General features: G+C 38.5%; 4 protein-coding genes and 1 long non-coding RNA gene across 6 annotated transcripts; 3 read left to right on the top strand and 2 right to left on the bottom strand.

Moving 5' to 3' along the window:
* The first annotated feature begins 9,596 nt into the window (after window positions 1–9,596).
* Window positions 9,597–27,065, top strand: LOC139188957 (putative cyclic nucleotide-gated ion channel 13). 2 transcript variants are annotated; one of them, XM_070807116.1, is made up of 6 exons: window positions 9,597–9,831; window positions 10,317–10,504; window positions 25,415–25,737; window positions 25,886–26,003; window positions 26,123–26,239; window positions 26,332–27,065. In XM_070807116.1, exons 3-6 carry the CDS (start codon window positions 25,427–25,429, stop codon window positions 26,812–26,814), a joined length of 1,029 nt encoding a protein of 342 aa, XP_070663217.1. In that variant the 5' UTR covers window positions 9,597–9,831; window positions 10,317–10,504; window positions 25,415–25,426; the 3' UTR covers window positions 26,815–27,065. The 2 variants fall into 2 exon arrangements, with proteins under 2 accessions (XP_070663217.1, XP_070663213.1); XM_070807112.1 differs by lacking the exons at window positions 9,597–9,831; window positions 10,317–10,504 and having other exon boundaries at window positions 25,421–25,737; window positions 25,886–26,007; window positions 26,130–26,239.
* Window positions 27,066–28,326: 1,261 nt separating this feature from the next.
* Window positions 28,327–30,655, top strand: LOC103426741 (uncharacterized). Its single transcript, XM_029097581.2, has 5 exons — window positions 28,327–28,530; window positions 28,624–28,792; window positions 29,908–29,991; window positions 30,066–30,269; window positions 30,383–30,655. Exons 1-5 carry the CDS (start codon window positions 28,465–28,467, stop codon window positions 30,469–30,471), a joined length of 612 nt encoding a protein of 203 aa, XP_028953414.2. The 5' UTR covers window positions 28,327–28,464; the 3' UTR covers window positions 30,472–30,655.
* A 368-nt stretch (window positions 30,656–31,023) lies between these two features.
* Window positions 31,024–35,468, bottom strand: LOC103426674 (U-box domain-containing protein 34). The gene is made up of 9 exons (XM_008364757.4): window positions 35,139–35,468; window positions 34,729–34,853; window positions 34,276–34,391; window positions 33,758–33,879; window positions 33,386–33,681; window positions 33,159–33,260; window positions 32,581–33,009; window positions 31,544–32,293; window positions 31,024–31,442 (listed from the first exon to the last, which is right to left on the bottom strand). Exons 1-9 carry the CDS (start codon window positions 35,284–35,286, stop codon window positions 31,260–31,262), a joined length of 2,271 nt encoding a protein of 756 aa, XP_008362979.2. The 5' UTR covers window positions 35,287–35,468; the 3' UTR covers window positions 31,024–31,259.
* A 7,478-nt stretch (window positions 35,469–42,946) lies between these two features.
* Window positions 42,947–45,413, top strand: LOC139192393 (uncharacterized). Its single transcript, XR_011576540.1, has 5 exons — window positions 42,947–43,163; window positions 43,247–43,406; window positions 43,512–43,580; window positions 44,291–44,349; window positions 45,213–45,413. It is a non-coding gene; the product is annotated as an uncharacterized lncRNA (long non-coding RNA).
* Window positions 45,414–47,782: 2,369 nt separating this feature from the next.
* On the bottom strand, window positions 47,783–49,189 carry LOC139190731 (UDP-glycosyltransferase 91C1-like). Its single transcript, XM_070811188.1, has one exon. It carries the CDS (start codon window positions 49,187–49,189, stop codon window positions 47,783–47,785), a length of 1,407 nt encoding a protein of 468 aa, XP_070667289.1.
* Window positions 49,190–58,709: the final 9,520 nt, after the last annotated feature.

Below are 58,709 nucleotides of genomic sequence, written 5' to 3'. Positions count from 1 at the left end.
TAATTTTGGATTTGTCTAATTTTTTGCAATGATGATCTATAAATGATATTATAAAAGATGGACAGATTGTTAAAATACATTACAGAGTGGCTCTAAAAAAATGTGTGTCAAAAATTGAGTAAAACAAATCCGTCCTCATAAATGCATGGTTTTTTAAATATAGCATAAGTACATGAAGTTAATGTTCTTTGTTCTTTCTCTCTTGCTTTAGTTTCTATTGACTTCGATTTAATTCCAAAATTAAAATGGATATTTTAAAATTAATGTTCTTTGTTCTTTCTGTCTTGCTTTAGTTTCTATTGACTTCGATTTAATTCCAATTGACTTCGATTTAATTCCAAAATTAAAATGGATATTTTAAAATTAATGTTCTTTGTTCTTTCTCTCTTGCTTTAGTTTATATTGACTTCGATTTAATTCCAATTGACTTCGATTTAATTCCAAAATTAAAATGGATATTTTAAATCTCATTGACCCAAAAGCTATTGGTCAACGTTGTTACTTGTAAAATTATTGAGCTGAATTATTTTTTTGGTCTATTTGCTGATTGATAATTACATAAATATTTAAGTACAACTCTGAAAGAAGAAACAAGTTTGAAGATCAGCATGTGGTACATAAACCTACATTATCAGGTTGTTTGACATCTTAAATGTCCACTAAAACATTCCAATCATAACCCAAATTAGTTATAATTATAATTATACACACTAACGTTCAAGCACGCGTTTATACGTGTGTAGAATACATTTTTTGAATTACAGCATGCTACGTGCAACTTACACGTTTTAAATATATTATTATGCACTTGTGAAAGAACTTTTTTTTATAACCGGTGAGCGTGTGCAGAATGCATTTTTTTAATCATGACGTGCTACGTGCGACTTACACGTTTTAAATGTATTATTATGCGTGTGTGAAAGATCTTTTCTATAACCGGCATTTCACGTCTCTTACGATCTTGTGAACGTGCTTAAAAATAGAAAAAATAATATTTAATAAATAATTGATTGAATCACATTATTACTAACATATTGTGAGATACTAATTAAAAAAAAAAACACTAAAAGAATTAATTATTAAAAAACACTGTTTATATGACGAAAATACCCCTGCATTATTTGGTGCATTATTTTGGATTTCTTTTAAATTTTTTTATTTGGAGACAATTTTTATCCTAAAATTTTTGGTGAATCCGGTGACCCCAAAAGATATGTGTGTAGTGTGAATTATTATGTGATCCAACGCAGTTGACCAAAAATACAAAGATGAAATTAAGTAACCTCAACGCTGGTTAGGTAAAGGTATTTGACCGTCTTATTTGATTTGAGATCGTATCTCATTCTTCGTAAATTAAATAATTTAAAATATAAGTTTGCTGACCATAATCGTAAAATATTAAATAGAAATAAAAATACATAGTGACAAACTAAAGCATGATCTAATTTGCTGGTCATCCAACAATTTCCCCTTACGTCTTTTAGTTTTGTTTTGTTTTATTAGCAACTTGACTTGCATGTCAACAACCTTCATAGTCCTCTTTTTTTTGGAATACACTTATTTTTACCTCACACATACTCTTATTAATCTTTGGTCATTGATGTCTATTCATGTGGTCTGACAATCGAAAACTAAGAAAGGTATGCGAGAAGTAAAAGTAGGTGTGTGGATAACACTACCTGGAATTATTAACTTTTAATTTGTAGATAATGTCAAATTTATAATTAAAATACCCATATATATTAGTCTTTTATGATTGATCAAGGGAAGATGATCATCTCCGAATCCACTTTGTGAGAATCTTGGGGATTCCCACATCCTAGTCGTTCATCGTATATATTACGGTCGGTTTTTGTCAGGTACTATTTGTATTTAATTTTAATTAAAAAATTAAATAATTTATAATCACACGATATACGATGAATGATTAAAATATAAGGATCTCCACAATTTGGATCCGGATGAGATCCAAATCTTTGATCAAGTGGTTGAAAAGCCAGCTCTTAGATTGTTATAATTAATTTTTAATGGCCGGTGCAATTTTATTCATAGTGGACCAATGTAAACATGGACATGAGATCTTATCGTGTGATGATGAGTGTGATGATGACATAAAAGCATGACTCTCGTGACACGTAATTTATCGATACAATCCATAACATGTTTAGTTTAAAAATGAGTTATACTATATTATTACAAGCTCTTATAAACACAAGGAGTATATATATGCCTCAAGAAGATTTGTGTTTTTTATAGTGTTCTTTTAACATTTGTTTATATATACTTGTAGTTTGCAACTGGGGTAAACTGATGTTTGACCCTTGAAACTTACTTTAGTTGAAGTTGACATTCTGAACTATTTTTTTGGTTAATTAATCTCTAAATTATTTGAAATTAGCAAATTAACAACTCACAATCAAATTTGATAAAATTTCATCCACTTTGCCATCTACCGGCATGACTTTACCCTCAAGAGTGAATCACGTGTTGGTCATGTGCTAGTATTTGACGGCAAAGTAGATAAAATTTCATCAATCTAACAATAAAAGGTCAATTTGCTAATTTCAAATAATTGAGTTGGTTAATTTATCAAAAAACAGTTGAGGAGGTCAACTTCAACAAAATAATAATTTAAAAAGTCAAACCGCAATTTACGCATGCAAGTTATTATATATGTCACCATCAATCATAAGAGTTGGCAAGAAGTGAAAAAAAATGTGCTTGATACATTTATTTACAGGAAGTTTAACGAAAAACTCCTGATACTGTTCATTTTAACGAAAAATCATATTTTTACATTAAAAAGTCAATCCTGGTACTATTCAATTTATCCCTTATTTTGTCCTTATTGTTAAAACTTTAAGTTTTTAAACATTTTTCATTAGTTTTTCTTTATTTATACTCATCTACATCAAATAACTCAGCACACTTTAGAAAACCCCAAAACATCAAGTAAGGGCTCATGATTTCTAAGCCTTTTCGGGGCTGGAAAGAGTAGATAATCGTGGCTTACCTCTATTTGTCTCCTTTTTAAGCGCAAATACAAAACATCAAGTAATGGTTCATCATGATTTCCCTAATATTTTCTAATTTATTATATTGTATATTTCACTATATCGGCACAACACAAACACTGCGAGCCTGCAGCTGTAGGGAAATGGTCACAAAGAACACAAGGCACCTACAAAAACCCAGATGAGCAGCTGCTCTTCCATGGCTTCCCTTCTCATCCCACCACCCACTCTTCCTCTCCAACTCAAGGTAATTTTATCATATTTCCCATTTATCCATTTTTCATTTTTCATTTTTCTGATTTGATTTTAATTTATTTTATTTAGGGTTTTGTTTATTTGATCTATTGCAGGAAGATGGGGATTAGAGTCAGCACTGTGCTTACGAACTTTATCATCTAAAATTGACAGGACCGGTCTGAGAAGTTGCAGACGTCGGGGACGGTGTTTTGTGACGAAAGCTAAGGATTCATTAATTTGTGGTACTTGTAATTTAACAACTTAGATCCTTAATTTGGTTTATTAGCGTATGACTCAACTGTATTAGTAAGGTTCGATGGTTATTTACGAAACTCTAAGACCAATTTTCCCCCTTTAGGAGAAATGACGTAGCTAAAACGTTAATTACAAGTAAAGGTACTTTCACATAATTAATATCTATAATAATATAAGTAAATTGTAGCTATAGTCTTTTAACTTTAACTCAATTGGAGCAAGGGGTGTGCTCCACACACCCATTTTACTTTTCACACACCCTTGTTAATTTTTATCCTTTGATCTTCTTCAATTCATCCGATCCAACGCCCGAAACTTAGAAGGATGTGTGAGAAGTAAAAAGGGGTGTGTGGATATCACACCCCTTGGAGCAATGGTCCCTCAACTAAAAATCCATTACCATTGGTCCCTCAACTAAAAATCCATTATCATTGGTCCCTCAACTCCTCAAAACATGCAGCTATGGTCCATCAACTGAAAATCCATTACCATTGGTCTCTCAACTTTAATTCAATTGGTAAAATGGTCCCTTAATTTTAACCCAATTGTAGCAATGGTCCTTCCAACATAACTCGTTTTGACAAAAAACATTGACGTATTTGACGAAAATGACCATAATTACACACTTTGATGAGTTGAGGGACCCAAATGGTTATTCCAACATAACTTATTTTGACAAAATTTTGACGAAATTGATGAAAATGACTATAGCTATACATTTTGATAAGTTGAGGGACCAATGGTAATAGATTTTTAGTTGATGGACCATTGTTCCAATTTGATTAAAGTTGAGGGATCATTGCTACAATTTACTCTAATAATATATTATAGGAAAGGAAGTGTTATTAACATTCCAAAAATCTCATTCTACACTCCTCATAAGTGTATTTTTCTTTTCAAATATAGAAAATTTGGAGTGTAGAATGAGATTTTTGAAATGCCAATAACAATTCTTTATAGAAAAATGCAAGGGTTACTAATTTTTCTCTTTGTACCTTTTGCTTTTAAAGATGTTGTATATATCAAAAGAATAGTAGTTAATTAAGTTGGTGTTCAAAATAGTATTAACCATTGATAATATTTGTGTTCTCTGTATGAGATAACTTGTTTTTCTTCTACTTACGATTTACATATCTTCAACGTATGGACATTATAATAGGAATCGTTTATTATTTATATCATCATATGGAGATCATTTGTTAAAAAATGCAATTTAGAGATCATTTAGTTATACATACGTCTCAAACCAATCAACAGTTTAGGTAATAAATAACATCCTCATAATGAATCGTCTATTTGTTTGATCCATATGAATGGCTAAAAGATCTATAAATTGATTTTTTTTCTTTTGTATATATGATATTTAGAGGATGATAAAGAGAATAAACAATTATGATTATGATGTTTGTAATATGAAAATGCGTAAATCGTAAGTGGTGAAACAAGTAGAGTTTTTCGTGAATAGAACACAAATATTATCCTTTCACAAAACCTATTGTAATGTAGAAACTTCAGGAACGAAAATCTGACATCAAGAGGAACAATTTACAGACAGAAGTGGCAAGTCTTATCAGTTTTTTGCTTTAATCAGAATGCAAAACACATGCATGAGAATTAAAGATATGAATGGATGACCCCCCTTCTTATCACTGTCTCGTCCGTACAAAGAGCAATGTGCGGGTAAAGGATTTCCTAGCCCTAAAGAATTGAGGTCAAGTTAGCAATAATATTTTTACGAAAAATAAGATATGAGAGATTAGAAGATCCCTTCGTGAGCATTAATTAAAAAGGTATGTGTTTGGGATTAGCAAAATTGGGACTCATCCTGTAGCAAGTCACTAAGGCCATCTTCAAGCAAAATGATTAAATGTAGCCCTGCAATTTTTTTTTAATGAACAATGTCAAATCATACTCATATATCATTGGATATCTAACTGAATGGTCTAAATATAGCCCCTTCAATAATTTATTTATTTATTTTTTGAAACAAATAATTTATTTATTTTAAGTTTATATTTTAAATTTATTGATTAATTTAATTAAACTATCTTTAGATGCTTTCAAATTTAACCGTTGAATTTAAATCAATTATTGCAACTGAAAAGCTGTGCCAAAAAAAAAATGGTTAAGAATAATGGTCTAGTGGGCTCCATAAAATTATAACTCAATCATCGATTGTAGATAATTTTTTAACAAATCAAACCATTTTTACCTTTAACCCGAAGATGCCTAACGACTCTCCCTTCACTTATACTTTCAAGAGTTAATGGTAAATACGGGTCCCAATTTTGTTTTTAACTAAAACATTTATTTTATAATTTTACTTTCTCTCTTCCACCCTTTTCTCTTCTTTTTTCTAGAAAAAGTTCATCTCGGAATCTCTTCCACTAAGATCATCAGATTAAATGATTCTGGCCATTGAAATTTGATTCAATGGCTAAAAACATGAGTCCTCAAATTATAATAACTTTAACCGTTGAATCAAATTTCAAGAATCCGAATCACTTGAACTGATGATCTTGGTAGAAGAGATGAGAATCTGTTTCCCTTCATTCTCTCTCCTCCCTGCTGAAACCCAAAAGCATAGTGAATTTTTGGCTTTTTTTCCCTCCCCGAAATTCCTGTTGCTCTCTTTTCACGCCAAGAATTAGTAATCCTGGCTGCTAGTAATCACGTATACTGTCTCAAGAGTTCATGGTAAACACGGGTCTCACTTTTTTTTTTTCCTCCCCGAAATTCCGGTTGCTCTCTTCTAATTTTATCTATCTACTTTTTTGTGAGCTCAATCTTCGAAGAAATTTTTAAATATGACAGTAACACATAATGATACATCGTGTGTCATGACTTATTATATAAATGATGATATATATGTGTTAAAAAATTATTAACTTAGAAAATAAAATTTCTCATCATTTATATAAAAACACATAACATAATATATGTGTTCCGATTACAATGAAAATTTTCTCTAATCTTTGGAAACTTGGAAGTCTCTTGGGAAACGTAACCTTAAGAAAGAATTTGATTCCTTGATAAAGCCGAAATTATAAAACCACAGTGAGTAAAATTATATACTATTGACAAGTGAAGAAAAAAGAGAGAGTAATTATAGGAGAACACTCGGCACGTTCTTGGGACAAGGAATAACAAATATACACTTTCTTTTCTACCTTTTTCACCATATATTTGGAATTGAATTCAGATTTGAATAACAGAGATACTCTCTCTCTCTCTCTCTCTCTCTCTCCCCTATTGGTGTAAGCTTCAGCACTTGAGTCTCAGGTTAGTAGGGCTTCACCGCTTGTCTCTGTATTGGTGTATCTAAGTTCTAGTTTGCCATGCACATGCATATTTGACTACTAATAATTGACATTATTTTCTGGTACTTGTATTTTACCTAGCTGGCTTGCTCCTGAATTTCGTTACCAGAGGATACAAATTATCATATGAACTTGAGTTATGGCGGAATCCAATTCTGATTCAATTGTAATCATACGTGTTGGAGAGGAAAAATTCGGATCGTCCAATCTTCCAACAAGTAAATCTTGTAACCATGATGAGAAGCCCACAACACCATCTTCACTCTCCATCAATGAGGGAGGAGGGAACCTGTAAGAAAATACTCTAATGCTCAAGTCAGTATTTGTTCATAATGCTTACAAAATATGAAATGATCTTATACTTCTCTTTTTCTTCCCCGTTCTAATGGGATTCTAGGCCCTTTATAGGATAAAAAGCTTGGGCTCCAAATCTCATTACCTCACTTCATGTTATGAGTAGTGGCTGATTCACGTTTCTTTATTTTATCTCCATTCCCTTATTTTTAGGATGCATGGGAAGTGGCTAGTTTTTAGGATACACTGACCCTTAAATTTTTGCACCCACAATAAGGTTCGTTTGTTTCTTTAACTTTAAGATCATTTCTTGTCTTCTTTCTTTTTCTTTACTTTAATTATCAGAAATGGCATAATTATTATAAGTTGAAAGAAGAATATTGTTAAATGAGAGGGGACGGAGGGTTTATATGATGATAAGTTTGTGATTGAGGAAGGTGAGATAATGAGAAACGTTGATAGGCCTTGGGGCGATTTTCTGTGGTTATCAAGCTATTGGGAAACTTACTTCTGCATAGTCATAATAATAATAATAATAATAATATATTATTAATTGTTGTTGTTATTATTATTGTTATTGTTGTTGTTGTTATTATTATTATTAGCACATGCTCACACAAAATGTGTGTGAAAACATTTTTTTTTCTTGTTTTTTTTAGTACATCGATATTTTTACAGTAATGAGAGGAGGAGTTCGGCTAAACCACATAATGAGCAATCTAATTTGGTATCAAACTTGCCATCAATGAGTTTCGAATCTAAGAGTAGGGAGGAAGAGAGTGAGATAGAACATGAGAGTGGGGGAGAGAGGTGAGAAAGGTTTTTTTATTTTATATTTTATATTTTATATTATATATTTTCTAAATTAAAGATGTTAGAATCACATGTGGGTGAGGCTTACAAAAAGAACAATAAAATTTGGTTTTTGATATGACATTATTGCCAATATTTTTTTGGGAACTTTAACGAAAAATTTACGGTACTGTTCACTTTAACGAAAAACCACATTTTTACATTAAAAAGTCAAACTTGATATCATTCACTTTACTCTTTATTTTGTCATTATCGTTAAAACTCAAAGTTTTCAAGTTCTTTTCATTAGTTTTCCTTATTTTTTATTGTTGCTCAGTTTCGATTAGAGGGTTAAATAGTAATTTTATGGGATTTTGGTTGCACAATCAGGTTTTATTAATGTAGTTTAGAATATTATTATGGGAATCGTTATTAGCACTCCAAAAATCTAATTCTACACTCCTCACAAGTGTATTTTTTTTTCTAATTATAAAAAGTTTGGAGTGCTAAATGAGATTTTTGGGTTGCATTTGGTGTACAAACACCCCTTTTCACTCGGTTCGGTGGAGCCCACTCCAATTTTTGGGCTAAATTTTGGGGGAAATATGGCCTTGGTTTAGCATTTAACATTTAGCCCAAATTTTTCCCTTGGGTTGGATTGGGTTTGGGGGGAAATTTTGGGGAGTAATTTGGCTTTTGGCCCACCATTGGAGTGGGTCTAATAGAACATTCTTTGTCAACCAAAAGATGATGAAATGACTATTTAGTCTTCTATCACAAAAAAATAATGGGCGATAATGCAATTTCACATAACCATATTTTACTGTTTTTTTTATTGAAGCTTCACCTACATGTGATGTTAAGATATATCTAATATTAAAATAAAATAATAATAAAAAAAAAAACCTCCCATTCCCACTCTCATCCACGTTCTCTCCTCTCCTTCCTATTTTAAAAACAAAAGTAAAAAAATGTTCATACACATAAAGTGTGTGTGCACATACTAGTAATAATGATTTGAAGTAAAAGCATAAAAGAAAATAAATGATGAATATAAAACCCTCTTTATCTTGCCACTTTGTATTATGGTCTAATGATATTATTCTTCACTTTAAATCACATTATTGCTAGCCCATTGTGAGGCTAAACCCAGACACTTCTCCTTAGTGTAGATAATCATTTGTTAAAAAAAAAAAAAAAAAAAAAACTCTCTTTTATCTTTATTTGTGGTAGAGAGAATGTGCCGGTTTTATATAGTCTTTGGTATAATGGATTGAATTGAAATGGAATAACTCTCAAGAGAATAATTTTTCATTTGAGAGGATTAGAAAAGAATTAGACATGAATAAAATTTCTCCATTCTAATCCTCCTATTTGGAGAGGATTGCAATGAATAACTATTGTTCTTGAGTAATTCATTTCCTAAACCCAATTTATAATATGTTTATTGTGTCTTGTACAGTAATCCAGGTCGTGGGAATACTGTAGAGGAGGGGAAAGCTTCCAAGGAAGGTGAAGGACACAGAAGTAAGCCACAACGTCATCAACCAAAAATATTCCGGCCAAGATGGGGTACTATATTTGCAGTATCATCTGCATTTTCTCTCTTCCTTGATCCCTTGATGTGCTATATTCCGTCCATCGTCGAGAAAGACACTTGCTACTTTTGGGACAAATGGTTGATGTGGACATTTTTAGTTTTACGATCAATCGGGGATCTCTTTTATGCACTGGACATTGTTGTTTTTCTGAAGAGATTTCACACCAAACTTAGTGACAAGTCTTCTGCATCGGCCTTCTCCACAGAAACTATTAGTGATCATCATGTGACAACACATCGTATTTTCATCCACAAGAAATCAGATAGGTTCTTAGCCAGTTTGTTATTTCGCATTTGGGTTGCTCTTCCCGTTCTACAGGTAAGACCTACGAGAAGGTGATCTGTTGCAAGTAATCAAATTTCACATTTAACTCCATGCATGCACGATACCTAGATTTTATTTGATATGTATATATATGTAGTGATCACCCCTGATGTAGCAGGATATATCATATATGTAAAGGGAAATCGAACGAAATTCCCACACTAGAATTCACTAGCAAATAAGCTGAAGTCCATCATCAATCTCGAATATTTCAGAAAATAGAAAAAACTCTAAACTTGAATTGATCACAAACCTATAAGGCCAAGATGACCTATTTATAATGTGACACATCGAAAGTTATAAATAAAAGGGATCATGAATGATCACTCTTAAATAGGTTTCTTGAACACCAGAGAATTGAGAAAAGCTCTAGAATTATGATAATGGACGCACATTAGATAGATTATTATGTAAATTATTGATTTAATAGCACTGGTTAGCCAATAACCCAAATTAACTGTTGGTTGAAATGTCTCCAGGCAATATTGCTCATTGGAAAGTACACATACTTTGATCATTCTATGCTTATTTTACTAATTCCATTCCAATATACGTTGAGGGCTTATAACGTGTACATATATGGCTTGATCGGCGTGCTAACGTAGAGAATGGAATAAGATGGCTCAATGGTCTGTTAGACTTCCTTCCGTTCATCATCGCTTCTCATGTAAGTTCAAATCTTATTTCCGATGTGGGAAGAAAAATCTCAATTTTCTTGTAACCTTATTGTTGAGATATATGAGTGTATATATGGTAAACTTTTTAAAATTAGCATGGTCCACCACCAACATATTTACTAATATTGTTTTTAACATAACCACATATCATTAGAGCATGTTTTTTTCCATTAAAGGCGTCCGTGCTATTAGCATTGAACCTTCTGCGTATAAACTGTAAATTATCTTGTTAAGTCTTAGATGTGAGTCGACGATCTATTCTCCAACAATAGGTAGTAATGCTCAAGCATTAATTGGTTAGTAAGTTAATACAATGCTAACTACTCATTTAGGACACTCTACAACGTTGTTATCTCATCATTTTAAACAACAATTTTTAAAATCAACATATCCAAATAAGGAAAACTTTCACAATAACAATCAACAGTGCAAGTAGTGAAATGTGAGACTATCTATTCTCCAACAATAGGTATAGAAATGCTCAAGCATTAACTGATTAGTAAGTTAATACGATGCTAACTACTCGTTTAGGACTATCTACAATGTTGTTATCTCATAATTTTAAACAACAAATTTTAAAATCAACATCCAAATAAGGAAAACTGTCAAAATAATAATCAACAGTGCAAGTATTGAAATGATGTCCTATTTGGATAACTTCTTCAAGCTTGATTTTTGAATTGACCTAAAAAATCAGCCGGTTGGATAATGAGATGACGTTATATATGGGCTTAAACAAGTAATTAGTATCATAATAATATATATATATATATATATATATATATATGTATGTATGTATATGTATATACTGGTTACTCCTTGAACATTCCTATATATATTAGGGTACAATTTCTCGTATGGTTTTGAATAAACAAAGGGAAGACATTTGAGAATACTGAATAGGAGTAAGAGCATGTTTACTTCTTCTTTAAAGGCCATCTATTTGAGGGGTGTGGTGCCTTTCAATATTTTTATATTTTTTCAATATATAGAATTATGACTCCTCGTATTGATGTGGGAAAATATTGCAATATGTTGATGCACAAAATCAGCGAAGACTTTGGTACAACAGAAAGTGTCAGGTTTTGTGACCTTCGCTTGGTTGCTTCGGTCACTAGTGAGGATAAGTACGTAAATGAATAGAGACAGAGAAGCAAACACAGAATGTACGTGGTTCACCCAGATTGGCTACGTCCACGGAGTAGAGGAGTTCTCATTAATTGTGAAGGGTTTACACAAATACATAGGTTCAAGCTCTGGTTTAGTGAGTTCTAGTGAATAGTTTAGTACAAAATGACATTAGAGATTATTGTGGGAGAATGATCCCTATTTATAGAAGAGAGTTTCTAGTTTTGTTCTAATATTGACACATGTCGTGTTGTGATTGGCTTCTGATGTTGACACGTGTCGTGCTGTGATTGGCTTCTGATGTCGACACGTGTCGCATTGTGATTGGCCTTCTGGTTGAAGGGAAACTCTTCTGGGTCCTTGACGGTATAACGTTGACCGGTGCTCAGTAGTTTCGGGATTAGTCAAGTATGGTACAAACAGTGCTCCCCTAAGTTCCCGAGTGAGGGAAGCTCCTCGGTTGGGGACTTGCAAGATCCAAGCCGCTGAGTAATCACGAAACTTCTAAGTACCGAGGTGTGGTATCGTCTTCACTTGTCTTATCTTTCTCATAGGTAGATGTGGCATTTTCTCTGGAAGTACGCTTCCTCCATCCAGGGGTGGTATCTTTAACCGATGAAGATGCACAAGGTAATGTATCAATTTCACTTGAAGCTTACTTGTAGTTTCGGGCTTGGTCAAGTGCGATACAAACCCTATAGTATAGAGTTTCTAGTTTTGTTCTAATATTGACACATGTCGTGTTGTGATTGGCTTCTGATGTTGACACGTGTCGTGCTGTGATTGGCTTCTGATGTCGACACGTGTCGCATTGTGATTGGCCTTCTGGTTGAAGGGAAACTCTTCTGGGTCCTTGACGGTATAACGTTGACCGGTGCTCAGTAGTTTCGGGATTAGTCAAGTATGGTACAAACAGTGCTCCCCTAAGTTCCCGAGTGAGGGAAGCTCCTCGGTTGGGGACTTGCAAGATCCAAGCCGCTGAGTAATCACGAAACTTCTAAGTACCGAGGTGTGGTATCGTCTTCACTTGCCTTATCTTTCTCATAGGTAGATGTGGCATCTTCTCTGGAAGTACGCTTCCTCCATCCAGGGGTGGTATCTTTAACCGATGAAGATGCACAAGGTAATGTATCAATTTCACTTGAAGCTTACTTGTAGTTTCGGGCTTGGTCAAGTGCGATACAAACCCTATAGTAGGAGTCCCCCAAGTCGCCGAGCTAGGAGATCTGCCGAAAGAGGTGACAGACAAGGTAAGCAGTCAAACTTCCAAGTAAGCAACCCAGGATCAGAGGTTTGACTTCGGCTTCCGGTTGATTGTTCTCCTTCTCCTTGTCTCTCATTCAACTGCCAGGATAAGGAGAAGCAAATGGATAAGAGATGATATGAGATACTTTTGCTTTTGAAGAAGTAACTTTCCACAGGCTTATTCTTGAACTGTGCTGGAGGGTTTTCTGGTTCCCTTCAGAGTATAAGGCCGACTCAAGAATTTGAGGGTCAAAACAAGTCCATCAAATCTAGAGTACGTTCGACCTTGATGATATGGGATACTTTTGCTGTTGACGGAATAATGAATGTGGTATGGAAATGTGTCGTGCTGTAGTGATCTGTTTCAGCTCACCGTTGAACCTTCTGCTTCAATCTTTTGCATGGCAGAAGTGGTGTGCAACCTTTGCATTTAAATGGTCCTTCAGAACATTCCTTCATAGTGACTCATCCACGCTTGGCAGCTTTAGTGTAAAGAGCCAATATCTGATCAACTGTCATGAGGTATTTGCCGGTGGAATTCGTGACCTTGACAGCAGTTGAGGATGAGTACTCGAGAGCAATGCTAAGTAAGCAACCAGGCAAAGGTTCCAGGCAGTCAGTTCCAAATTGGAGGTTTGATTTCAGGTTCCGACTGACTGCTCTCTTTCTCCTTGTCCTGCAGGTGTGGACAAGGACAAAGACAAAGACAGGGAGAAAGCATGATATGGGATACTCTTGCTTTCGACCCTGATGATATGAGATACTCTTGTTCTTGGTGTGGCTTATTTGCTGAGGTATTATCGGGGGGAAATAAAGCTGAGTATTTCGAGAGGTTATGTTGAGAGTGCCTTCTCGAATGCGAGAAAGGGTTGAGCATTTTTGCAGGTTTGCCTGTCCGTTGAGGAGGGAGGTCGATGTATATAGGGATTTCCCAATAACAAGTAGTAATGCTATTCCTTTACCCTTCTTGGTCACAGCAATGTAGTGGGAGCTGCCAGCTTCACGTGTTTTAATTTTGTCAGAGCACTTTGAAAAAGTGGTATGTGATATCTGGAAAGCTGATGTTACGTGTGAAGATTACAGACAAGCTTTATCTAAGGAAATCTGGCTCTCGAAGTTCTGAGAGTTGTGCCTCTTCGGTTTTCGAACAAGCAATCTCGTCGAGGATCTGACTCTCGAGATTCGGAAAGCGGTGCTACTCCGGTTTTTGAGAAAGTAATTATGTTGGGAGTCTTTTCTCGAATGTGAGTAAAGGTTGGACGTTCTTGCCAACCTGTCTTGCCGCAAAACACGAAGGTCGACACACATAGGGACTTTCCAGTTGTCAAGCAGTGGTGCTGTTCCTTTACCCTTGTGGGTAATAGTAGGGTAGCTGGAACTTCGAAATTCTCGTGCCTAAACTTTGTCAGAGATCTTTGACAAAGTTATATGTGGTACCCGAGGAGTTGATGGTGCATATGGAGAGCGGTGATTGAACAGTAAGATTCACGTGCTTTCTACTTCACCAGAAATCTTCGACAGATTGCCCGTAATTTCCGCAAAGCTGAGTGTGCATGTGACAGGTGCTGACGAGGCTGAAAAAGCAAGTGCTTCTTCGATTTCTGATATCTGCTCTCGTGGTCTCTGAGCAGCCCAGCTTTTGAGAAAGCAAACGCCTCTTCGATTTCTGAAGCTCCGTCGAGTGCAGATTTTATAGAGGCTGGCATTAAGTTCCACAGCACACTTGAATCTCTACCAGTAGAAGCTCATTTCTTGCACTTCTAAGATCTTGATTTGTCTGACCTCTTCCCTCTTCAACACATTTGAAAATGTCTGGACCCTCCGACCGTCGTTTTGACTTGAACCTTGGAGAAGAGACAGCCACGCCTTCTCCAGACAACATATGGCGCCCATCCTTCATATCCCCTACTGGTCCTCTTACCGTTGGGGATTATGTGATGAAGAATGATATGACCGCTGCAGTGGTGGCCAGGAACCTTCTCACTCCCAAAGATAACAGACTACTTTCCAAACGGTCTGATGAGTTGGCTGTTAAGGACTCTCTGGCTCTTAGTGTTCAATGTGCAGGTTCTGTGTCTAATATGGCCCAACGCCTATTTGCTAGAACCCGTCAAGTTGAATCATTGGCTGCTGAAGTGATGAGTCTCAAACAGGAGATTAGAGGGCTCAAGCATGAGAATAAGCAGTTGCACCGGCTCTCCCATGACTATGCTACAAACATGAAGAGGAAGCTTGACCAGATGAAGGAATCTGATGGTAAGGTTTTACTTGATCATCAGCGGTTTGTGGGTTTGTTCCAAAGGCATTTATTGCCTTCGTCCTCTAGGGCTGTACCTGGTAATGAAGCTTCAAATGATGAACCTCCAATGCCTCATCCTTCTGGGGTTTTGTCAAGTACTGAGGCTCCGGATAACCACCCTCCGGTGCTTTCTCTTTCTGGGGCTCTACCGACTGCTGAGACTTCCCCTAAGCAACCTTTGTGAAGGCTCCCTTTCGTTTGTTTATTTTGACTCATGTATATGTACATATTTGTGGCTTATCGAAAATATTAATAAATAAGCTTTGCTTCATTTCAACATATTGTGTTAAATACACCAAAGCCTTCTTCATAAAGTTCTTTGAATTTTTTCTTTTGTTGAAACCTGTATTGTTGAAGCTTTGTGAGTGAAGCGTGTAGTTTGAGGTAGTGTTCCCTTAATTTCCCGAGTGAGGAAAACTTCTCGGTTGGAGACTTGAAAAATCCAAGTCACTGAGTGGTTGTGAGACTGCCGAGTATCAAGGTGCAGTAGCATATGGTGGGAGTCCCCCAAGTCTTCAGGCGAAGAGAGTTGCCGAATGAGGTGTCTCGCTTGTTACTAATTTGTCAAAGTAACGAATCCTTGTTTCGATGTCACACATTCGTATATGCTTTATCTAAAAATATTTCCAACTTTTGTGTGTTTGATGCTGCATGCTATTGACTAGACAAGATCAAGTGCAATTAGTAGCTTTTCTCTCTTTTTCATCTTTTCTTTGGTGGAATTGCTTTTCGTTTTCACTAATCAGCCTGAGTGGATGCAAGATAACACCATTCTCTATAGCTCAGATTGCAAAGTCGTCTTCATAAAAGTTGTTCCTTATCTTGTGAACTACAACATATCCAAATTTGAGATCCATCGGAATAGTACAACTTCAGAAATTCAAGTATGATGAGTAAATGTTCATCAATTTTCTGTTAACCCGTCAGACTTGTTGTGAGCTTCGAAACTCCATTTTCTCTTGTTCAGATCAACATACTTTCTTCATGGAAGTTGTTCCTCATCATCTCTTCCATAACATATCAAAAATTCAGAACAAACTAACGGTTGAATATTTCCAGATCTTCGAAACACCGCAGCAGCTTTGAAGCTTGCAGAAATCTGACCGTCATGTTTGGAGCTTCAACACTCTAACTTATGTTGCTCAAATAGAAAAATTTCCTTCGTGAAAGTTGTTCATCTGCTCAAGAACTATAAGATGTCCAAAATTCAGCTCCACTGGAATTAGCTTCGCACTATCTTGATGAAGAGTGTGTGAAGCTTTTATGTGTTTTGGTGTTGAAATTTGGTATTGTAGGTGAAGCTTTGGGGTTGAAACTTGATAGGTGAAGCTTTGGTGTTGAAGCTTTATAGGTGAAGCTTTGTGTTTGAAGCTTTATAGGTGAAGCTTTGGGGTTGAAGCTTGATAGGTGAAGCTTTGTGTTTGAAGCTTTATAGGTGAAGCTTTGGTGTTGAAGCTTTATAGGTGAAGCTTTGTGTTGAAGCTTTATAGGTGAAGCTTTGGGGTTGAAGCTTTATAGGTGAAGCTTTTGTTGGCACCATAAATTGATTGTGCTTCGCACTATCTTGATGAACATAGTGCGAAGCTTGAGAGATTGATACTTGTCCTCCATTGATGAAGCTTTTGTTGGCACCATAAATTGATTGTGCTTCGCACTATCTTGATGAACATAGTGCGAAGCTTTGGAGATTGATACTTGTCCTCCATTGATGAAGCTTTTGTTGGCACCATAAATTGATTGTGCTTCGCACTATCTTGATGAACATAGTGCGAAGCTTTGGAGATTTATACTTGTCCTCCATTGATGAAGCTTTTGTTGGCACCATAAATTGATTGTGCTTCGCACTATCTTGATGAACATAGTGCGAAGCTTGGGAGATTGATACTTGTCCTCCATTGATGAAGCTTTTGTTGGCACCATAAATTGATTGTGCTTCGCACTATCTTGATGAACATAGTGCGAAGCTTTGGAGATTGATACTTGTCCTCCATTGATGAAGCTTTTGTTGGCACCATAAATTGATTGTGCTTCGCACTATCTTGATGAACATAGTGCGAAGCTTTGGAGATTTATACTTGTCCTCCATTGATGAAGCTTTTGTTGGCACCATAAATTGATTGTGCTTCGCACTATCTTGATGAACATAGTACGAAACTTTTGAGATTGATATTTGTCCTCCATTGATGAAGCTTTTGTTAAATTTCCCAATTTCCAATTTCCTCTTCTTTTTTTTTTTTTTTTTTTTTTTTTTTGTTTTTTTTTTTTTTGTTTTTTTTTGGGAAAACTAGAAATTTGAAAATGTGGGAGAGACAACGTATACAAATTTTGCTTCCATACTGTTAAGCGAGAGATTGTGATGCAAGCCACATCTTGTAGTAGTCGAAGGTTTGGATGAACCATATAAATTGAATTTGCTTCGAACAGTCTTGATCAAAAGCGTTTGAAGCGTTATATGAGTTGTAGTGTTTGCATTGTTACAGAGGAGAAATGTCTGAAGCAGATGCAAGAGGGTTGAAGAGCTTGATCTTCGTATACCATGCATTGAAGCCATTGTTGGCTTGCAATAAGACTTTGTTGGTGACTATAGCTCTTGTTAGGCATAAGTGCTCCCCTAGTTGAGTTGTAAAGCTTGATGGTTTTTTATTATCTGTGAATGCTAGGAGTTCACATGTACAAGTTGTACCACTCGTCTTCTAGTTAATGGAATGAATGGTAGGTTGCTTTCATCACGTGGTTGGTGGTACGAATGTGAATTCCTTAATCACCTTTCATCACATTTCATCACCTGGTTGGTGACATGAAGGAGAGTACGCGTTGTACATTTCATCACCTGGTTGGTGGCATGAAGGAAAGTACGCGGTGTACATTTCATCACCTGGTTGGTGGCATGAAGATGAGTTCCTTCTTCACCTGATTGGTGATAAGGGTGGCAAGTTTCCAAATAATATTAGAGTACGGGTTGTACATTTCATCACCTAGTTGGTGGTACGAAGGTGAGTTCCTTCATCACCTAGTTGGTGAGAATAAGGGCAAGGTGTCGAGGCACATTGTGGCAAATGTCGAATGACACAAAGTGTGTTGAACCCTTTCGAAGCACAGTTGGCTTATGTATGGATGTGTTGGAATGTATGATGTTTATGCATGAATGTGTTGGAATGTATGATGTTTATGTATGAATGTGTTGGAATGTATGATGTTTATGTATGAATGTGTTGGAATGTATGAATGTGTTGGAATGTATGATGTAGATCCTTTGTATAGTCTTGTTGACACATACTTAGATTTTGTTTTGTATTGGAAACATTTGCGTTGAAGCTTCAACACTTGAGTGTTTCATTGCTCAGAATGGAAAAGAGTTTATGGCCGAGTTGGCTAAATCACCTCTTTATTGAATTCATACCAAATGGTCTTTGTTACATAGGATGCCGAACGGCTGTAGCTTAACACTTGTACAATGTGAGTCTTATTTGTAATAGTACTTCAAGTGGTCAGCATTTCATGGATGGCCAAGGGTCTTGCCGTCGGAGTTTCTGAGCTTGTAGGAGCCAGGGCGACTGATGCTGACGACCTCGAACGGTCCGTCCCAGTTAGGACTGAGTGTTCCTTCACTCGGGACTCTATCACAGAGTAATCTTTTCTTCAGTACCCAGTCTCCCACTTTGAAAGAGCGAGGTTTGACCCTTGAGTCGTAGTAGTTGGAGATGCGCTGCTTGTAGGCGACATTCCTCAGGTGAGCCTGATTTCTGTGTTCCTCGACTAGATCCAGGTTGAGGGTGAGTTGCTTGTCGTTCTCACTCTGTATGTAGTTCTGGATTCGGTATGTTGCTTGCTCAAGCTCAACTGGGACAACTGCTTCTGTACCAAAAGCAAGTGAGAATGGAGTTTCTCCTGTGGAAGTCCGATATGAAGTGCGGTATGACCAAAGGACTTGGGGTACGAATTCTGGCCAACAACCTTTAGCTTTGTCCAAGCTAGTTTTCAGAGTGCGCTTGATTATTTTGTTAACGGCCTCGACTTGTCCGTTAGACTGGGGATGGGCTGGAGAGGCAAAACATAAGTTGATGTTGAACTTAGAGCAGAACATCTTGAACTTCTTGTTGTCGAACTGCCGCCCATTGTCCGTGACTATCGCATTGGGAATGCCGAATCTGCAGAGGATGTTCTTCCATACGAAGTCTTCTATTTTTCCCTCAGTAATGGTTGCCAAGGGTTCTACTTCAGCCCACTTTGTGAAGTAGTCAACTGCAACGATTGCATAGCGGACCTTGCCTTTCCCTGCAGGCATTGGGCCGATCAAATCAAGTCCCCATTGGGCGAAGGGCCAAGGGCTGATCATAGGAGTGAGCGGCTCGGGAGGGGAGTGAGGGATAGTTGCGTAGCGTTGACACTTATCACATAAACGAGATATTCTGATGGCATCTTGGTGGAGTGTTGGCCAATAGTATCCTTGGCGAAAAGTCTTGTGAGCTAGGGATCGAGACCCAGCATGATCTCCGCAGACTCCTTCATGTATTTCCCGAAGGACAATTTCCGCCTCCGCAGGTGTAAGGCATCTTAGGTATGGCAGGGTGAAACCGCGCTTGTAGAGTTGGTCATTAATGATCAGGTAGCGGGCAGACTTGTATCGAATCTGCTTAGCTTGGACTTTGTCAATTGGGAGGGTGCCATGAGCAAGGAATTTATAAATTGGGGTGATCCAACTATCTTCTTGTTGTAAATTGTACACCTCCGCGACCATGGTGCTTGGTTCTGCCAACAATTCGACATGAATTTTTCTCCCAATCTTGTCTTCCACTGCCGAGGCAAGGCGAGCCAAAGCGTCTGCATGACTGTTTGCCGCTCGAGGAACTTGGGTGATCTGGTAGTGGAAGTGCTTGAGCAAAAGTCGCGTTTGCGCAAGATATGCTGCCATGGAGCTATCCTTAGCATCAAAGTTGTTTGTGACTTGGTTGACCACTAATTGGGAGTCACTGAAGATATCAATTCGTTTAACCCCAAGGTGTTTGGCCAAACGCAAGCCTGCTAAAAGGGCTTCGTATTCGGCCTCGTTGTTCGATGCCTTGAATTTGAAACGAAGAGCGTATTCCATCGCCACTTTGTCGGGGGTAGTGAGGACTAATCCTGCTCCGCAACCCTGTTGGTTGGATGAGCCATCAACATACAGACTCCATGCTGGGGTCGTTGATTCTACTTTCTGAGCTTCCGATGGTAATGAAGCTACTGCTTCAGGTGTAGAAGCAATGTCAACAGGATATGTGAAGTCGGCGATGAAATCTGCTACTGCTTGACCTTTTTCGGCTGGTTTTGGTTGGTAGGAGATGTCAAACTCACCCAATGCTATCGCCCATTTGATCATTCGTCCAGACGTGTCAGGACTCTGGAGTATCTGTCGAAGAGGGTGATTGGTAAGCACGATGATGGCGTGTGCTTGGAAATAAGGGCGAAGTTTCCGAGCAGACATGACCAATGCTAGAGCTAATTTCTCAATGTTGGAGTATCGTGTCTCCGCATCTTGTAGGGCCTTGCTAGCGTAGTAGACGGGTCGTTCGACACCACTGTCCATTCGAATAAGAACAGAACTGACTGCTGAAGCCGAAACCGATAGATAGATGATGAGAGTGTCACCAACTTCTGGTTTGGAGAGCAGAGGGGCTTTACTCATGTACTCTTTGAGGTTCCTGAATGCCTTGGCACATTCCTCCGTCCATGTAATGTACTTCTTATTTCCCTTGAGTGCTTTGAAGAAAGGAGCACATCTGTCTGTGGCCTTAGAGATGAATCTGGTTAAGGCTGCCACCTTGCCAGTAAGGCTTTGGATGTCTTTTGAAGTTATTGGCTCTTTCATGTCGAGGATTGCTTTGATCTTTTCAGGGTTAGCTTCAATGCCTCGTTGGCTAATCATGAAGCCTAAGAATTTGCCAGAGCCCACGCCGAAGGCACATTTGTTGGGGTTCAACCTCATTCGATACCTCTTTAGAATGGTGAAAGTTTCAGATAGGTTGGTGATGTGTTGGTCAGCATGTTTGCTTTTGACTAGCATATCATCAACGTAAACTTTCATGCTCTTCCCAATTTGTTCGGCGAACATTGAATTGACCAGTCTCTGATAAGTTGCTCCTGCATTCTTTAGGCCGAAAGGCATGACTTTATAGCAATATAGTCCCCTGTCAGTAGTGAAGGCCGTGTGTTCTTGGTCTGAGGGGTTCATGAGGATTTGGTTGTATCCTGAATAAGCGTCCATGAAGCTCAAGAGCTCACACCCTGCCGTAGAGTCTATAAGTCTATCAATGAGAGGAATGGGGAAACTATCCTTCGGGCATCCTTTGTTTAGGTCGGTGTAGTCGACACACATTCTCCACAAGACCTTTTGAAGCAGGAGACTTTCCTTGGTCGGATTTTTCTTAACAAGGACAACATTTGCTACCCATGTTGGGTAATTGACTTCACGGACGAAGCTTATGTCCTTGAGTTTTTCAACTTCTGCTTTCATCGCCTCGTATCGTTCAACATCATAAGATCTTCGCTTCTGTTTTACTGGTTTGGTCTTGGGATCAATACTCAAGTGGTGACAGATGATATCGGGAGAGATGCCCGGCATATCTTTATATGACCAAGCGAAGACCTCGGCGTTCTCTTGCAAAAAGGAGATCAGCGACAACCGAATGGGTGGTGACAAAGTGGTGCCAATATTCACCATGCGGTCTGGATGGTCTTTGGAGATAGAGATTTTCTCTAACTCTTCAGCGGGTTGTGCTTGCTGGGTGAATGAGTCATCTCGAGGGTCGTCGGGTTGACTGTTGCCATCCTGAAGACCCGAGTTGGATTCATCTGGACTGGTCTTTACGACTTGGTTATGTATAAAGAGAGTCTCCTTGGGGACAGGCAGGTGTTGTTGTTTGACTGAAGTGTTGTAACATGATCGAGCACTAAGTTGATCTCCCCTGATGTACCCATTGCCGAAAGGGGTTGGAAACTTCATCAACAACATATGTGTGGATACCATGGCCTTGAGATCATTGATGCATGTGCGCCCAAAGATGACATTGTATGCCGTCGGGCAGTTGACCACTAAGAAGTTAGTGGTAATAGTAGCTGTGTAGGGGCCTGTACCAATGGTGAAGGGTAAGTGTATACTCCCTAAAGGTTGCACGATATCGCCAGAGAAGCTTATCAGAGGAGAAATCGAGCGATCGAGCAAGTGTTCAGCTACATTAAGTGCCTTGAAAGCTTCAGCAAACATGATATTGACTGAAGCACCTGTGTCTATCAGGATTCGTTTCACATCAAAATTTGCTATGTGAGCTTCCACGATCAGCGGGTCATTGTGAGGGTAGATGATACCTCTTTCTTCCTCAGGGTAGAAACATATTGGATCCCAGTTAGGCTTTTGATACTTGCCTCCTCTGATGTCTTCCACGTGAAACACTTGATGGCCAGGTCTCAAAGTTCGTTCACTGCTTTTCATGGCCCTATTGGAAGATTCAGACATGGGTGTGCCGCCGCTTATGGAATATATCACATTCACCTGGCGTTGGTTACGGTTATCCCTTGGAGGGTGAAGGAGGAACTGATCAATTTTTCCTTCACGTGCCAAAGCTTCAATATGGTCACGGAGGATAATGCACTTCTCACTATCATGGCCATTATACTCGTGGTAGCAGCAAAACATGCCCGTGTTCTTCGTGGACTTGTAATCTGGCTGTCTTGACTTTGGCTTTGGTATCAGGTGAGCTATATTGGGGTAGATGGCAGCACATGTAGCATTCAAAGAGGTGTATGTCTCATACCTCGGGGTAGGGCCTGTCTTGACACGTGATTGGCCCACTGCGTTGACTGCCTGGGGGCGGGCATTATTGTGACGATATCCTGAGTTATCGCGATAGTGCCCCTTGTTCTTTTTATTAAAATGAGATTGGTGAGGATTGAAGTCATTCCTTTTGCCCTGAGATTGATATGTCTGCTGACTTGGCGTAGCATTAAATGAGGCAGGGGGGTGTGCTGCTACCATTTGGAAGGTTGAGGTCTTTTCATTCGGTTGGATCTGGCCTCCACTCCCTACTTGCTGATAAGGGGTGACTGTAGGGGGTTTCCCTTGATATGTCATTGCCTCGGCGGAGGCATGGTTGTAAGCTTGTGTCATCACCTCAGAGTAAGTCTTCCAAGTGTTGGCATTGATCATGTACTTGAAGAAACAGTTACGTAAGCCTGCAGTGAAAGCCTTGAGGGCGGTCTTGTCATCTGCCTCAGCGCAGCGAGAATACTCATGGCTGAAGCGGCCAGCGTACTTTCGTAATGACTCATCCGGCTTTTGGTGAATAGTGTACAAGTCATCTGCGGAATGCAAGCGATCGGTCTGGAAGATGTGTTGAGAGACAAACAGCTTTCTCAACTCTTCAAATGAGTCTACTGTCTCAGGTGGAAGACGGCAATACCAGTTTAAAGCTCCGCCAGAGAGGGTGGAGGGGAAGAGAAGGCACCGTTCTTCGTCGGTGTGTCCCCGGTATACCATGGTGGACTCAAAGAGGTTAAGGTGTTCAATCGAGTCTTCCCTTCCAGTATAGAGCTGTAAGTCAAGCTTCTGCTTTGTCTTCGCTTGGAGGGGAGTGTTGAGGATCCTTCTTGTGAGAGGGCCAGGCCTGGGTTGGTTCCAGTCAGGTATCTCGGCTTGACGTTCAGCCTTCAGCTTGTTTACTTCCTCAAGGAGCTGCAGGACAAGGGGGTCCTGAGTGGAGTCGTGCACCACTGAAGTTTTCTTCTTTAAGTCCCCATCGCCTCTTGGAAGTAGGAAAGTTTGATCAAGATAGCGTGATCTTTCTCTGGACTCACCACACTGACTTCTAGAGTGAGTATGTCGGAATGTTTCCGAGCCCCCAGTACCTTCATATTCTTCTGGGACTTGTTGCCCCTTCTCTAGATTGGCGGCTGGCCTGGGTCGTGGAAGAGGACCGAGTCTTTCAGAAACCCTTGGGTCATTGATCTTCGAGCTTATGTGGATGGGATTCTCTCGACGTTGCTTTAGGAAGTCTCGACAATCGCGATAGACAGCTTTTGATCCTTCCACATCCTCTGTGAGGAGGTGTTTTCCTCTACTTCTCCTGCTTCGGGTTGAAGCAGCTGGGTTGAGAGAAGTCTCATGTTGATTATCACATTGATGTGTAGCTCGATCCCTATCAGGGATGTTCGTGTCGGATATCGGCGACCCTCCGTGTTGGGGGGCATTCAGTTGATTGTTGACCTCGACAGGGGCGACGAGCTTGTGTGTTTGAGCCTGCCTAGCCTCGTGAAGCATCTCGAAAAGTTTTTCATATTGTTCCTGGAGGACTTCATTCTTCATCGCTATCTTGTTGTTCTGAACCTCTACCTCATCGACTTTAGCTTGAAGAGTAACTCTATTTCCTTCCTGCTTTCGTTGCTTCATACTAGGTCCAGCAGGGGTGTCATTCTGTGTGCTGTGGGTTCTTTCGCTCCCCATATCGGAGAGAGATGCTTGGCCAAAAGAGAGTGTACGAGCGGTGGAAACCAGCTTGACAAAGCTGAAGAGAGTGGGAATAAGCGTCGTTTCCCACAGACGGCGCCAAATGTTGATGCACAAAATCAGCGAAGACTTTGGTACAACAGAAAGTGTCAGGTTTTGTGACCTTCGCTTGGTTGCTTCGGTCACTAGTGAGGATAAGTACGTAAATGAATAGAGACAGAGAAGCAAACACAGGATGTACGTGGTTCACCCAGATTGGCTACGTCCACGGAGTAGAGGAGTTCTCATTAATTGTGAAGGGTTTACACAAATACATAGGTTCAAGCTCTGGTTTAGTGAGTTCTAGTGAATAGTTTAGTACAAAATGACATTAGAGATTATTGTGGGAGAATGATCCCTATTTATAGAAGAGAGTTTCTAGTTTTGTTCTAATATTGACACATGTCGTGTTGTGATTGGCTTCTGATGTTGACACGTGTCGTGCTGTGATTGGCTTCTGATGTCGACACGTGTCGCATTGTGATTGGCCTTCTGGTTGAAGGGAAACTCTTCTGGGTCCTTGACGGTATAACGTTGACCGGTGCTCAGTAGTTTCGGGATTAGTCAAGTATGGTACAAACACAATATATATAGAATTACATTCTTAAATTACATGCTACAATCACAGAGATCGATTCAAGATTAATTAGTTCTAATCTAACACCATACTTTTCAAACACACTAATTACAATTGCAACGTATATTGTCCTTCAGCTTTACGGATCCATGTGGTACTTTTTGGCTGTGAATCGAGAGATAAAATGTTGGCTGGAGTATATCTGTAAACATGAAAAAATATGCGAGCTTGGCACAGTTGATTATTCCTTCCATTGTGGTTATTCTTCTCAGAAAAACAATGAGATGATCAGTATCCCAGGTTTAAAACAATCATGCCCAGTAGAACTTCCAAAAAATATGACATCGTTCCCTTTCGATTATGGTATATATCTGTCTGCTCTCCAATCTAATATGACAACGTCAAGAGATCTTCCAAGAAAGATCTTGCACTGTTTTTGGTGGGGCCTGCGAAATCTGAGGTTTGTATTTGTATGACTTTTTCATGTTTGATCACCTATAAATTAATATGCATATTTATGTTGTAAACTCATCAACGCTGTGTATATCTATTTAACCCTCTCAACAATGTCGTCTTTGATGATATCTCTCCATTTCATTTTTTTGCAGTTCTTTTGGTTCAAACCTTCAGACCAGTTTCTACGCTGCAGAAATCATCTTTTCAGTTATGATCGCTATAATTGGCTTGGCACTATTTTTAGTATATCTCAATTCAAGAGTGCAACAGGTTGGTGCGGTGATCAGTACTCTGTTAAGAAAAATTTTTGTGTACTCATGTACGTAAGTATATTTCTGGATTTAATGAAATCGTCATGAAATTGCTTTATAGAGTTGGTAAACATGCAGGGGTTAGAAAAAATGGCCGAACAGCGCAGATTGAGACAGAAGATGAAAAAGATATATCGAGGCTTAATAAAAAGAATACGTAACATGAGCCCGCACCACATGGATTCACTGAAGAAAGTATGCAACAAGAAATCTTTTAATGTAACAGTCACTAAAGATAATATTCGTCATGTGTAATTAATTGTATCTAATTAAGCATCGGTATGCAGGTTCCAATTCTTGGCAGAATACGTGAAACAGGGTTGAAAGCAATATCTGAGCATCTAAAGCCGAACATGTATACTAGGGATGAGTATATTATTCGAAAGGGTGAACCGTTGCGGAAGATGCTGTTCATCTGGCAAGGCACTGCTTTGAGCTACACAGCTACTAAAGGCGCAACAACAAGTGTTTGCAAATGCCTTGAGAAAAATGATTTCTATGGAGAAGAACTTGTAATTTGGGCATTGAAATCTGCCTCATTTTCTGAGTTGCCTATCTGCACTACAACCCTTGTGTCCCAATCAAAAGTTGAAGCATTTTCAATCACGGCAAACCACTTGAAGTCTGTAGTCGCTGAGTTTTGGTGGCACTTTAGATGGGAGCTTCCTCCCTCTCGGTTGGAGTATTTTGCAGCTTCTTCCACACAAGCAGCCTGGTGCCGCCACCATGCAAAAAAGCTAAGAGATCAACTGGTTGGGACAAATAATTAGTAGATTAGTAAGAGCATTTTGGAGCATCGTGTGTTTTTTGAGTTGATATCACTTTTGTTTTGTGTGTGTTTTGAGCTGGTATTGCTTTGGTTCCTCTTTATGTTGCTTTACTCTCTTTTGGCCTTGGTTTCCCTTCAATGCGGTGATGTGTCCTGCGTTTTGGTGTGTAGTATGAAAAGTGTGTAATCATTGACATGCATGAGAACGATATTCTGAATTAAAAGCTCAAATTATGGATCATCTTCTTCAAATTCAACATGGAGTGGCGGAACAGTTTGTGTCCATTGATATTTGTAGCATAATGTGAGTAATGGTGCTGGTATTAATGTCGTAGGTGTCTAAGGTCACCGTTGAAGATGTACTGGAGAAGCAATCAGTTGGTGCTCGGGACAAAAATGGTAACTCATTTTATTCTGTGATCACATTTTATTTGATTTCCACTAATTGTTTTCTAAGCTGGGTCTTGGAAATTTGGCGTCACTCATTGGATCGTTTTCACGTTTGGGTTTCGGATTTGGGTTATTTTTTTGTATGATCTTATGGTGTTTTGAACAAAACATCGTATCCAACAAAAGTGAAATTTAATTGTATGATATGATATAGTTAACACACTCCAAATTGCGTACTTAACTCAACCTTCCGGACATTTTCGTTTTCAACATTGCTTGCCTCGTTACACAAAATGATGAGCTTTTCTTCTGTATCTGCAAATCACAATGTGACACATACGCTATAAACTACAGGAAAGTTAGTTTAGAGCAGTGTGCTATCTCTCCACTTACTTTAGTGTAGATTGCGGCTCGAATCACGGAAAGTAAAGCTGTTGTATGTATGTCAACTGTGATTTATATGTGAAGAAAAACGCACGTTGACCATGTTACCCTAGATTAGAGTCTCTTAATTGTTCATCTTTTGATTCTGATGCAGATTTTGGAGTTGTTGGTGTCCACCATGTCGGATTGTTGTGTGAAAACCTTGAAAGATCTCTCAGCTTTTACCAAAACATTTTAGGTAAATATATCAAATTCCTCATCTTTTACTTACATTTTAAAAGTGCATGACAAAATAGATGGATAAAAAATAGAAAAATTAATGAAAATGACTTTAAAATTTTGAGTTTTAACGATAAAGACAAAATAAAAAGTAAAGTGAATAGTACCAGGATTGACTTTTTAGTGTAAAAATATGGATTTTTGTTAAAATAAACAGTACCGGGAGCTTTTCGTTAAAGTTCCAAAAAAAAAAAAGGTCTTGAAATAAATGAGGCCAGACCACATGACAAGCTCCCCTTCAAAGGTGCCTGGTTATGGGTTGGTTCAGAGATGATTTATCTGATTGAACTTTAACGAAAAACTTTATTTTTTCATTAAAATGAATAGTATTGAGAGCTTTTCGTTAAATGTAGTATTTTTTTTTAATCCTGAAGGTCCATTTTTTCACGGTTAAGAGCAGCAAATGAGGAAGGTTTTAGCCTATAGGGGTATTTTAGTACTTTTATATCAATTTTGGGTTATAATTATCATAAATTTAACATTACGAGTATAGTGGGGTCTAAATTCTGATTCTTTTTCCAAATTTCCCCCAAAACACAGCGAGCCAGGAGCTGTAGGGAATGGTCACAAAGAACACAGGTCATCGACAAAAACCCAGATGAGCAGCTGCTCTTCCATGGCTTCCCTTCTCATCCCACCACCCACTCTTCGTCTCCAACTCAAGGTAGTTTTATCATTTCCCATTAATCCATTTTCATTTTTCTGATTTTATTTTAATTTCTTTTATTTAGGGTTTCGTTTATTTGATCTATTGCAGGAGGATGGGATCAGAGTCAGCACTGTGCTTACGAACTTATCATCTAAAATTGACCGGACCTGTCTGAGAAGTTGCAGACGTCAGGGACGGTGTTTTGTGACGAAAGCTCAGGTCACCGTTGAAGAAATTGTACTGGAGAAGCAATCAGTTGGTGATCAGGACCAAAAAGGTAACTCCTTTTATGCTGTGGTCACTTTGATTTGAATTCCACCAATTGTTTTCTAAGTTGGGTCTTGGAAATTTGGTGTCACTCATTGGATCGTTTTCACGTTTGGGTTTCGGATTTGGGTTATTTTTTTTTTTTAGGAAATTTTAACGAAAAACTTCTGGTACTGTTTACTTTACCGAAAAATCACATTTTTACACTAAAAAGTCAATCTTGTTACTATTCATTTTACTCTTTATTTTGTCCTTATCATTCAAACTCAAAGTTTTCAAGCCTTTTCATTAGTTTTTCTTTTTTTGTGTGATCTTACGGTGTTATGAATAAAACATCGTATCCACGAAAAGTGAAATATAATTGTATGATATGATATTGTTCAACACACTCTAAATTGCATGCATAAGTCAATCATTGGGACATTTTCGTTTTGAACATTGCTTCCTTTGTTACGAGAAAGGACGACCCTTTCGTACCTACAAATCGCAGTTTGACACGTATGCTACAAAATACTCCAAAGTTAGTTTAGAACTTTAGAGCAGTGTTGTCCCTCTCCACTTACTTTAGTGTAGACTATGGCTCAAATCACAGAAAGAAATTTTTTTGTATGCATGTCAACTATCATAGCAATAAACATAAATTTTTTGTGGGTGTTAAAGGTTTATGAAGTTTAATTGGATGGTTTTCATGTTTGGGTTTTGGATCGACTGTTTTCAGTTATTTTTTGTATGATTTTACGGTGTTTTGAATAAAACATCGTATCCAACAAAAGTGAAATTTAATTGTATGAAAATGATAATGTTCAACACACTCTAAATTGCGTACTTAAGTCAATCTTCAGGACATTTTCGTTTTGAACATTGCTTACCTCGTTACATGAAAGGAAGAGTCTTTCTTTTGTACCTACAAATCACAATTTGACACATATGCTACAAGCTACAATAAAGTTAGTTTAGAGCAATGTGCTCCCTCTCCACTTACTTGGTGTAGACTATGGCTCGAATCACGAAAAGTAAAGTTTTTGTATCATGTCAACTGTGATTTGTATGTGAGGAGAAACGCATGTTGACCATGGTACCCTAGATTAGATTCTCTTACTTGTTCATCTTTTGATCCTGATGCAGATTTTGGAGTTGTTGGTGTCCACCATGTCGGATTGTTGTGTGAAAACCTCGAAAGATCTCTCAGCTTTTACCAAAACCTTTTAGGTAAAGTTATCAAATTTCTCATCTTTTACTTGCATTTTAAAAGTACATGACAAAGTCGATGGATCAAAAAATAGGTCTTGAAATAAATGAGGCCAGGCCACATGACAAGCTCCCCTTCAGAGGTGCCTGGTTATGGGTTGGTTCAGAGATGATTCATCTCATGGAACTTCCAAATCCCGACCCTTTAACCGGAAGACCAGCCCATGGAGGTCGTGACCGCCATACTTGTATTGCAATCCGGGATGTGTCTAAGCTCAAAGCAATCCTCGACGACGCTGGCAAGCTTTTCTTTTCCTCATCTGCAGTTCATTTCATTTTCGATAACATTTGGAACGAATGTTTGATCTATGAAAGGAATGTGGACGGCTTACATGGCTGTTTTTGGCTGCAGGTATTACCTACACGCCTAGCAAGTCCGGGAGGCCTGCGATTTTTACACGAGACCCGGACGCAAATGCTCTGGAGTTTACTCAAGTTTGATAGCTGAGAGTTGCAGGCTTAACCTTTATGTATCAATCCCGTCGTGGTTACATTATGTTTAGACACACTAATTGAGATTAGTAGAGTGTTGTACAGGTTATACATAAAACGATCATTGTTATTTGGGCTGCTGGTGTAAAGAGCTTCATTACATCATATTATGATAAATTGTTAATTTGGATCATCTCCGGACTTCACTGTTCAAAGCCTAAGGACTAAGAAATCCAAACAGTTCAAGATAGAGAGATCCATGCCCTTAGTTTTGTGTAAAGTAAGTCAATGCAATGAGTTAATAAAGGCCGTCATATTCAATTTGACTGGTTAAGATTTCTTGGTTCTTGAACTTCAGACAATGAGATCTGAAGACTCTCTGTCCCTTTTTTCCTACTTCAAAGAGGAGATAAATGATGCTGCTGGCCGTCGGGGTCTTGGAAGGGACGGCATCGGATGTCCGTCAACTTCCAAGACAGTTTTGGGTGTCGTCGCCCGTGGGGTTTGACGATAGACGGGTATTCCAAGAGAGACGACATCAACAGATTTCAGAGAAACTAATTTGGACCAATTTACGGTTATATTTATTCTTCTCTAGTCCAATACAGAATCTAATTACAACTGAATAAATCAGAAACAGTCCTATTACACTCAGTGACTCCAGCCAACACCTAATACAATTATTTTATATACAAATTTTGTATGGGTGCGGAGCTCAAAATTAACATTTTGGGCGCCAAGATAAACGCTTTTAATCACTTCATCTGCAAGATCCTTGCCTAATCTTATTTAGATAGTTAAGTCAAACCTGACCTCCATTCCTGTATGGCAGAACGCAATGTGTGGTTTGGAGTCAACTCAAAATTCTTTAGTCTAAGCCTTGTCAACGGGGACACTTTGTGTTTCTTAATCCATGCTTTGATCGCTCGATACTCATATGTAAAACCGTCTGCAGCTACGTGTGGATCCTCCATGATTTCCTGCATTATGCACAATATGATGCATGAAGTGAATCAAACGGAAAGAAAATCTGAAATCGGTTTTTGCCTATCATTTTTTTGTGTTAACCAAAATACTTTACCTGAAGTATTGGACAAAAGAAGTGGTTTGGTGCATTGATATGGTTTCTATCAAACTTCAAGCTAGAATCTGCAAGATTAGCGAGTCGTTTGAGAACCGGCAAAACTTCAGTTTCAAGATCTGGTCTATCCCTGCATCTAAGTTGTGAACACCATAGTGCAACTCGAGCCAACTCCTCTGCTTCTGCAAGTGGCCAATCTGCAACCGACTTGTCCAAGGTTTCAGCAAATGACCCATTTGCAATTGCATTCTCCGTAACAAATATAAGCCGATTTGGATAGCAACCTGTCAGTACTTGAAGGATTATGACACCAAATGCATACAAATCTGATTTGGGCCGGACAGTGCCAGTTCTTTGATACTCTGGATCCATATAAAAGAATGTACCAGCGAGAATTGATTCTCTGTACTCAGTGATGTTGTCAGGCACGACGTTTGAAATGAGTTTAGCCAGCCCAACATCCCCTATTTTGCTCATGTAGTTTCTGTCTAATAAGATGTTTCCCGGCTTTAGATCTCGATGCACAATAGGATCCAGCTTAGAGTTGTGTAAGAATGCAAGCCCACAAGCTACTTCAAAAACTATACGAAACCGAATAGTCCAAGGGAGTGGCGGTTTTCCATTTTGGCAGTAGACATAATCTTCCAAACTTCCATTTTCCAAGTATTCATAGACCAGGCAACCAATCTCAGGACAAGCACCAAGCAGCAAAACTATGTTCGGATGGTGTAGCTGACTAAGAATTTCAACCTGCAAAATTAGGCAGGGACCATAATATAAGAAATACATTATGAAAGCAGCTACAAGGTTTGATCTCATGATATATTCAGCATCAGCAATAGGTTGGTCACTCTGCATGAGAAAAATTATCGGCATAGAAATAGGAACTAATTCTATGACTCAGGGTCGAATGGTATGAATCAGAAAGGAGCCATAAGATACGTTTAAAAGCAACGAGAAAGCATCAATGACACTAAACCAATGCAATCAAATAGGTTCAGAAACATTACTCAATTATCTGTAAAGCTTATATATACCTCTTTCAGAAACTCCTCTTTCTTATCAACTGCATCAGGTCGAAGAACCTTAACAGCTACCGGGGTGCGATCAAGACTGCATTTGTAAACTTTTCCATATCCTCCTTCACCAATCACATTAGCCTCTGAGAAGAAACTCGTTGCTACCTCTATTTCATTCCTACTGTATCTCCTATACCTCCTGTCACTTGAGAAGAGTGCATCAACTAATTTATTTTTCTCTGAGGACTCTTTCATGGCAGTCAGCTCAGCCATTTGCCTCTCATAAGCCTCTTTAGCAAGCAGAACCTTGGCCTCCTCAATCTCCTTCAGTGCCTCCAAATGCTTTGCTTTCTCTTCCGCAGCAATTTTTCTCAAAATTTCTTCACTTTCAAGGGCAGCATTCACTCTTCTTGTTTCATCAAGGCATTCGGAAGAAAGTAATTGCACCTGAAAATATAAACAACAAAGAGAAAACGGAAGGTCACTAAATAAAATCTTCTGTCCTTGGTCGGTTCAAGTTCATATTTAGTTCCAATTGCTTGACTTTTATCATGTTTGCAGAAGTTTGGAACACCTCATAATAACCAAACTCTTACCTTACTTTGGGCATGGACCAGCTCTTCACAAGCTTGTTTGTACATGGCAATAGTATTTTGCAATTCCAGACGCAACTGTTCTACCTGCATCTGCACATGTGACTGCACAATAATAGTTCCAATCAAAAGTCAAAATTCGACCAAGCATCATCCAAGGATGACAGATATAGCTGTAAAATTCTAAAAGCAGAACTAGGCAGTTGGTAAAAATGCTCAGCAAAAATCACCAGCTCAGTAATTGAAGAACCCGAGGAACTTCGATCCTTAAAAGAACTAATATCCAGGTTATCTCCCAAGTTTTGATGATTTCTTTCCTGATCTACACTAACATTTGAGGAAATTCTCATACGCGTGAATGCTTCAGAACTTAGGTAACTAAGGTCTGACATTGAAGATGCTCCATAAGCTTCATGAGATCTGGTTTCTACATAGGAAGAATGAACCCCACTTATCTGTTTATTGATATCACTTGAACTTCCCTTTCGGTTTTTTAGAGTAGACATCTGGCCAGCAGATCTAGTCTCTGAGTTGAGAAAAGAAACAGTTAAAGTCATCATATACGTATCAACTAAAAAAAGCACTTGTAAGTTGTAACATACCACAAGCAGAAGAAGGAATATCTGATTTTGTGATGACTCTATGTTTGGAAATGGAATAAACTTCACAAGTGTCGGGAGCACCTCTCAGCACAATTGGTGATACACCCTGTCCTTTCAGTTTCCTAAACAAGTTATCACAAGAAACTTAGTCTTTAAATCATTAAACAATGCAACATTCTAATCGAAGACATTAGTTGGAGAAAAATTAATACTCAAGAAAAGAAATGACAATTAGATCGATTCATAAAGTAGGGGGGGGGGGGGGGGTTAAATTTGAGGTAATTTCAAAATTCATAATCGTGACCTCCTAACACATTCACCACATAAACGCTCACACAGAAGGAAATCAAGACAAGAACGCCTCGATTCACAGAATGTGAAAGATAATACATTATCACGATTCACGACGTATCAAACTGAGTAATTTCAACTAAAGAAACTACCCAACAGTAAATTCGCAACACTTTCAATAGGAATGCAGTGACATTAAATTTGAATAGTTTTGTCACCATACATACCTGGTAACGTAATTTGAAGAGTAGGAGCCGAGCACTAAACAATCGATCCCCGATTCAGATATGAACCTTAGAATCCCATTTGCAGGTTCATCATCCTCTAACACCAATGTTTCCACCTACCAAAGTTACGGGTTCTGAGTTAGGGCACACAATCATATTTTCAGACTGTAAATTTGAAGTCTTTACTTTGTTTACAATTCGAAACACGAGCATTGATGTAGGGCAAGTGCCTTCGCCCATGAGCGGTAGGTCTCGGGTTCGAGACTTGTGAGCAGCCTCTCCATAAATGGGGATAAGGCTAGCCGACATTCACCTCTTCCAGACTTTGCGTAAAGCGGGAGCCTTGTGCCCTGGGTCCGACCTTTTTTATTTTTTGCTTTTTGATTGACTAAATTTATGACACTTTGTAGGTTTATTTCAGCAATAATTTCAAAGATAAAGACAGAAGCTCACCTTCTTATTATTTTTGCATTTCTTCTTAAACGGAATAAAAACTTCCTCAAACTTTTGTTTCTGGTCCTTCACATACGTTGCCACCAAATTTGCATCCAGCTCTGTGATCGGGATGTGATCTCCTGCTGCCGGAACCACAGTTACCAACACCAAAACAAACAAAAAATCAAAACTTGACTCGCAGAGCAAACCCTAACGCTCAGCTACGTTTGATCATCGGAAAATAGAATTACGTTCGCTGCTCCAAATACTTCAGTTGCTGTTTGATTCTCGAGAAAAGTTTTTTTTTTTTTTTTTCAGCCTACGAATTAAGTTTTCCATTATTTTCTCGGCAGCCAAACAGAGCGGAGCGGGCCAACGGTCAGAGATTCAGTTGCAGGGAAAGAATCAAAGAAATAGGAAATACGTACATGGAGTTGGGATTGAGTTGATTTTGGGGATGACGTGGACTAAAACGAAGCGATCTGCCGTGGGCAAGAGATTCTCCGCAGCCCAATTCACGGCACGTCGACTACCCGGGCTCCCGCCGCTGTTAACCGCCACCGCCACGGACGACATCGCCACCACAGCAGAGCAACTGGCGCCCGCGCTAGGAGATTCAGCCGCGTCTTCTTCTTTGGGTCATAGCCACGTTCACTTCTCTTGGGATGACTGCCGCCCGCGCTACGAGATTCAGCCGCCTTTTCGTCTTCGGGTCAAAGCCGCTTTTACTTCTCTTGGGATGATTAAGTGCAAAACATATTTAGTTAAGGGTGTATGGTAAATTTATTCAAAATGTTAAACGTACCGCGTTTGTTTGTTTTTATTTAAATAATTATTTGGTAATGGGACAGCGATGAATGTGAGAGGAATCTTTATTGATTTATATTTTTAGGTCGTGGAATCTTTATTTATTAGAAATTTTAACGAAAAACTTTTGGTATTGTTCATTTTAACGAAAATCACATTTTTATATTAAAAAGTCAATCCTATTACTATTCATTTTACCCTTTATTTTGTCATTATTTTTAAAACTCAAAGTTTTCAAGTTATTTTCATTAGTTTTTCTTTATTTATTTATGTATTTGGTTTTATGATATTTTAACCTGATATGCAGTGATTTGCGTTACTTTACATAATAGATTCATAATGTAATGCTATATCGGCTATGTCATATAGAGGAGTTGAATTTGACACTATTTCTGTACAAATTAAGATGAATTATACTAAATTATAATATTTAGGCGTAACTATAATGTGATAAGAGTTGAAAAAGAAGTTAATTGCAAGCAAAACATGAACGTTGTGAGAAAATGGGTGAAGCATTTTTATCGCCCAAAGAACGTGGCCTGTCAGAGCAGCAAACAATTAACCACATATACACATACCTAGTTTTTAGAAGGAATCTCTATTTTTCTTAAATAAAGATTAGTTGTAGAGCTTACATCATATTGAATTTTAACGATCCAAATTGTTTATTTTTTTAAAATGCATTTCATAAATCATCTATGCAATATATTAGTCAAATAAAAAATTTCTGAGGTATTTAATTGAGTTCAAAGAATGATGAACACTATGTTCCAAGTGTTAACGCAATATATTTTCTGACCTGGACAGGCCTAAAGGAACATAAACCTAAAAGAACATCAGCCCAAAGGAAAGTTAAGGTCCAATTAGTGTGGGAAGATGAAGTCGAGCACTTTATGATCATCTCCAACCAAAGGAGGGCCATATGGCTCGTTTTTGCCCTCTTGCCTTTCAAGAAATTAATATTTTAATGAACAGTGCATGATCGTATTTCTTACAATCTCCAACCGACGGCCAAAAGGCCATAAAACTTGTTTTAGCCCTGTCACAAAAACCGTCTCCATTCGAGGGACAAAGGGTCATAGGGCGAAACATAATTTATTATTTAAATTTAAAAACTACAACAACTTAAATGTCACAGCCCGTCCCGGAATTTTAATTCCGAGGACTTGAAAAGACGAAAATGCCTTTAAACGGGACTAAGGGGCGAAAATTTAACAACTGGTTTTACTTAAAGTTCCTAAGTTATTTGGTTTTAGGAACTTAAACTAGGCTTAAGTTTGGATTTTTATGTTGGAATTTATGAAATTGGGATTGGGGTTGCACACGTGGGATCCCCACACCTCAAAACCCTCCCCATAACCCGTAACATTGTCTCTCTCTCTCCTCCCTCACGAAACTCTCAGTTCTCTCTCCCTCTCCTTCGAACTCACACGGACCACCACAAAACCACCCTAAACTTCTACCAACGACGGAGTTAAGACCACCATCGAACTCCTGGAACCTCCAAGATCACGATGGTATCCATTTCAGGTAAGTTTTGCTTCGGAAAACCCTAGTTTTTAAGGTCCCATGTTTATGTACTGTTCATGATCTTTTAAATGGTTACGATTTAGGCTAAAACAAGATCACAGCGAGCTTAGTGAGGTCCCAAGGAAGCTCGGAGTGCTTCGTTGGAAGTTTTTGGAAGTAAGAACACGGAGATCGACAAGTTCAAAGTTTGGCCGGAGCTTTCGAGGCGTTTTCCGGCGAATCCCCGACGATTTAGGAGTCGAGGTAGGTATCAATCTCTTCGTCTCGTCAAGTACTACAACTTTCCTTTTTGTTTCACTCAATTGCGTTGAGTATTGAAGAAGTTATACTCATTTGAAAAATACCCAGTTTCCGGCGACCTCCGAGGCTTTCGAGGCAGTTTCCGGCAAAAATACGGCGAACTAGGTGTTGTGCAAGGTACCATTCTCTTTGTCTCTTCAAGGGATACAACTTTCGTTTTTGAATCACTTGATTTCGTTGAGAAATGACAAAGTTATAGCAATTTGAAAAACGGCCGCCGGAAAAACCAGTCCGGCGACCCAAGGAAGAAGAAGGTGCGCGTAGGTCCGTGCCTTCCTTGGCGCGTGGGGGCGCGTGCTACAGTACAAAAATTATTTTAAAAATATGTCAACGTCCGTGACGTCGAGTAGATCACTGTGGTATATTCATATACCCAAATTGAGCACCGTATGAGAAAGTTATTAAGGATTGTTGGTTAGGTGTTCAAATAACGTTTTATAGTTTTTGCATTTAGGTGAAAATATGAATTGACGATCCGACCGTTGGATCGTTACCAAACTTTGATACGTTGTAATACGTAATATTTGAGGATTATTGGAACTTACGGATTGGGAATCCGAGTTACGGATCTTCCGGAATTGGAATTGTAAGTTCATAAAATAAAATGTTAACCGTCACTTAGTTTTGGAAATTGACGGAGATCCGACTGTTGGATGGTAATGAAATTTTAGGATGTTATGCTAGAGATATATTGTGGACCTCTGGCAGTTATGGATTTAAAATCTGAGTGGCAGATCTTCCGGATCGATCAACGTAGTGACGTATTTTATATAAGTTATACATTCTATCGATATGAATTCTGAGGTTGGATTTGATTACTGTTCTAGGCGGCGATCGTCATGACGCCTTGGCGTATTGTGCTAGGGAGTTGTAGGGCGAACTCCAGGTGAGTGGGCAGTTTGGTTTTCCGTATACATATATACTTGCCGTTTTCCCAGAAATTGAAAATGCATGAAATTATGCTTTTAATGAAAATGTATAAAAGTATATGAGATATATTAGTTGAAATGCCATGCATGAAAGTATATGAAAAGTAGATAGAAATGTGAATCGAATTGCCATGCATGAAATGATATGAATTGATATATGATGCATATGTATGAATTGGTGCGGCGGACGCACAGGTGAGTATCAGGTGAGTATTTAATTACTGTTATGATGATGATGATATATATTGAGCTCAAATCCTGCACCATGGTTTAGTGCTTATAGTATTCACCGTATCGCACGCTCGCCTTGGATCCAAGTAGATGCTGGTCGCACAGTCCACGCGGAGTGGGTGCGACGGGCCAGTCGAAGAGTGTTAGTGAGATTTCGACTGGTGGGTGACCTTAGATTATGTGCACAGATGATTGATGAGAAAGCACTAGAGCGTAACTTGTGTGCAGAAGGCCGGACAGGTCACAGAGGTGACTCCGGCAGAGTGAGAGTGATAGATTTTGAGCTCTAGGTTCAACCGTACAAGGCTATTAGAGGGCCTCCGGTTGATTACTTTCTTGCACCTGATATGATTATTGTTGATGCATCCATACTTAACTGTTGAATTAGACATGGCATGACATGATTGATAAAGAAAAATGTTGAGATAGTAAAAATGAAGTTTTGAGAATATATATGTATATTTATATTTTACATTTCTGGGAAAGTATACAAGTTTTACGGAGAGGGGTTACAACGTTTTGAGAAATTTTGGATTTGGAAAAGAATTGTTTTACTGACCCACTCAATTTTGGTTTTGCGCCCCTCCAGGTTCAGGAATCACAAAGGTGTGGTGACTACGAGGAATTCGACGGTGTTCTGACAGATTGGACAAAATTAGGACTCACCTTCGGGTGTATCAACTTATAAATTGTATCTTAAAGCTTCCGTACTGTGCAAATGGTTACGTCACTCTCACGTGACGGCCAGCATGCCCTCTTTCGGGACGGGGTGTGTCAGTTGGTATCAGAGCATGGTTGCAATCTTGGACATTTTGAGAAGTTCTAGTGAATTCTGTCAGAACTACACCGCCTCGTAGCAAACCACGTAGTTAGAGGAACTTAGTCTCCCTGATTTAGCGGGTTAGGGGAAACTATTATTATGGTGATTCGGTATATTATCAAAATGGACATTTTAAGACGGGTTATGAGTTGAATTTGAATCACCTTATGGAATGATGAACCTGAGGGAACGAAGTAACGGTTTAACCATTTGGAAAAGATGTTTCAGATTATGCAAGTCAAAGGAATCTTCCTTCTGACAAGGGGTCGAGACGACTACCTGGTTTTGGGTATGAATTTGTATCCTGGTGGAAACAGGATTGTTAATTGTTGTCACCAGAGGAATCAGTCGATTTAAAATTGTTTAAGGACTTGTTTAAGGAAAAGTTTATCCCTCCGGCATTTATCGATGGTAGTAAGCAAGAGTTTGCAAATGTGAATCAAGGAAGTTGACGATAAATGAATATTATAGAAAGTTTTCAGACTTGCCTCGTTCCATCCAGATATTGTTGTTAATTTGGTGGAGGTGTTATATTGTTTTAAGCTGGGTGGCAAAAAGGGAAGTGGTATTTTGGGTGACCACTATCCATTGTACTTCTTACCAGGAATATACGAGATGCTGTTGAGTCTTGAGGACTCTGAGAACATGAGCAACGAGAATAAAGAAGAATAAGAAATGAATGGGAATCAAAAGAAGACGATAAAGTTAATGATTCGTCATATCAAGGATATAGAAAGATTCAGAGCTTCGAAAGAAGTGAAGCTAGAGTTAATTCTTCCAGCTGAGGTTTTAATGTCGCTGGTCAGAGTAAAAGTGATGGATATACTGGTAATCCCAGATATTTGAGACAAGGTGTCTCGAGTAAAGGAAATGTACCTTGTGCAGCAGGTACAAAATTAACACTTTGGGAAGTGTGAAATTAATGAATGTGTTTATGTGAACAGAGGGGACACATAATTGTGAATCGTCCCTAGAATCAGTTGTACTCAACAATTTTCCATGATATCATAGTGTCGATTCAGCAGAGTTATGGACTTAGTAGTTTGGTCGGATTGACCGTGAGTACAGAGAGATTTGATGAGTTATATGTTCAGCCGTACAGACCATGAGAAGTGGATTCGATTGACACATGAGAAATTGGTGAGTTATAGGCTCGGCCATACCGACCACGCGGAGTGGATCCGGCCGACGTATTATTGAGATAAGAGTTGAATCAGCCGTATTGGTCATTCTAGTTGACTTCGGCTGATATATTTCTTATTATGTATGTTATTACCTAGAGAGTAGTAAATAAATGTAGTTGAGACGAGTGTATGTATTTTGCATTGAGTATCAAAATAGTAATGTTATATCTTTGAGAGTTGTTGCCTACTTATCGAGACAACGATGATTTATCAGTATTGCGGGCTGCAAACCGTAATATTAATAACTTATTCGTGGATTCGTTAAGCAAGCAACCTGGTAGATTATTTTATGTTAGTATTGTACCTATTTAGAATGCTTAATAATAATAGAATATATATTGTATCAGTTAATTCTGTTTCATTAGATTGGTTGGTTATAATTGTGACAAGACGGAATGTTACGGGAAACCAGTACTTTCCATCGATCTGGATGACCAGAGATTACTTTTGTAAGTATGCAAAGTGGATTGAGTCAGGCCGTTATTTATGCTGTGAGAGCAAAGAGATTGTTTTCGAAAGGCTGTCAAAAATACTTAGCTCATGTGATGCTAAATGATGTTACTCGGAGTAGTGTGAAGGATGTTAAAGGGGTTAGACTTTTCTTGATGTCTTCCCTGAAAGTATACCTGGATTGTCTTCAGGCAGAGATATGAGGTTCACTATTGAATTGTTGCCAGGTATAAATTTATGTTAAAGATTGGTTCAGGATGAGTTAAGGGAAATGGAAATTCAGTTGAGAGAATTGGTTGATAAAAGTTTTATTCAACCTAGTACAACACTTTTGAGGAGCCCCAGTTTGTTGGTGAGAAAGAAAATAGACTTAGAGATTGTTCATTGATTATAGATAATGGAATCGGGTAACGATTGAGAACCGTTATCCATTGTGGTGTACTGATGTTTATTTGATCAACTCAGAGGTGCCTGTGTACTTTCAAATATTGAATTGAGATCTGGTTACTACCAATTGAATATTATAAGTGACGTTGATCATAAGATGGTTTTCTGGACTCGTTATGGTCCTTATGAAGTTTGGTGATGCTATGTGTATACTCATGCGGTTTTATGAGTTGATGGATGAAGTATTCCAATAATGCCTTGATAATTGATATCATTTTCATTGAAGATATTCTGGTATATTCTGAGCCAGAGCAGAGCATGTAAACGTATTCAGTCGGTGGAACAAAGATTGGAAGAATGTCGATTGTATGCTAAGTTTAGCAAATGCGAATGTTGGATGAATCAAGTGGCATTCTGAGATTGGTTATATCTGCTTAAGGTATTCAAATGAATTCTTAAAAGGCAGCAGAATTGAGAAATTGGAACAACCACAAGCCATAATTAAGATTCGAAAATTCTTAAGTATGTTGGTTTCGCCAGTTTTCAAAGTAACGCCATAATGTCCATAAAGCGTGTCATGTGTGTCAATTTTTGCTGAATTGTGGATGGAATGCTTCTGGGTAGAGAAAGATTCGATCAAGAAAGAGTTTTAGTAGACCTTGAGACTATGGATGAGTCTCCTCAAAGTATTCAGGTGATTAAGTTAACCTGAAGTAACCAGGAATGGCAAAAGAGATCAACAGATGGATATGCCACTAATCGAGTATATAAGGTAAATGGTTTTATATTTTTGAAGTGTTCACCATAGAAAAGTATAATTCAAGTTGGAAAGGAAGGCAAGTTAAATCCTAAATGAATCGGACTTAGCGTGATCATCGAAAGGTTGGTGAAGTTGATTATAGAATTGAATGGCTTCTAGAGTTGTCGTAAGTGCATGATGTGTTTCATGATTCGATATTTTGGAAATTTCACCACGAACAGAAATGGTGAGAATTGGAAAGGAGACAAGATAAGATTTAGACATATCAGACCATTTTTTATCACTAAAGGAATCAATAAAGTTGCATACAAGTGGTGATGTCTTCAGAGTTGGCTAAGGTACTTAATGTATTTTGGGTTCGATACGTTGTCACTAGGTGGCAGATTCGTCACATGAGATTCTGGTGCAACTATTGAGAATTAAATTGGATTCGACTTGATAAGGAACCAAGGACGACTTTGGATTGGAAAAAGAAGGTCCTGAGAATTAAGACAGAGTAAGTGGTAAAAGCTTTGTGAAGGAAATCATTCAGTAGAAAATTATGTGGGAGAAAGAGAATCGGATGAGAGAGATTTACCCGAAGCTATTGTTGGAGTATGGTTGATTTAGTTGGTTACTGGAATTTCGGGGACGAAATTCTATAAGGAGGGAAGATTGTCACAGCCCGTCCCGGAATTTTAATTCCGAGGACGTGAAAAGACGAAAATGCCTTTAAACGGGACTAAGGGGCGAAAATTTAACAACTGGTTTTACTTAAAGTTCCTAAGTTATTTGGTTTTAGGAACTTAAACTAGGCTTAAGTTTGGATTTTTATGTTGGAATTTATGAAATTGGGATTGGGGTTGCACACGTGGGATCCCCACACCTCAAAACCCTCCCCATAACCCGTAACATTGTCTCTCTCTCTCCTCCCTCACGAAACTCTCAGTTCTCTATCCCTCTCCTTCGAACTCACACGGACCACCACAAAACCACCCTAAACTTCTACCAACGACGGAGTTAAGACCACCATCGAACTCCTGGAACCTCCAAGATCACGATGGTATCCATTTCAGGTAAGTTTTGCTTCGGAAAACCCTAGTTTTTAAGGTCCCGTGTTTATGTACTGTTCATGATCTTTTAAATGGTTACGATTTAGGCTAAAAAAAGATCACAGCGAGCTTAGTGAGGTCCCAAGGAAGCTCGGAGTGCTTCGTTGGAAGTTTTTGGACGTAAGAACACGGAGATCGACAAGTTCAAAGTTTGGCCGGAGCTTTCGAGGCGTTTTCCGGCGAATCCCCGACGATTTAGGAGTCGAGGTAGGTATCAATCTCTTCGTCTCGTCAATTACTACAACTTTCCTTTTTGTTTCACTCAATTGCGTTGAGTATTGAAGAAGTTATACTCATTTGAAAAATACCCAGTTTCCGGCGACCTCCGAGGCTTTCGAGGCAGTTTCCGGCCAAAATACGGCGAACTAGGTGTTGTGCAAGGTACCATTCTCTTTGTCTCTTCAAGGGCTACAACTTTCGTTTTTGAATCACTTGATTTCGTTGAGAAATGACAAAGTTATAGCAATTTGAAAAACGGCCGCCGGAAAAACCAGTCCGGCGACCCAAGGAAGAAGAAGGTGCGCGTAGGTCCGTGCCTTCCTTGGCGCGTGGGGGCGCGTGCTACAGTAAAAAAATTATTTTAAAAATATGTCAACGTCCGTGACGTCGAGTAGATCACTGTGGTATATTCATATACCCAAATTGAGCACCGTATGAGAAAGTTATTAAGGATTGTTGGTTAGGTGTTCAAATAACGTTTTATAGTTTTTGCATTTAGGTGAAAATATGAATTGACGATCCGACCGTTGGATCGTTACCAAACTTTGATACGTTGTAATACGTAATATTTGAGGATTATTGGAACTTACGGATTGGGAATCCGAGTTACGGATCTTCCGGAATTGGAATTGTAAGTTCATAAAATAAAATGTTAACCGTCACTTAGTTTTGGAAATTGACGGAGATCCGACTGTTGGATGGTAATGAAATTTTAGGATGTTATGCTAGAGATATATTGTGGACCTCTGGCAGTTATGGATTTAAAATCTGAGTGGCAGATCTTCCGGATCGATCAACGTAGTGACGTATTTTATATAAGTTATACATTCTATCGATATGAATTCTGAGGTTGGATTTGATTACTGTTCTAGGCGGCGATCGTCATGACGCCTTGGCGTATTGTGCTAGGGAGTTGTAGGGCGAACTCCAGGTGAGTGGGCAGTTTGGTTTTCCGTATACATATATACTTGCCGTTTTCCCAGAAATTGAAAATGCATGAAATTATGCTTTTAATGAAAATGTATAAAAGTATATGAGATATATTAGTTGAAATGCCATGCATGAAAGTATATGAAAAGTAGATAGAAATGTGAATCGAATTGCCATGCATGAAATGATATGAATTGATATATGATGCATATGTATGAATTGGTGCGGCGGACGCACAGGTGAGTATCAGGTGAGTATTTAATTACTGTTATGATGATGATGATATATATTGAGCTCAAATCCTGCACCATGGTTTAGTGCTTATAGTATTCACCGTATCGCACGCTCGCCTTGGATCCAAGTAGATGCTGGTCGCACAGTCCACGCGGAGTGGGTGCGACGGGCCAGTCGAAGAGTGTTAGTGAGATTTCGACTGGTGGGTGACCTTAGATTATGTGCACAGATGATTGATGAGAAAGCACTAGAGCGTAACTTGTGTGCAGAAGGCCGGACAGGTCACAGAGGTGACTCCGGCAGAGTGAGAGTGATAGATTTTGAGCTCTAGGTTCAACCGTACAGGGCTATTAGAGGGCCTCCGGTTGATTACTTTCTTGCACCTGATATGATTATTGTTGATGCATCCATACTTAACTGTTGAATTAGACATGGCATGGCATGATTGATAAAGAAAAATGTTGAGATAGTAAAAATGAAGTTTTGAGAATATATATGTATATTTATATTTTACATTTCTGGAAAAGTATACAAGTTTTACGGAGAGGGGTTACAACGTTTTGAGAAATTTTGGATTTGGAAAAGAATTGTTTTACTGACCCACTCAATTTTGGTTTTGCGCCCCTCCAGGTTCAGGAATCACAAAGGTGTGGTGACTACGAGGAATTCGACGGTGTTCTGACAGATTGGACAAAATTAGGACTCACCTTCGGGTGTATCAACTTATAAATTGTATCTTAAAGCTTCCGTACTGTGCAAATGGTTACGTCACTCTCACGTGACGGCCAGCATGCCCTCCTTCGGGACGGGGTGTGTCATTAAATTTCAAAAGTACAGCAACTTAAATTTAAAAACTACAACTTATATTTAAAAACTACAGCTGAAATTTAAAAACTACAAATTGAATTTAAAAACTATAACAACTTAAATTTATAGGAAAAAAATGTTGTTAAATGTTTTTTTATGTTGTTTAATGTTGTTTCATGTTATTTAATTTAATGGCTTAGGAAGTTATAGGAAAAAAAATATAATTTAAAAAAACTTAAAATTTTTTGTTAAAAAATAAAAAATAACGACTAGTTGACATCAACTAGCTAGCAGTTACAATTTGAATTCTGGTCCGGCCCGGGGCCAGTTGGTTGGTTGCTTTGGATACGTTTTCATACTATTTTCGATCCTCTAACCCTCTGAACCTTTTGATTGGAGATGGTCTAAGAAACCCATGGCCTCCAAGTGTCCAATTAGCAATCAAGTCAAGCACCCTAAAGTGTTTTCCAAGTACAAGATGGCAAGATGGCCCACTGACAACTTTAAGGCATGAGAGTCTAGGAGTAAAAGGAGCAGGCTTACTCATATGTCAATTTTAAGCCACTTGACAACTTTAAGGCATGAGAGACAGAATCTCTAAACGAATGCCATTGTTTTGAATGATTCATTAGTGTGGTTGGGAGAGACGGTTCCGACAGTGGGAAAGGATCCAACTTTCATAATTTGAAAGTACTTATATTAGTAATAAAAGGGTTTAGGTTTTGCTAGTTTGGTCCTTGATGGTTGCAGAAGTATTATCTTTCATTGAAGTGGTTCGTGTTGGATTTTGCGCTTGCTGTCATGCTCGTGACTTTGAGTTTTCATCTTGTTGTTTGTTTTCGTGGATGTTTCTTTGTTTTTCCCTTAGGGGGTTTTGGCTTCATCCCCTTGCTTGTATTGTTTACTTTTCCTTATTTAAAAATTTTTGAGATAGGGAACCGAGGGGTCGTTCTATCAAGGAGTTAGTCATTTCTCATCGCTCTGAGCGGGAAGAAAGTAGTCTACTTGTAGTTGACGACTATTCCTGCGGTATGGTTCTTTCTTTTTGCATTGTGTTGGTTTAGAGAGCAAGGTTTTTACTATTGTAGTCCGACGACCAAGCTTTATGCGTAGCTCGACTCGCCTAATCAATTAGCATTCTTATTAAAACAAAAAGTAATACAATTTCAATATGTTAATGATGAAAACGGGATTGTCTTCGAAAGTCTAGCCCATCAAGTAGTATGACTTTTTAAATAATCTTCACTGTTTGATTTTTTTTAGAATCAATCTTTACGTTCATTTTCAAAACTGTTTCATAATTTGAAAGTACTTATATTAGTAATAAAAGGGTTTAGGTTTTGCTAGTTTGGTCCTTATTGGTTACAGAAGTATTATCTTTCATTGAGGTGATTCGTGTTTGATTTTGCTCTTGTTGCCATGCTCGTGACTTTGAGTTTTCATCTTGTTGTTTGTTTTCGTGGATGTTTCTTTGTTTTTCCCTTAGCGGGTTTTGTCTCCATCCCCCTGCTTGTATTGTTTACTTTTCCTTATTTACTAAATTCGGAGATAGGGGACCGGGGGGTCGTTCTATCAAGGAGTTAGCCATTTCTCATCGCTCTGAGCGGGAAGAAAGTAGCATACTTATAGTTAACGACTATTCTTGAGGTTTGGTTCTTTCTTTCAGCTTGTGTTGAGTAAGGTTTTTACTATTGTAGTCCGATGACCAAACCTTATACGTAGCTCGACTCGACTAATCCATTATCATCCTTATTAAAAAAAAAAAATTCAATATGTTAATGACGAAAACGGGATTGTCTTCGAAAGTCTAGCCCATCAAGTAGTATGACTTTTTAAATAATCTTCATTGTTTGATTGTTTTTAGAATCAATCTTTACGTTCATTTTCAAAACTGTTTCATAAACACATATGTAATGCTTTTCAAAAAAGACCTAATCGGATAAATGATCCTCGTAGTGACAAGATAATCGGAAGATAGCCCATGTGAGAAAAAAAAATTTAAACTCTTATAGTGTAGTCCGTTAGCAAATTTAGTCCAAAAATGATTTTTTCATTAAATTACATTTTTATCCTCTATTTAACAGACATTTAACAAAAAAAAAAAAAATTTAGACTAAATTTGCTAACAAAATACCATCATAAAATCTCAAAATCCTAATTTTTTTTAACCATAGAACCTATCTTCTGATTAGGCCTTCAAGAAATACAATCCTCAAATCAAAGCACAACCACAAATAAATAAAGATTCATCTTTCTCAATTTCTCTCTTATTAGTTTTCATTTTGTCAATTGGATGCCACTTTATTGTCGGAAGAAAGAAAAACACAACTAAAAAGCCAGCTACCAATTAATTATGTCAAACTACCGAGTGAACTCGTCCAAGCATGTGTTGATTAGCCTGAAGGGGGCCAAGTTTCAAGGACCCGAGTGAACTCGTCCAAGCACGTGTTGTTCAACTCTAAGTTGCCAAATATCTCCTTCATGGCCCATGCATTTGACCTTATCGACTCACCTTCTTTCTCCACCATCACTCGCCTAGTCACTTCGGCCACCGAGTCACTCGTAAACGACCCATCTTGCTCATCCCTTGGTACCTCCAACCCGACCCGCTTCTCGTGCATTAATCTCGAGATCAACCCTTGGTCCGCATTCGCACCCGAAAACAAAATCAAAGCCCGCCCAAACCCTAATGCCTCGACAACAGAACTCCAACCGCAATGAGTTAGGAAACCCCCAACCGAGGGATGACCTAGAATCTTAAGTTGTGGGGCCCAACCTCTCAATACCAAGCCTCGATCTTCCACTTGAGTTTGAAACCCGAATGGAATGATGTCGGACCCCAACACGCCCTCCACTAGCGGGCGATTGTTGACCACCCAAATAAAGGGCAACCCGGATTTCTCTATCCCACGTGCCAACTCGTGCATCAACTCTTGACTCAGAGTCACCTCGGTGCCGAGGGCGATGTAAACCACCGAGTTCGGTTTCTTATTTTCGAGCCACTCTCTCAACACTCCCCACTTCTCATCCCCTCGATCGTCAGCGACGCCATGCTGATGTGGTGCTGAGCCGAGAGGAAGCAGCCCGAGTGGAACAACGGGTTTGCCGTAGATCTTCCTGAGCAAACTCACCGCGTCAGATTCGAACTCGGTGCAGCTCCGCATAGTCACAAAATTACAATCTTGAATCGCACCCGAGAGTCTCTGAAAATCGGAGACCTCGTCCATGCAATCCCAGTGGCTCACCATCTCATGCAGCTTAAAAGCAACGTTGGAAGGATAGTCGACCCACTCGGGGACAACCGTAAAGTCCTCCGGCCGCTTGCGTTTATCACTGAGTAACTCGGACGGAGGACCGAAGAAAGCCAAGGTAGTGGCGTTGGTGATGTTGAAGTAGACCGAGTTGACTCCGAGCTGAGTGGCGACTCGAGGCATCCAGTAGCAAATGAAGTCATGGACGACCCAGTTGACGCCCGAGTGTTGGATGAAATGCGTGACTGAAGGCTTGAGCAAGTCGTAGGCTTTCTTGAGGTAAGGGACTTTGTTGATTGGTAGCTCGGAGGTGGACTCAACGGATTCCGGTAAGCCGTCAACGACGGGGAGAGGAAGCTCGACGAAATCGATGAGCGGGGAAAAGGAGGAGGATCGGAGGCGATTGATGTTTTTGGGGGTGGAGATGAAGGAGATTTGGTGACCCTTTTGAGCCAAGAACTTGGAGACCTCGAGAAATGGCATTAGGTGGCCGTAGGCTAGCCATGGGAACATGGCTATTTGAAGTTTCTTCTGATCTTTTCTCTCCATGTGTTCGACGATTGGGTGTGAGAGGAGACACTCTCAGGCTTTTGATGTCAGAAGCTGTAATTACAGAGTAGTCGTGGCATGGAGATGAGAATTGATAAAGTTGGTAGATCAGCAGTCATTGTACATATGACACGGCAAGCTGCTCACAAGAATTTTTTTTTTTTTGGTGAATACAATAATCATTATTTGGGTCCCTTGTTTTGGCAGGTGGAGGATTGCTTTCAAGATAATGACAATATGAAATTGTGCATGTCCACAAAGAAAATAAGTTGCGATGAATAGTTTAGCCATTTGTAGTCTTGATTTAAATTAAGGTAATTTTTATTTTGATAATCCTTTTTTTTGTTTAATTAGTTTTAATAGTGGGAATCAACTTGGGATTAAAGACACAAACCAACAATATAGTTCCATGTCAACAGCACGGTCAGCAATATCATAGCTAGGCTATTATACACTAGAAGAAAAAAAAACTTATTTACCATGGTTGATGCCCGTGATAAATTGTAATCTACCACGGGCATCGTGCCCGTTAGTATTTTAGATGTGATGAAAAGTCTTACTTTCTACCACGGGCTATACCCGTTGTCAAATGCAGTGTAACCACGAATTATGCCCATGGTAGATTGATAGCTAACACCATGTGTTATGGCCATTGTGGATTACAAATTGATCACGGCTAGTGCCCGTTGTTAAAAAAATTCAAAATATAAAAAAGATAAAAAATGATTTAATAAATAAATATATACATAATAATAATAAAGATATTTATTTACAAAATTGCATATTTACACAAAATCACTGAGTTATACTTTACATTTATATACCAAAACATGTATAGACTTTGTTTCACACTCCAAAACAAAACTCAAGTCCTAGTTCCAACCTTGATCTTTCAATGATATTCATCTTCTTTGCAATCGTTTCTTCAAGAAGACACATATCCCCAGCAAGCTAATCACACTTCAAATTTGCAGGTACCTGTAAATGTAGTAGTTGATATGAGTTGTTGAAACACCCCAACCCCATTTTTATTTAAAAATTGTTTTAAAGCCTTAATGGGTGAGCCCGTGGGGCCCACCTTGTTTTATTTTTTTGTGTTTTCCGGTCTCTCTTTCCTCTCTCAGTTCTCTCTCTTCCTCTCACCCGAGCTCTCTCCCTCGTCTATCTCCTTCCCGTCCTCGCATGAGCACATACCCATCACCACACCACTCTCTCCGACGTCAACGGCGTCATCATCATCATCATCATCAATTCGTTCTCTCTCTCTCTCAGTTGTTGCGAGGACAACAAAAACCCGTACACGATGCTCCAACGCAGACCGCTCATTTCGAGGCCATTTCCGGCCAAACCACGGAGATTTGGCCGACGTGTAAGGTATCAATCTCTTCGTCTCCCGAGTATTGAAGAAGTTATACTCATTTGAATCTTACCCAGTTTCCGGCGAGTCCAACGGCTTTCGAAGCGTTTTACGGCCAAATAACGGCGAGTTAGACGTCGTGTGAGGTACCATTCTCTTTGTCTCTTCAAGGGCTACAACTTTTGTTCTTGTTTCACTTGATTTCGTTAAGTATTGTCAAAGTTATGGCCGTTTAAAGTGGGTGCGGATTTCCGGCCGAATTTCCGGTTTTCTTTCCTATTAGGTCCGGCGACCCACCAAACCAAAGGCCTTTGGGCCTTCCCTGCCGAGCCCAACCCCTTTTGGTTGTAAGGCCTTTGGGCTCGTGTGTGTGTGTGTTTTGGACTGGGTGTGTGTGTGTGGGTTGTGTGGTGTTTACGTGGGGTGTGTGTGTGTGTTGTGCATGTGTGGGTGTGTGTGTATGTGTATGTTTGTGTACTGTGTATGTGGGCTGTGTGTGTGTGTTATGTTGTGCATGTGTGTGTGTGTGTGTGTGTTTATGTAGTATGTGTGTGTGTGAGTGTGAGTGTGAATGTATGTGTGTGAGTGTGTGTCTGGATTTGGGCTTAAGCGCAAACCACCCCCTTTTGTACCTAACATGTCCAAAACCAAAACCCAATTGATCCTAATCTTATTTAAACCTAAACCCTAATCCGGATTTCAAGTCTAAAACCCGTTAAACCTAATTTAACCATTGACCTCCGGTCAACGTTGACTTTAGGGTTGACTTTAGGGTTGACTTTTCGGGTTTTCGTTCGGGACCCTTTTTAGGGTAATTTGACGTTCTGAATCCGCTTCCAATGTTCATTTTCCCAAATTCAATTGCTATTATATAGTTTTATTAATTGAGCCCTTCATGTGCTTAGGGGCAATTATTGTGACGTTTCTGTCTTCGCTAGTGGCGCAGTTTTTGGTGGCTAAGTACTGTGAGTGGACCCTTTCTAAAATTATATGATTTTATAGTTTAATTGCATAAATGATTAGCATGCCTACGAGTTTATGATTTGATTTATGTGAAGCTTGTTTATTAAATATATTGATTTTCGTCTCGTGTTTTTGGTGAGGAATTAAATGTTAGCCTATTTTGAGCTATATTTTAATATATCGTATTTTCTATAAAAACCAGGATCTGGTAGACTATCTGATGAATGACGATAGGATGCTAGAACGTGTTTTAGAAACCCCTCTTTATAGTATAGACGATGGATGACTTTATACTATGAAGTGGTTATTTATGAGAGGCGTAACTATTTGTGCGTACCTAGTAGATACTATGCCGCCTGGGGCGAGGAACTGGTGTTGGCATTTAGGCCGGGAGAAATAATCCCTAGCTGCGGGCTGAAGGACATGGAGCAGGTATTGGGCCGGGAGTTATATTTATTCGATGATCTTTCTAGCAGCACACTGCGTTTACGAGACGATCTATTATACGTTTACTGTTTTGATTTCCGCGATATGACTTTTGAGATATTTTTGGCATGCTAGGATTTTGATTAAATCCATCACTTATTATGCTAGTAGTTTTCATTATATAAACTGTGGGGGTTAGTATCTTGATAACTGTTTTATTATTATTGTATATATAAACTTGGTCCACTCACCTTTGTTTTGCGCCCCCATTCAGGGCTTAGGATCAAGGCACCTAATCCCGGCGTCAAGATACTTTCGCAGCAGCATCTTTGAATCCTCTCGATGTAGGACCCACTTCTTTATTCATTCAATTTATCTTAATTCTTTTTAGTGATTAGGTTTAGTTGTATGCTCTGAACACGTTCCTAAATTTTTAATTCATTGTATTTTTAAATTTCTAACCCTTATTTATTTCTTATCCTTAGCTTTTGTATCAATTAATGGCTTTCGTCACCCTCGGGTGTCGGCCAACACGTGTCTATCCTGGTATTCAGGGAATATCAGGGTCGGGGCGTGTCAGTTATAAACCCTTATGAATTAGAACCACCAACCACCTATGAGACACAAGGAAAAATATCAAGCTTAGAAATCAAAACTCATCACTCAAGGACATCATATACAAAAAAATTTATATCCACAAAATCAATTACACAAAGGTGTAAGCAATCATGGTTCAAGTAAGTACATGGTGCCTGTAAAAAATAGATGATCGTTAGAATTCAAGGCTCCTTTTTTATTTCAAACCAACTGTCATAGATTAACTTTCTTACTAGAAGAGTATTGTGATATGAAAAACAATAGTGAAAATCTAGAAAGAGAGACACAAAGAGACCTCATGTATTAGTATCAAGCATATGAATATCAATGTGCATGCTTTCCTCTGTGTGTGTGAGAGAGCGAGACAAGAGAGATGACAGTTTTCCATAGAGCTTACATTACAGTAATTAAGTAGTGGCCATTTACCATAAATATGTTCTTAGTTAGAGTAATAGCACTTAAGTCAGTACCTTCTAGCGTCAAACCATCTCCAAACTTCAATCTGCCAAACATTTAAGGAAACACTTCAATGTCCCAATTTTTATAATCTTGTCCTGTTCGATTTATGTCAAATTGTCAATCCCCTGCTTATTTTACACATATATCAAGTGAAAAAAGTGAACTTGATTAATTCATGATTGGAGACAAAAGCAATACACAACACTAGGCCCACTAACAAACACTAGCCAAAATTTAAACAAGTCTTGTTTCAGTTCATACATATAAAAGCTTCACTAATAAAACCTAGTCTCTCCGCACATGCAGATTAAAGCCTCTACAAGATAGTATTGCCAGGTTTCTCATTGAGGCATACACATAGTACCCAATACTGGACAAAATAACCAAAAGATTAAAGTGACAAGCAAAGAGAGATAAAGTGATAAGTTTTCATTAGATTGTTAACTATAAAATCTTAACAACATTCAAGAAGTTTTCAAGACCAAATGCACATTATTCTATCACCAACCAGATAAGAATGTAAATCGACCCCCTTCTCCTTTTGAAACCAAATCAAATATCATTCACTGGATTCTACTAACCCAACATCGATCTTTAGTAAGCTATAATCAGAAATATTAAAGTAATACACAGCAGATCTGTATTCAAGGAATACAAAATCGTTTCCTCTTACACTCTTTACAGCGAACTACCCAATCCTTGTTGTTCCTTTGACATCGATGGCACATCAACGCACCTCCTTAAAATCCCAAAACAACAATTAAATTATAAATCATCAGTGATAACAAATGACAAAAAAAAAAAAAAAAGCCAGCGTACTAATGGGAATAGCTCCTATTACAAAAAATCCTCCAACAATATTAGCAATTAGTGGAAGTAAAACATAGAAAAAAAGAACAAACCCTAAACAACGAGAGAACTTATGGAGAATAGATAGGGTTGGAATTTGCGGAAAAATGATGAAATAACACCAAGAAAATTCGTAGAAAGAAACCCTAGGAAACTGACATACCAAAATCAGGAGGCACAAAAAATACCATAATCGAGACTATATAGTCTGAAATCGAGATTCCAACTTGAGAGAGAGAGACAATCCAAATCAAACTCACTGAGAGGAAGAGACAGTGAGAGGGCTGAGAGCTTGAGAGATCGTGAGACTATCGCAAAAGAGCCAAATGCAACTACAAGACCACTCAATTCATACCAAATTTATAGAGAGAGATTAGTGAATAATATTTTGCGTCCTAGAAAAATAGAACGATGTGAAGAGAATGATTGAGGGGATAACAAAATATAACTGCAAGCGACTGGTGGGAACTTGAACGACAGTTTGTTCGCTTAGTGGGTTTTTAATTAAGTTTTCTTTCCAATAAAAAATATAGTAACTTTATTATTGGGACTCTCTTATAGCCATAAAACTAAAAGTATATTGGGACTCTAATACGGCGCAACACCCATTAATTGGTTAATACATTTGTTGACCCTAAAAACTACCAAGCCTACGTGGCGCGCAGGCCGAGTAATCTATAATCTAACTACGTCATTCGGTTGAATGTCGGGCGTGCCAACTCGTCGGCCGAGGAGTAAAATTCGTTGATGTTACGTTGGGTGCATGGCTGACTTCTGCGTCTTGCAATTGTGACCGAGGAAGGAACACGTCTCGGCCTCTTGGGTTCTCGAACCTGAAGACAAGGATACTATTCTTACAAAGTTCACAAATCGTCGTCGTCGGATTCGGCCACACTCTCACCGAATCGACACCAAAGTGTAAGGGCACAAATACTCAAAGCAAATGTGTCTTAACCATAAACATGGTTCGGCCGTCGGAATGCCGAACTCTAAATCCCACTTGAGAGTATCTAATCATAAACCAACTCGGCATGCAATGTGCCAAGCCTAATAAACTGTAACACCTCACCTCGCCGAGAAGGCTAATGAGATGACCTCGACCAATAAGGATTCGGAAATCCTTCTCGACCAAGACTTGGGATAGATAACCAGTCACCCTCGACGCAGTGCTATCTATGCCAACTGAAGATGCTGCGAGACCGGCTGGTTATACGGTGACAGTGCTATCTATGCCGACTGAAGATATCACCGGTTGCATTCATAATGTTATTTATCCAAACTGAAGATGTGTTGGCGGAAAAAGAAACGAAAAAATCTCAAGGTTGTTGAGAGAATTTGCGCAGGGCAGTTGTGTGTTGAATTGGAGGGGCTTTGAATGTTGCATGCGACTTTGTATTTATAGTGACGAATACGCACTGGTTGATAAGATGAGAAAGACTCCTAAACTATTAAAACTCATCTTAACTCATCGAATCCAAGATAACCTGCATGCTTGGATAACGTCCATCTAATCAACCACCAATTATATACATATATATATATATATATGTGTGTGTGTGTGTGTGTGTGTGTGTGTATGTGCGTGTGTGTGTGTGTGTGTATATATATATATATATATATATATATATATATATATATAACAAAGTTTGCACCTTTCCAATGAGTTCGCAGACCTAATGTCGCCAATTATATATATATATATATATATATATATATATATATATTTATGTATATGGCTGGTAGCCTTTGACACGGCATGCATGCCATGTCCATCATCAATTCGCTTCATCTACCAACATCCATAAACCTAGCCCTCTTAGGTCTCCTATCTCATCCTCACCTCATCAACAATAGCCATCATCATTCTGATCAAATGAATTTTAAATCCATTTTACTTCCAAGTGCTGTCAGACATCCCAAATCAATTCGAATTGTACTGCTTTTCCGAGACATGAATCGCTTTCTATTTATCTGGTTTAAGAAGACACCGAGATAATTCATATTAAAAGATAATTATGATAAAAACCATAATATTATCTTTTAACAAAATTATCTTCACTTTTCCATTCGACGGTTGATAACTATGCTTACTCAACGACCTTGATTACACGGAGCGATGGTGTAAAATTAGGTCCAAACAACATTTAAATAAAATTATACATATAAGTTTTTATGTTGTAATTATGGTAAAATTTTGATATCTTAAATTTTAAATATATAGTTCTATTTTAATTTTACATAGTTCTTGAATTGTAATTATCACTCTTTATTTGTTTTGGTCAAATCGCATTGAAGACAAACCAAATTTGGGTGTTCTGGGTAGTCACGAAAGCAATGGAAGTCTCCTTGCCTCCCTCCCACATTTTGTAGATTTTATTTATCATTATTTGTAACATTCATGTCATTTATTGATTGAAATTCTCCGCATCACTTTTAATTAGGACTATTAGATATTATCGGGTTTAAAGGTTAAACAAAAGGGTAGTATTTCAAATATAATAATAAATAATAAATTATGAAAGAAATATTTTGTTGCAATCAATAATCAATATAGTAATAAATAATAAGTATGTTTGTACCATACTTGACTAATCCCGGAACTACTGAGCACCGGTCAACGTTATATCGTCAATGACCCATAAGAGTTTCCCTCCAACCAGGAGGCCAATCACAGCGCGACACGTGTCAACATCAAAAGCCAATCATAGCGCGACACGTGTCAACATCGGAAGCCAATCACAACACGACACGTATCAATGTCAGAACAAAGCTAGAAACTCTCTTCTATAAAAGGAGATCATTCCCCCACAATATTTCCTAATATCATTTGTACTAAATCATTCACTAGTACTCACTAAAAGAGAGCTTGAACCTATGCACTTGTGTAAACTCTTCACAATTAATGAGAACTCATCTACTCCGTGGACGTAGCCAATCTGGGTGAACCACGTACATCTGGTGTTTGCTTCCCTGTCCCTATCTATTTACATACTTATCCACACTAGTGACCGGAACAATCTAGCAAAGGTCACAAACTTAACACTTTTTGTTGTACCAAAGTCCTCGCTGATTTTGTGCATCAACAAAGTAATATAATGATTCTAAATATATTAAAAAAAACATAAAAACATCCACCACGGGCTGATGGCGTGGTGAATTTTCAAAAGGTCATGTGGTCGTTTGAAGTAACCACTACGAGCATATTACGTGGTGGTTTTGATATTCCATCATGGGATTAAAGACCGTTGTAGATTATTCACTTTTAACAACGGGCCGGAATCTAACCGTGGTAGATTAATGTTATCTACCACGAGCTACACTTGACCGTGGTAATTGAATAGTTTCTACCACGAGTTATTGATGCCCGTGATGGAATTGACGTGGTAAATATGCTGTTATGCACTAGTAATAGTTTGTTATAACAGAAATGAGAAATGTAACTAATCATAGCCTATGTTTAATTAGTCTTTACTTAAGTTATTAATCAATTATTGACACTGTACAAGTACCCCAATGATTCAATGAAAGATATTTTTCTACACTGTTATAAAAATCTCCGCCTAGCGCCCCGATTAATGCTTATGCATTTGAAAATTAAGAAAGGGCGTCTAGACTTGTTGAGGCGCTCGCCTAGACCTCTTAGACACCGGCCTGACCCATCCAGATCCACCTAGACACCTGCCTAGGTTGCAACTTACTTAGATAAAAAATAGATAACTTTCCTTTTGTATTTTATTGTTTCCAATAAATTGTAAGAGACTTATTGAACGCTTAAATAAACACACATTAAATGTTTACTCCCTATATTTTCATTATGTTTCAATACTTCATAATATATATGTCATTTTATTTTCTAGTTTATGATGAAATTATATATATTTTAAGTATAAACAGACACTTATTTATACGAAATACAATAGACTTACTTAAATCCGCCTAGGCCTCTAGTCCGCCGCCTGACGAGCACCTAGCGTCTTTTAAAACCTTACTTTTTCTAATAGAGATATCTCAGTCTAAATTTATTATTGAGTCAATTTGTTTGGGCTCTTGCTTTTAGCCCCTTTTTTCAACATAAAAAGTAGCTTTAGGCCAAATTATTGGATTGCTTTATGGTGTGAGATATTAATTAACATCTAAACACTTAAATGAATCAATCATGGTGCAGGTGATTCATATGTGGAGGTTAGTTTAATGGTAATGGGAAATATGAGACTAGTGTTCAAAGGAAAGGGATCGTCGCCGGATTCTTTTCCTGAGGATCATAGGGATTTCGTGATCGTGATCGTTCATCGTACATCGTAAGGTTAGTTTTCATTAGGTACTATTTATATTTAATTTTAAATTTTAAAATGATTTTTTACCGCACAATGTACGATGAACGGTCACGTTCGTGGATCATTTTCCGTGTTCGAATGAGGGAAGATGAGTTAATATGATTAAGATAGTCAACAATTGGATTCCATTTTCTGTTGTAACCAAAATACAAAGTAAAATACAGAGTGAAAATCATTTTCCATACCAAACTGTAAAGATCATTACAAGAAAATTCGAGAATTCTTCTATGATTATGACGTTCGAAAACGGACTTATCCAACATCTCACAAGCCACTAGATTTTAATTAGCTTTAATATCAATTATTGACACACATGATTTGGGTGCACAACTATTGACATACTTTAGGTTTTCCTGTTTCAAATTGGATAATCTCTTACATTTTAGGATTTAAGTACCAAACTATGGTGTCAAATGATAGTGTGTGTATGTGTGAGTGTGTGTGTATGTATGTATCTTCTTATATGTTGTTGAGAGAGATAGAGGTTTAAGGATGGTAGGTGATAGATAGAGAGTGAGCACACAAAGCTTCTGAC

Source organism: Malus domestica, chromosome 02, assembly GCF_042453785.1.
Source record: "Malus domestica chromosome 02, GDT2T_hap1".
Classification (NCBI taxonomy): domain Eukaryota; kingdom Viridiplantae; phylum Streptophyta; class Magnoliopsida; order Rosales; family Rosaceae; genus Malus; species Malus domestica.
This window is presented reverse-complemented; position numbering and strand designations above follow the sequence as displayed.

Coding starts and splice junctions, on each gene's coding strand:
- LOC139188957 (XM_070807116.1), top strand. CDS start 25,427: ATGTGGTACTTTTTGGCTGTGAATCGAGAGATAAAATGTTGGCTGGAG. Junction 26,004..26,122: donor TCAATTCAAGAGTGCAACAG/GTTGGTGCGGTG, acceptor GTAAACATGCAG/GGGTTAGAAAAAATGGCCGA. Junction 26,240..26,331: donor ACATGGATTCACTGAAGAAA/GTATGCAACAAG, acceptor ATCGGTATGCAG/GTTCCAATTCTTGGCAGAAT.
- LOC103426741 (XM_029097581.2), top strand. CDS start 28,465: ATGAGCAGCTGCTCTTCCATGGCTTCCCTTCTCATCCCACCACCCACT. Junction 29,992..30,065: donor CTTTTACCAAAACCTTTTAG/GTAAAGTTATCA, acceptor ATCAAAAAATAG/GTCTTGAAATAAATGAGGCC. Junction 30,270..30,382: donor AGCAATCCTCGACGACGCTG/GCAAGCTTTTCT, acceptor TTTTGGCTGCAG/GTATTACCTACACGCCTAGC.
- LOC103426674 (XM_008364757.4), bottom strand. CDS start 35,286: ATGTCGTCCGTGGCGGTGGCGGTTAACAGCGGCGGGAGCCCGGGTAGT. Junction 34,392..34,728: donor AATGCAAAAATAATAAGAAG/GTGAGCTTCTGT, acceptor TAACTTTGGTAG/GTGGAAACATTGGTGTTAGA. Junction 33,880..34,275: donor TCTTCAAATTACGTTACCAG/GTATGTATGGTG, acceptor TAACTTGTTTAG/GAAACTGAAAGGACAGGGTG.
- LOC139190731 (XM_070811188.1), bottom strand. CDS start 49,189: ATGGAGAGAAAAGATCAGAAGAAACTTCAAATAGCCATGTTCCCATGG.